The following is a 62,373-nucleotide window of genomic DNA, read 5'->3' as shown; positions in this document are numbered from 1 at the left end:
AAGTCTATCGCTTCATCGCTTGAAGAGAAAGCGCTTGACGACATCGCAAACTTTACGATTAGTTATACCAAAATGCATTTCTTCAACTACATGTCACACTGGCGTTTGTCTGCAACAAATTACACCTGTGCTAACGCCCATTAAGTCACCAATTCGTTCACCATTGTATAAAGTATCTCCACCTAAAAAGCGAGCAAAGAAAAGCATTTCTGCAAGGGCTCTTTTTGAGCAGCAGCCATTTTGTGAAAAAAATGCCGTGGCATTCATGTCGCTACTGAATCAGATTTTCTTCTAAACATTAACAATGGATCAGTCAAAACGAAAAGCGAACAGTTAAGTGGAATCGATATCGTGTGAAACTCAAAGCTATGAGAATACTACAACACAAGCAGACAATTTAACGAGATACATATTCGTAAAATAGTTTGTACTAATGTATCTTAGATATGAAATAGTTGTATATCTACATCTCAAATATTAACCCTTATCAGATTTTACCACCTCCTTTTAATACCAATTTTATGAATTGTTATAGACTTTCCGAATGCTTTAAGAATGCTTTGTTCTATTTTAAGCCAAATACAAATTATGTTCATGCTATGTCATGATATAAAGTTTAATGTTAATAAAGAAGTCATTATGACCTAGTGTTATATTTTATATGCAACATCATATAGAGGCCCTCGAATACATGTATGTGTTATTTAATCTTGACAGGGGTCAGAAGTTGCCACACAGAGGAAGTAAAATATATTTATTGATGCTAAATAACTGATAAAATAACTTCCTACCGGACATGTGCCCAATTTGATGGGGGGGGGGGGGGGGGGGGCAGATGTAAGACATAAGCAAAAAACAGCAAATACACTTTACAAAAGTTATGATGCTTCAAGAGAAATCTACTGGATTAAAACATTTTGAGGACTTTTATATTTATTATCTATTTTATATCTATTATACCCGGAACATGAATGTCTTCCTATCAGAATATACTGTTGTTGATAGCCTAGCGCAATGTTGAAATTATGCATTTGTACACTTCAGCATGTGGTGCATTACAACTAGTGTTTTGTGTATTTTCTTCATTGTCAGATATAAGTTCCAATAGACAACATCAGTGCATCAATATTTTTTATAAACGATAGTGTAAACAAGGTTTTGCTATAGCTATACACGGTAAACTGCCCCGCTTCCTAGTGGCCATGTTTTTCAACGGACCCTAACAATTTTCGAATTAAGCCGATGTATCATAACAACAAATGTTCGGACTAAGTTTCATGAAGATTTAAGTATAAATGTGACTTCTAGAGTGTAAAAAAGGTTTTACTATAGCCATGTGAGCAAATATGCCTCCTGGCGGCCATCTTTTTCAACGAACCATTTTAAAAGAATGCTGATATATCATTAAGACATTCGCTGTGACCATGTTTCAAGAAGATTGAACGATAAATATGAATTGTAGTGTTAACAATATTTTCTTTATTTTGACCAAGTGACCTAGGTTTTGACCTGGTGTGACCAAGTTTCGAACACGACAAAGATATGAATGAACATGTTCATGTTCTTAATTCTATCAAACAGTTCTGCATTATAAAAAAAACGTATACACTATAGTTAAGAAGAACCCGTTACAGTTTTATCACATCTTACAACATTTTGCCAATCTTGATAACAGCAGTCCATTGAGCACAGGGAAATCAAGAACTGGCTACTCGAGCCAAGAATAATAAGACTCTATTGGGTCAATATTGACCACAGCTGACCATTTCGTACAATACTGACCGCAACAGACAATTATGGAAAATACTGAGCATAATCTACGATTTCGGACATACTAACTAAAAACTGACCATTCTGGTGGAAGTAGTCTCAAAGAACCTCGTCGGGTTATCAAAATCTAACCTGCAAGTTTTAGTCATTTTACTTCAAGTTTTCGTTTTTAACATGATTTACAAAGGTGTGCGACATTTATCGTTAATGTTGCGACATATATCGGCAGTTGAATTTTTTTGCGACATTTTTCGTTAAAGTTTTGACATATATCGTCAGCAGGATTTGCGACATTTATCGTTCCTTGCGACATTTATCGTCAACGTTGCGACAAATCTCGTTGCCTGCGACATATAACGGCGATGCGACATTTAACGGCGCTTCAATTTAACTAACATACAATATTCAATACAATTTTATCGTAATTTGTGTTGCTGTAATAATGTTACAATTTTATCACATCTTACACCATTTGGCCAATCTTGATAACAGCAGTCCATTTAGAACAGGGAAATCAACAACTGGCTACTCGAGCCAAGAATTATAAGAATTGATTGGGTCAATATTGACCACAACTGACCATTTCGGACAATACTGACCGCAACTGACAATTATGGAAAATACTGACCACAATTGACCATTTCGGACAATACTAACTAAAAAGTGACCATTCTGTCGGAAGTCGGCTCAAAGAACCTCGTCGGGTAATCTAAATCTAACCTTAAAGTTTGAGTCATTTTACTTCAAGTTTTCTTATTAAACATGACTTACAAAGGTGTGCGACATTTATCGTTAATGTTGCGACATATATCGGCAGTTGAAATTTTTGCGACGTTTATCGTTAAAGTTGCGACATATATCGTCAGTAGGATTTGCGACATTTATCGTTCCTTGAGACATTTATCGTCAACGTTGCGACAAATCTCGTAGCCTTCGACATATGTGGCGCTACAGACGGTTTTAAATTAAAGCGAGTTCTCTCTCGGCCCCCGAAAATCGCGAAAACAAAAAATATTACAAAATGAAACTATTGGTTTATTTTAAAATAAAATAATAACAAAGCTAAGATAAAGAAAATATTATATAATTAATTTGATATAATCGTTTTGCTAATTTATTTGAAAACAAACAATCCTCTACATTGAAACGATACAAGGCATCTTAGACTATTGACAAGCAGACGTGACACGCTGGGAAATCGAGTTCTAGTCGATTTTGTTGATAATTGAGCGTTGTTCTGAGAAAACTAAGCTTAATGCATGTACAGTCCGTACAGACTAATCAGGGACGACACTTTCCGCTTTTATGGAATTTTTAGTTGCAAGGAAGTCCCTTCTTACCGATATCAAGATTAGGCGGAATGTGTCGTCTCTGATTAGCCTGTGCGGACTGCACAGGCCAATCTGGGACGACACTTTACGCACATGCATTAAGCCCAGTTTTCTTGGAACGCGACTCAATAATAAATCTTGTTGTGTATGTTGGCTTAACAAGCATTATTTTGAATGAACGCAAATTGTTTATGGCATTAAGAAAACATATGCATAGCAGTGTTCAGTTATAGTTATTATTTTCAAAAATTATCATACATTTAGAAATATTTAACGCGCCTAACTACCGTACACACCGGTTACGTTGCATGAAATGCGAATTTAAATAGAATTACATATACAATATATTTAAATGTCTTCAAATAAACACTAAAATAGTTATTGAAGGTAAGTATAAAGACACATATTACATTATAATACATGCAAAATACATAGGTAGTTCGGAATCTTTTGAAATTCTTCAACGATAAAACCTTCTTACAACACTATTTAATTTTAATTAATCGGAATAGTATTCCGAGTTGTTTAACACAAACAATACACGAAAGTCAATATTTAATAATTGTGTAGAAAGCCTGATCACATGAATAACATTACCATCTTACTAGTCAGCTAACTCATTGCCGGTGATATCTTATACAATTGAAGTTTCTTGACGCCTTTACAGTTGTTAGACACCACCAGCCTGGTACCGTCCTTAGACATACATATGCTGTACGGTCCCTTCATATCCACTGGGTATGTACCGAGTATTTTACCGTTAATGGTCAGGTGCACGATGGAGTGCTTATCCTTACTGCACACCAGCACTGTGTCACCTGGCCCTGGACAGGCACCACGAGGTTCCTGTATGTTCTCATTAGTGACTGCTCTAGACGTGCGATTCAGGGTGTCGTACAAGTACACTGTGTGAGCGAGTCGGTCAGTCAGTACTAACGTGTTCTTAGACTGGACATACGTGCACCTACTCTCATCTACTTCGTACTTCTTCATAGGAAACGTCAGGAAGTGATCAAAGTCTGACTCTACCCCGTCCACTGATATCATTCTAAGTGGACGAGGATCATCGTACGTACTCACGACCATGTTAGATGGAGACATGCAGCATATAGAGAAGAACATTGATGTTGTATTGATCTCCCTGGTCAGTGAAATGGTATTGTCTGTACTCACAGACAGGAGACATACTTCTTGACCAGAAATCGTTACACACAGTGTATCATGAGACACACATACTACGCATATTGGGCTACCCTTGAACTTGTACGGTGTACCAAGTCTCTGTAGTTGCTCATTCAGTATGATACATTTCATGTTATTGTTATCCACGGCTACCAGTCTCCCGTCCGGCAGGAAGTCCAGTCCACTGAGGAGAGGCTCCTTCTTATCATCTCCAGTCTTTGGTAGATCCACGGATACGAGCAGCTCCAGGGTGACTGGCCTTGGTTGGGATGATAAGCAAATGGGACTGGTATTCACTGAAATAATAATAATAATAAATAATAAGAAAAATGAAATAAATTGACTAACGAAACTCTTATATTTAAATGACATTTAACACTTTTTTATGCAAAAACAAAACCGCAATTACATTTATTTGGGATTGGAACGAGTGATATTTGGAAGGAAAGTCATGCTGTGCAATTCTGGGATTCGTGGGTATTGTGAACGCTTTGTTACTAATTCACCAACTTAATCGACGAACAGCGTTACAAACACGATACATTTCCCTTTGATTGTTTTATCAATAATCCAAACGACCCTTTTTTTCTTGGAATATAATATATTATTTATTTTTGGATCTTTTGAAAAGCGTTTAAATGCAATCAGTGAACGGTTGCATCAAATCACAGTTTCAATTTAATCGTTGCAATGCCTCCACAGACGGAGTGGGACTGAATAAATCATCATATGTTCAAAGCACTGTATTTGCATTGCTACAAACGCGAATTCGCATCAAAATACACCGTACAAAACTGTCAAAAAGTTGAAAAATCTCAGAGTCTTACAATAGGTCCGAAAGGACCCCTGGTCGCTAAGACGCTTGACATCGGGCTTTAAAAGAGGCTTACAGATTTAAGGTGAGCTAGATACATGTGCGTTTAGAATAGATTTACCACGCTTTGCTTAGGATTCGCATCAACGTGCACGTTTAATCTAACGTGGTCTTATGATATCTAAGGAGTAATTTTTAATACATGGAATTTTCAAGAGCCGTATACAGTTACATTTGGAATGAATGATGAAGTTAATCTGTTTAACATTTTGTGTTAACGTCTATGAATAAAACAGTAACAGGAGACCGAGTTGTTCTGAATAATTATTTACTCGATTGTGGCCATCACGTTTATATCTGGTGTCCCCTAACGTACGATCACGAACGCACGATAATCCACTCGTGGATGATTGTGATCCGTCTCTCACATTCGGAGCTGGATTTGAAGATTGATGGAAGACAATACGTCGTGAAACGATGTTTTTGTGCCCGGATGCAATCTGGTCACAATTTGTAATATTTCAGATACAGGTCTATGCGTTTATCACGAATTACTGCCATCCGTAACGAAGTAATACGAGTAGGCTCGTTGTGTTTGCCACAAATATAATGGATACTGATCACTAACTGTAGAACGATTCGCTAAACAAACCTCGTAACTGATCGCGGTCGTTTTATCGAACATTTTAGGCTTTTACAAATGGAGATGCGTTTTCAAACGACGCGATACCTTACCTAGTGATCTGGTGTGCGACCAGTCCAGATTTCAAACGACGCGATACCTTACCTAGTGATCTGGTGTGCGACCAATCCAGATTTCAAACGACGCGATACCTTACCTAGTGATCTGGTCTGCGACCAGTTCAGATACGATTACACGTGTTCGAATCTGATTATCTAAAACGAGCCTACGACAGAATGTCGATATGACACGAGGATCTATATATATGTACGTACAAGGATCAGCAAGATAAGAATCTAGCATGCAAACTAATGTCCGCGGTAGATTGTTATAATTTTAGTTCCTCAATCTAGTATGTGTAAACGTATGTATGTAAAAATAAATAATAACACGAGTTTTACGTTGATCCTATTTAGAAACAGTTATTCATTATTTACAATCCGAAAACAGTTTCTTTTGTCAATATCTTTTGAGATTTTCTAAATATGGGATATTAAATATCACATGATTGGATTAAATGTAATTTACGAAAAAATGTGATGTTGCACGAAGTGCATTACAGTGCATTACAGTGCATTACATGGGCTATGCCAAATAAACACCAATCGATAAACTTTTTAAACAAGAATAAAGTTACCCCTATAAAATAACAAATTGGTGTGAAACACATCTTAAAAGTTGTTGATGTCTTGATGTTACTCGTGAAAGAGTTGAGTTAACAGATCCGCAAAAAGATTTTTTTCGTTACTGAAAAGCTATGAATTTACAATACGTAAACTATAGTGACTATTTACTAAATTAACATCAGTAAAATAAACCAACGCAGCTTAAACAAATCAAAGCGCTAAAGGCGCTGTAGATATCCGATATTTTTGCGTAACAGTTGGGGAAACTCACTCATCAAAATGAAATGCTTATAAAATAGCGAGTGCGAATTAAACACAAGTTCAAGAAGCACGGCACCCTACACATGCTCTTATTGATTTTACTTATAACAGAAATAACAGAAAAATGACAGTAATCGAATGATTCTCAGAAAGATTATAAAACATGATGCTTGTTAAATACAATAACCAATCAGTATCAAATCAAATTTTATGCAATCACCTTAAAAGGATTATATATCGACAAAAAATCGCATTCCAATTACAGTATAAATGCAAAACTGTACGTGTATATAAAATGACGCATAGTTTTATTTCATAACTGTTTAATATATTTCATGTATGTGTTATCACTTATTAACAAAAGGACTTCATACTATACTGGTTTAAATTATATATATATATATATATATATATATATATATATATATATATATATATATATATATATAGTATTGAGTAATTTTGTTAATAAATGATAACGCTTACATGAAATATAAACAGTTATGAAATAGCAATATGTGAAGTAATCGAATATGTAAATCCTGTATCTCTCCGTACTTCGAACAGGTATCCGTTCCGTCAGCCACCGCTTTAATATTCATTAACAATATTTTCATTTCTTTTCAAAAATTCAATTGCGTATTGATAAAAAAATCCGTAAGTTCCAGTTAAAATTTTAGTTACGTCTTTGCATGGTGAGCGGTGTAATGAAATCATTAAAGAAGTATTGTAAACGATTAATACTTATGTTACTATATATTTAGAGGTTAATACCTCGTTGCTTGAGGGCCAGAAGTGATAATCGGCCCGCAGAGTGAATAATCACTCTGCGGGCCGATTATCACTTCTGGCCCTCAAGCAACGATGGTATTAACGTCTTTAATACTTAATGCCCGTTAGCTGTACTATTTATTACAGAACCAGCTTTAGGTACTTTAATTTTTATTCAATTTATCACGCAATTAATGACGTATCTCATGTGACGTAATTTCTGTGACGAAAACGGGGATTAAGTATTATAAACGTTAATACCATCGTTGCTTGAGTGCCAAAAGCCCTCAAGCAACGAGGTATTAACCTCTAAATAATCAATGTGCATGCGAAACCTCTTTTACAGTAAGTGTTACAGTAATACATATTTTATGAAAACCAAAATCATTCAACATTCAACGTTCGCTACATTTAAATGTCTTGTTGTTTTTATAGTAAACATGCGACGAGCGTTCTGTGTTTGCTGCATATAATCAAATATTGCGTGAAAATGTATATTTATATGTATCTGCATGTACCTATCCTTAATAGACCATCGTAATAAACCCCAAATACACCTTAGTTTTAAAAGTGCTTATTGAATAAACAATAGACTTCTGTTATGCTACCGCATAACGAAACTCTTTACTAATGCACTCTATTGTTAAATACACATCAAACAGTTTATTTGAAAGTTAAAACGGTCGATTTCTACACTTTTTGATGAAAGCGATTCCAAAAATATGATATTCATGTTACTAGCGGTTGTCATAATTATCCGTTTGTATGATCAGAGGCGAAGCCATAGACACGTTTAATACGATGCAGTTAAGGATTCAGAGGCCATGTACAGCCACCTTCCCCCTACCACCACCAGTGGAATTTTTTCTATACAATCTCTGAGTTCAACGGCTACCTTTTGAATTTCTGCTACGATGCGATATCACTATGGTTAGTTAAGTTTACAGTATTCTAAATATGTTTGGTTTTCAATTTTGTACTCTCTACAAGAGGAACATCATTTATTTGAAGACATAATTCTCTGTATGGTCACTTGCCATGACTTAATTTTTTAATATTTCTGTGTGCATATTGTAGGAAAACCACTGCTATATACTAAAAGTTCACTGTTTTACTTTTGGGTTGGAGACTTATTTTACTAAATGATGCCTTATCCATACTGCAAAAATGTCTGCGGTTCCATGTTGGCGGAAAGTGGCTCTGTTTACATGTTCATGGATTGCGCACAAGCTATTGATGCGTTAGTGGCGCATAAAGTTTCCGGCGTTGAATTCTGACTTCATGTAGGACATAAAGGCTACACAATCAATCAATATGCCTTTGATTTTAAGTCGGAAAGCAATTTAGACCTTGTTCGGTCATATTATGGGGGGAGGATCTATTTGAAATACAACAATTGCAGATCAAAATTTCTGATTTCATGTCACTATTATTATCATCGCTTAAGCATCCAGACATCACCATTTAAACTAAATATGTCGTTTGAATAATGTTCTCCAAAGTCCACGCATTTAGTTGTTATTATATCTCGCAAGCGGTGCAGAATTTATAAAGGCAATTTGGAAATAAACGCAGTTGTATTGTTTGTGAACTATCGATTTTTATTTCCACAATTTACAAATTTCAAGAGATTTAAAGTAGAACAGGTATACTATATGGATAGAGCAAAACCAATAATAGTCGGTCAATAAAAGATCATAATGGTTGCATGCGGTAACTAGATATTCAAACGGAGCCTCTGAGTCAATTAGATAGGTAAGAAGAAAAGGCAATATTCAAATTATTGATCAGAACGAAACGGATCAGACGAACTTTTATGATCGGTTTGAACGGTTCATGATATATTTACTGTGTGAACAAAAAAGAAACACAACAGATTCGCACCTCTCATAAAACTGTCAACGTCTGTCACCTATGGGCTTGATTTAAAGCTTAAGGTATTTAATTGAAAACAAACTTAGGATAAAATATGATGACGAAACTAGTTTATCATAGCGACACTCAAATCTATATGTATTCCACATACATTTCTCAACGGTGATACTGTGGAGATGTATTACAATTTTCATTCCTCTATGTAGAATTATACAAGATATGTATTTGTTTTGAAGACATAACATGATCCGGCAATAACCTTTTGTTACATGGCTATTTCAAATTAATCACAGGCCGTCCTGTTCTTCAGACAACAGCTAAAATACTATAGAATTGGCTGGCTCCTATTATTTGGCAATATTTTATATTCAGCCATATTTGTACAATCTAATAAACCTTTTTATGAGAAAGTCAATTATATTTCGACAATATTCATAACAGACTTTTAAGAAACACATTATTGAGTTAAACAATTTGGACGTATGCGAACTTCGAATAAAGGAACAGTTTATTTAAATATTAGGTCTGTTTTTGAATTTTCGAATACTCGTTCCCGTCCATAATTAACCGGGACGAGGGGCTGGAACTTCCGCCTGTGTACAATTCTCTCCTCGTGTCACGTGACCATCCTACGTCACGTGACTCGCTCAACTGACCAGCACATCGCTGATGAAGACTATGTGATATAGTCGAAATATCCGAGTATGCAAATATTGCTCTGAGTTATGGAATTTATTGACTCAAATAGAAGACAATAATTATGAACGATGTCGATATATTGTACTTTGTTAAAAAAACAAACTCTGTTCATTGGATGAAGAGTGTGCTTAGAAAACGTCTGTGGTTCTTATAAATCTATGCTTAATATTTTCTGTATAAATCTCAGATATCCGTACAGAGAGTTGGATTCTGTTAAGTACGTAATACCGTTAGGGCCATCTCGGTAACACATTAAAATCCAGAGGGCGACAATGCGATAGTACGATGTCGACAATGCGATAGTACGATGGCGACAATGCGACAGTACAATGACGACAATGCGACAGTGCGACAATACGATGGCGACAGTGCAAAAGTACGACAGCGACAATGCGATAATACGATGACGACAGTACGACAGCGCGATAGTACGTTGGCGACCATGCGATGGTCATATGGTACTGTCGCCATTGTATCATCGCATTGTCGCCATCGTACTATCGCGCTATCGTGCTGTCGTCATCGTATTATCGTATTGTCGCCATCGTATAATCGCACTGTCGCCATCGTATTGTCGCATTGTCGTCATCGTACTGTCGCATTGTCGTCTATCGCCTTCCGGTACTCATGCGCACATCGTATTTTTTACTAGATGGAGCTACTTTTAAAAATACTTTACAGTACGGCATACCTTACATCAATACCCATTCTATAACTTAATAAGAATTTGATTTCATAATAACTGTAACCTTTTTCAAAGTACATCTTTATGAAGTCATCTTTTTTGTTTCTGCAATAAGAATAGTTTGTGTACCGGAAGTCGATAGTCGACAATGCGATAGTACGATTGCGACAATGCGACAATGCGATAGTGCGATAATACGATGACTACAATTCGACAATACGATGGCGACAGTGCGATAATACGATGGCGACAATGCGACAGTACGAAGACGACAATACGACAGTGCGACAATACGATGGCGACAGTGCGATAGTACGATCGCGACAATGCGATAATACGATGACGACAGTACGATGACTATCGCATTGTCGCCATCGTTCTATTGTGTTGTCGCATTGTCGCCATCTGTACTATCGCATTGCCGCCATCGTAATATCGCATTGTCGCCATCGTACTATCGCACTATCGCATTGACGCCCTCTAGATTTTAATGTGGAACCACGATGGCCTAACGGTATTCCGTAGTTAAGCGTAACGCGCTGATAACATGGCTAGGGCAGATAATCACTGAGAGTATTTCTATTTTGCATGACCTATTTAGAGCTTTTGAATGACCACCTGTGCTGTGTTAATTAAGTATTTCTTTCAGTCATTATCCTTGGCGATAAATGCACAGTTTTGAGACTTCAAATTGTCACATAATGGCATAAAAATCCACTGACATCCTTAAATTGTAACAGGTATATGATAAGGATTTGTAAATGATACTACGCTCTCAATGAATTAATCATTTAATGAAAGTACGATATCTGCTTATTACGCTACTTTCTTCCCGATTGTTACTTAAAATTTGAATATGCACTGATTTTTTTTTTATATTTTGAAATTGTTTTAAACATATCATGTGTTAATCAACATTCTAACCAAAATATACCATGCATACGTTTGACTAATTATTTAGCAAAGCAAAACTTGGTTTCTTTCCGCTTGTAAGAAACGCCGCAATTCCACAATTCCTTCACAGTGTTACCACGAAATTATGAAGCATCATACCGCATTTTTTGCATATATGTTTTACTTTGCGACATAACGCATACATTTTGCTATGTGTTCTCTGAGTGTTTTGCTAGCTCTAGACATAAGAATTGTTAAAAATAAAATGTTCCAAACATATGTATAACAACAAAATGTATAACTGAACCAAAATCTTATCTCTTCAAATGGAACTTCTTTCGTCGCGCGAATGCGGGTTAAGTTTGAAACTGTTGTATCTCACAAAATGTAAACAAGATACACCTGTTTGCACTCAACCCTTAGTTTTTGTGAGATTTAGTGAATAGTAGTAAAACCATGCTTTGGCCACAATTGTATAGTATTTACATTACTGCTCTTAAACAAACAACTATAAATCGGAAGTTGCATGTACACTCAATTTTGCTGATAACAATATAACAGGTTGGGTGATCTTAAACGGGTGTACAACTAAGCGAAATGTTAATGTTCAAACACTAAAAAGGCGGGATTCGGTTTAAAAGGTTATCATTTACTTTGGTGATTTATTCTGTGAATATGTAAATTATGATCATGCTGATTCTATTACAACATCATTCCGTTACACTTACCATATAGACATTGGTTGTTCACAGAAATATGTTACTGAAGCATGCGGTCAAATGTACATTTCGACTGCTAAAAAAACGCACATTTCATAAGCACTCGTGTCATCAAAACTAAATTAGTCCAACTTGGTCGAAAAATAATTATGTTTATTGGTAAACGTAGTTTCTACGTTAATTTTATTATAAGTTTAGCCGTTTAAATGCAAACAAACTGCTTTATTATTAGATTCAATGCAGCAGTAAATTGCATAACACTATAAAAAGTTTTTCAGTAGTGTGTGACCGACATCGAGCGAAAGCTATTTTTCTTGTACTTAAAGCAAAGTAAACTGCACTTAAAACAGATAGGTACACAGGATCATTGGACTTCATGAAGTTCCTAATTAAAATTTTCACGAAGAACTGCCTTTATGTCTTAAAATATTTTCGCCTGTCTTCATTTGCAAACTGAATATTGAGAATTGAAAGATTCTGCTTTAATATAACGACTTTACGCCTTAATTGCATTAAAGTTTATAAAAAAAGCACATTTATCAACAAAACGTTTATACTATACTGACACACGATATTCGTCATAGTTTTTTGAATATATAACCTATATGGATAAAAACAAAACATTGTGTTAGGTATATGACTAAACAATTGACATTAAAAACTATGTGATGGCTTAATATTGATTATATATATAAATATATATATTATAAGTGAAAGATTGAGCTTTTAACGTTTATTATTAGACGTAGAAGTAGCAGTTAATATACAACGAATCGGTATGTCTGCACTCATTATACTATGTGTGCATTGGGAATATTCTTAGAACAAGTTAATGCGTCCCACATTATTCAAATAAATTAAATTTTACAGAATGTCAGTCTCTTATTTCTTGGATTTTTCTTTTATTAAAATTAACCGACGAAAGTGTTGATTGTTCGAATATATGTATCTACATGTTTATCTTAAACTATAATTACACTTAAGGATGTAGCATTGTTAATGGTTAGCATTGTCAATCGTCTACATACAGTAAATATAAATTCATTTTATATTCGAATTTAAGACTTGAAAAGTAATGGAAAGAATCGTTATTGCTATAACGATCATGCATATATTTGAAATACCTTTCTGGATTTGGAGTTTTATAAAATCTTTTCCCATCTCAAGTAATGATGTTAGCTCTCTTGGACAAGACAACGAAAGATCAGGCGTAACTTGTTCAGCTTGAATCATTTTATTTTTCTCTTCCATACGTTTCAAAATGATATATTTTTGCTGTGGCGTTCCGCGTTCTGCAATTGCAGAGCAAATTGTCAATATTGTATGTAGATCTTCTTTCACCTTTGTACAGACTGTTTGGCTTCTCTTGATTTCCCCAGACTTGAAAGCGGTTGCTTCAGATTGAACGTTATTCTGAGCCTCTTTAAAAAGTTTAAGGATACGGATTTGTATTGCATCTAATTCTGCATTGACTTTTGAAACGGATTTGTTCAAATCACTATCCTGACGCTTACTTTCAGCTATGATTAAGTCAGCATCGGAGTCCAATTTAATCAACGAATGCTTTAAATCATCAATGTTTGTAAGTTCTTTCTCAGGTACGCTGTCTATTTCTTCTAATTGGCCACATTTCCCATGTATGATAAGGCAGGAATTGCAACATAGCTTTGAATGTTCCTGGCAGAAAAACTTGATCTTCTTGTTGTGCTCCTGACACCTGTCCAATCCTTTCATTTCCACGATGTCAAAAAATCCGACAATGTTATGTTTTCCAGGCTTATAAACTATGTGTGGATTTTTGCAGGAATCACACAGATATTCCAAACAATCATCACAAAAAACCGTTGCTGTTTTGGATATGTTACTTTTCATACAAGGCTCACATGATTGTGTTACAGAAAATTTTCCAATAAAGTCGCCTGCATTTTCCCGGATTGAATCCCGAGCCCCCCCAGTTGCCATTTTAACTTATTTATTTTTGCCTGTTTCTAATTTCAATTTCCTAAAATATACTAAACGAACATATAAGTCGAAATAGATGAAACAAATATTCGTTTTTATAATAACTTATATTTGATATTAACGCATACAAAAATATCCAGCTTTTTAAAACCTTCCGCTTGTGTGATTAATCTAGAATGCTCTTGACGTGTGTTAACTTCCGTTCATTGTTCGCAGTCCAGCGCCTGTTTAGTCATGACTTGTAGTATAGTGTAATCAAAGTGCTGAAAGCACTACATTTGTTCGCTCTTTGAATATATTTAATATTACAGTCACTTGAAATGAAGTTCGACTTTTTAACATAGGCCAATCGAACGGCGAAGAAAAATTCAAACCCCAATGTAATTTTACTTTACTTGTCTACAGTTGTGAGATTTCGGTAAAAACATCTTAGAGAAAAATTACTATCTCAAAATATTATACAGGATTCACACAAACTCCACGTGTGATAAAAATATGAAGATTAGTTAAAAGAAGTTCAGTCATATTCAACTTTATTGCAACCGAAAGGGAGGAAATCTTAACATACAGGAAATAAGTACGCTTTGTTTAACCAGATGGCAACATAATGTTTTTTTTAAGGTAAATAACAAAGAAACAAACATTGAAACTAAAACACTATACCGGTATATATTTATTTTAAGAAATTGCATAAAGGAACATGCATTAATTTACCAACGAATAGGCAAAAATTGCATATTGTAAATACCAATTAACCTCTAAAATTGAACACAATTTCTATCTCTGAAAAGAAAAATATTATATTAACACAATATTATTTTGTAACGATAATTAAAAAAACACACATTTGTATGACCGCACTGCTCGTATTTAATTTCATTCTGAACATTTATATAATAAATAAACATGTTACGAGATAACTAACAACTTGCCCAGATATTTATAAAATAAAATTATGTGAACATTGGAAATACTGTACAACAATTAATTAACAATTATGGAAAAAGTAAAGCAATCTGACTTGACTTGATGCATAGGCATATTTGCGTCCCTTGCACTATTTCTGCTTACTTGACAAAGAACGCAGACAAATACTGATAGTGATAACATGAGGAATATTAGCCTATACAAAACATTTTATTATTTGCATTGTCTGTTTTTAAGAAGGTTTGGAACAAGCGTCAAATAAAATAATATTCGGGAGGTTCAAAAGTACTTCAAGATGTTTCAGTAAAAGAAAATTATGCAAAGTACCACTTTTGAATCAATTATTTTAACCATATTATTCATTACGTAAAACAAATGTTCTACATCAACAATCACATAAATCATTGAAATACCTACTTTATTTACATCTGATAAACCTGTATGGCAGCGTCTGCTGAAGAAATCGTTGATACTTTTTGAATGGTTCTTCCTGCGCGTATCTCCATATGCATTAAGGAACACTACTTGTCTACCAAACTTTATTAGCCCTCCCTTGACCGCAAATGTTGTCGATCATTGTTGAAGAGATAATAAATATGTATGAATTTTAATGAAAATAATCACAAAACATTCTTTATCGGATCACACAAGATTTTCTTCTTGTCACATAATTTTCAGAATAGTATGAGGGAACCAATATATTTTTGGAGGAAAACGACATCAATTAGTTTATAAAATATAACGCGTTGTAATTGATTAACACTCATTTACAATACTATTCTTATTCAAAACGTTTTCCTTTCACGGTACCTTTTCTTTTAAAAAAAAGATCAGCAAATATTTGTCTGATTTTATAGAAAAAATAATTTCCAATAAGATCTACTTCACCCAATTAATAGTTTTTAAATTATCGTATAATTACAAAAAAATATTGCATCATCAAGTGCACTTGCCGGTTCTGAGCTTTGTGTCAATATAAAAACAAGGCACCCCTCTCTTTTTTACTTGATGAGTTTTGCAATAAGATTCCCGTTTCACTTGGATACAGTTTACAGTCTGGCATCGCAAAACATCAACTTGATCATTTGTTGTGTCCACTAACAATATTGAATTTCGTCAGCTACACAGGTTCTAATCGACATTATAGATAGTGCCAGATAGTCGGCAAATTTGTCAAGGATTTTGAATTTGCGGGGTTTAATGACCATTGCAGATGGGACCTGGATATGCCCTTTTTTGTCAACCTTTCTCACAGACATACACATATCAAATATGTATGTAGTTATTAAAGAAAACGTGTTGTTGTCGTTTTTCGTCATTATTTGACAGCTTTGCGACATCGCGAAAAATGGTACGAACATACCGATTTCAAAAATCCATTTTTACTTAAAAACTAAAAGAAATACACTTTTATTGATTTGTTTCAATTTAAAGGGGCCTTTTCACAGATTTTGGCATTTTTTAACTTATTCATTAAATGCTTTATATCGATAAATGTAAACATTGGACCGTAAAAGCTCCAGTAAAAAATCAAGAATAAAATTTAAAAAAGGAAAAGAACATTGCCCGGACCATTTTTCGAACCAGTGACCCCTGGAGTCCTGCCAGAGTCCTGAAGTAAAAACGCTTTAGCCTACTGAGCTATTCCGTCGAGTACATATACTTGAAGTATGTTATACCTTATATAAGCAATCTTCGTAGTTTCACAAAATTTAACGACAAAAACAGAACTCTCCAAATTATTCAATCGTTTCGCGTTGCAACGCTTTATAATTTTTACGTTTTAAAATCGTCAAAAGATGCATATAATGGCTATATTAGACCATGGTAAATGTTCAGTATTACTGTTTCCTCACAAATATCATAACTAAAACGAAAATTTGCGAATCTGAAACAACTTTTTTCAATTTTGTCAATTTACCAAAGCGTGAAAAGATCCCTTTAATGTGTTAATAGCAACCATTACATTAGGTTAATATACGTTATGCATCTCACGGGACTGAAATATTTATTGAATTAATGCTTCTAAGTTCTGTCGTTTGTATGACATGCGAAGTTTGCCGTCGATGCGAAAAGCTAGTTTTAATATTTATATAGTTATGACTCAAACATAATTTAAACACAATAATATCGGAAATACTCATAACAAACCATTTGCTTTTCTCTGTTGAGTTGTAGCGAATATGTGAAAATTATGTCCGATTGTCACGATACCGATTATCGAATAAAACAAAAAATGGCACCTCCCTGTACAGGTAAAACGAGGTTAAATTGATTTAATGCGCGTTTTCGTTTAAAGATGCGGGTACCTAATTCTCATATAAGGACACAATTTTGGAGTCAACATTTTAGAGATGCTTTCTTATTTTTTTGAAGATTTAGTTTGAGATTTTGTTTAGTCCATATAAAGTAGTTTTATTTAACATGAAAGTTTTGTGCAATTTTCTCGGCGTAGGGTGGTCCTAAGCCAATTATTAAAAAATAAATTCACACTATAACAAGATGAATTCAGTTTCATTAATACTCATGATGTTTAACGCTTCCACAGTTGTGTCCGAACATCAATATAACGCGATTAGGATATGTCTGCCAGGATTTTGTCCAATAAATGCTACATGAAAAGAAAGATAAAAAGTTGTTTTTTTCAACAGCATTTTATTTTTCCAAGTGATTTTAACGTAGCACATTGTGGACAATTTTCATTATGCAAAAATATTATTAAAAGTATACTCGTCCGCAAACTCTTGCTATGCGCGGAAGCAGGTTGAGTGTTACATTATTGAATCTCTAAGAACATACTATACAGGCATCACAGTTAGCCTTCAACATTGTAAGAGTGATTTTGGTGAATAGCAGTACTTCTTCAATTCGATTTTACAAAAGTCAGTATTAACCTTAATTGTTCGCAATTGAACAACTAAAAATGAAATCGCAAATATCGTAATTAAACTTCTTCCACGTTCGGTATACAGGCTTTGTACCTTTTGATAAAACATCTTTGTTTCCTTAAGAAAGTGAACTACGTTCATCCTTCAAAGTTTGTATTATGAGAGACCACTCTCTAAGTACTTCCTATTTTACTATTTAAGGCATCATGCAAGGCCATCTAAATAAGGATTTTCCTCCCTCTTTCCGCCCTTCATTCCCTCCGCCCATGTTCGTCTCTGTCTCCGTCCCTTTCTCCGTCTCTGCCTCCTTTTCTTCCTCCTTGCCTGCCTCCGTCCCCTCCTCCGTCTCTGCCTCCTTGCCCGCCTCCGTCCCAGCCTCCGTCCCTGCCGCCGCCCATGCATCTGTCTCCTCCTCCATCCCCTCCGCCGTCCCTGCCTCCATCCCTGCCTCCATCCCTACCTCCGTCCCTGCCTCCGTCCCTGCCTCCGTCCCTGCCTCCGTCCCTGCCTCCGTCCCTGCCTCCGTCCCTGCCTCCGTCCCTGCCTCCGTCCCTGCCTCCGTCCCTGCCTCCGTCCCTCCGTCCCTGCCTCCGTCCCTGCCTCCGTCCTGCCCTCCGTCCCTGCCTCCGCCCCTGCCTCCGTCCCCGCCTCCGTCCCCGCCTCCGTCCCCGCCTCCGTTCCCGCCTCCGTCCCCGCCTCCGTCCCCGCCTCCGTCCCCGCCTCCGTCCCCGCCTCCGTCCCCGCCTCCGTCCCCGCCTCCGTCCCCGCCTCCGTCCCCGCCTCCGTCCCCGCCTCCGTCCCCGCCTCCGTCCCCGCCTCCGTCCCCGCCTCCGTCCCCGCCTCCGTCCCTGCCTCCGTCCCCGCCTCCGTCCCCGCCTCCGTCCCCGCCTCCGTCCCTGCCTCCGTCCCTGCCTCTGTCCCTTCCTCCGTCCCTTCCTCCGTCCATGCCTTCGTCCCCGCCTCCAAGAAATTGCACATAAATCAGAAATTCGTGTGTGTATAAAAAGTTGGCAAGAGTGAAGTGCTTACTTCTTAATTAAAAAAAGACTTTTTCTTTTTAAATTGAATGGTATGTTTATGAATGAAACAAAATTCAATATTATTGAAGATGTACAAACTACACGTTCTGCGCGTGCGATTTGCTCATGAACAATATATGCTGGTAACAAATTTTCTGTTACCCATTTTACATGTTTTTCATACACGCTTAGTAAATCTGGTAACTATCTTGTCATTTATATTTCGAAGATCTCTCAAGTGCCACACTTGAAAACAGAAAACTATACTTGTAGTGAACGGTAAAATGTGATAGTTTTAGAAAATTTGAAAACAATTAAGTATTTTATCTCGAATTATGACCTTGACCTTTGATTAAACGGGTATGGTTTATGTGCAGGATTATCGTAAAAATAATGCTGATGATTTATGCCAAGTTATTTGAAAATCTGGTCAAGGTGGACATTCTCGAGAAAAGGTCAGAGTGTTATAAAATTATCACATAACAATAAAAAACTTCAACCTGTTTGGTAATACTTTATTGCATTTGTGTTTTTTTGAGCTCAACTAGGCACGTGCCCGTTTTGAGCTTTTGTGATAGCCTTTTGTCCGTCGTCTGTCGTGCGGCGTCAACATTTGCCTTGTTAATACACTAGAGGCCACATTTATTGTCCGATCTTCATGAAATTTAGTCGGAAGATTTGTGCTAATAAAATGGTGGAAATGATCGAAATTTGTTCCGGTTGATTGAAAAACATGGCCGCAAGGGTGCAGGGCATTTTACCTAATATTGCTATAAAAGGCTTTAATAAACCTTGTTAACAATCTAGAAGCAAAATTTTATGTCAGCTCTCCATGAAACTTGGTCAGAAGATTTGTCTTAATGATATTTTTAATGAATTCGTACTGGTTTTGGTTAGTTTAAAAACATGGCCGCCAGGGGGAGGGGTATTTTTCCTTATTAGGCTTTAGTAAAACCTTGTTAACACTCTAGAGGCCACATTTATTGTTCGATCATCATGAAACTTGGTCAGAAGATTTGTCCCAACCATATCTTGGACGAGTTCAAAAATGGTTCCGGTTGGTTAAACACCGTGGGCACCAGGGGGCAGGGCATTTTTCCTTATATGGCTTTATATGGCTATTTAAAAACATTAAGAACACTCTAGTGGCCACATTTAGTTGCCAATCTTTATGAAACTTTATCAGAAGATTTGTCCTACTGGTATCTTGGATGAGTTCTAAAATGGTCCCGGTAGGTTGAAAAACATGGCCGCCAGGGGGAGGGGTATTTTTTTTCCTTATATGGCTTTATATGGCTATTTAAAAACATTAAGAACACTCTAGTGGCCACATTTAGTCCCGATCTTTATGAAACTTTATCAGAAGATTTGTCCTACTGATATCTTGGATGAGTTCGAAAATGGTCCCGGTAGGTTGAAAAACATGGCCGCCAGGGGGAGGGGTATTTTTTCTTATATGGCTATAGCAAAACCTTGATAGCACTCTATAGGCCACATTAATTGTCCAATCATCATACAAATAATCAGAAGACTTGACCCAATCATATCTTGGACAAAGAAAATGGTTCCGGTCAATTAAAAAACATGGCCGCCAGGGGGCGGGACATTTTTCCTTATTTGGCTATAGTAACTACATTTTAACACTCTAAAACTCACAATAAGTTGTAGTCCAATCTTCATGAAACTTGGTCGGAACATTTGTTCTAATGATAACTTGGATGAGTTCGAAAATAGCTCTAGTCTGTTGAAAAACATGTTCGCATGTGCATTTCTCCTTATATGGCTATAGTAAAACCTTATTAACACTCTAGCGACTACATTTATTTCCGATCTATAAAACTTGGTCAGAAGATTTGTCCCAAAGGACGATTTCAAAAATTGTTACGGTTGGTTGAAAAACATTGCCGCCAGTGGGGCGTTGCATTTTTCCTTATATGGCTTTAGCAAAACCTTGTTAATTTTAATATGACGTGCAATTGATAATAACAGGGACAAACAGGTCCTTGATGATAACAAAAAGCAGGACGTGTTATGCAAAACACATGTTACTAACTAGTAACAGACGAACAAACGGTCAAAGAAGCATAGTAGTTAAAAAAATTGCAGCAACAGTAATTACGTAGATATATAAGTGGATGTAGCGGTGATATAAAAGCAACACCTCCAAAATAAGTAGAAATTTGTTAGGATGTATTATAAGTTTAGGAGATGGTCTAACATCAACATTTCCAACATACGTAGACGTTTGAGAAGTAGTGTTGTTATGTAAAATACACGCATAATGCAGCATCAGGAGCGGAATGATTTCCAACTTAGAAACAACAACGCTGTTGTAGACCTAGCAAAATCACTTTAAGTAGTATTAATATTAATAGCGACAGCCGTAATGTTGATAGATTTGTTTTTTATCCGACTAGCGGTACTGACTGTGAACCATACTCACATATTCCGAATTTTCGACAGGCGTTTTGATGTGGTCTTAAGCTGGAGGGGATCGGAGCCTCTCCGTGTAAACTATCTTGACATGTCGGATATTTCAAGTAGCTAAATATATTGAGTTGTTATCGTTAAAACATCACTTAACAAAATCTAACATTTATTCTGCAAAGATTGGTAAAGGGCGTTTTGTCGATTGTGTTCAATTGTTTCAATTCAGATACCAATAGATGAATGCTATGAGTATTCCCCCTAATACGGCAGATTTTAGTCGGCTGGTCTATTCATAATCTAAGATCTTCAAGTGTTGCCTAAAGCACATACTTAACAAAACAAAAGCATCGTATGACTACGTACTTGAAACTGAAACATTGTTCTCTGCGTAATTTAACCTTTGATCAGTGGTCATTTTTGTATGTCATTATCATATTGCTAAGTTTATATTATGCATATTATTATTATATGACTCATACATACGTGTACATCATTTGTTTTAATTGTATTAACTAGCGTTATATGTTTCTAAATAACACTTTTCTAGTTCATCTTATTTAATAGATTTTAATGCAGTGTGTTTTACATGTGAAACCAAGTGCATTCATAGTGCTGTAGAATACATATTTTGAAGTCTTATACGTAAACAATGTAAAGTCGGTAAAAATGTACAATGTAAAATGTAAAAACTTATACGTTCATAAAGTCCGCTCGTCCATCCGTCCGTGCGCCTGTCCGTCGGCTTGTTAATCTGCCAGTCTCAAAGTATGTCTCTCAGTCAATCAGTCCATTTATTTTGTATTCCTACCTATTAAGCCGTCAGTCTGCCTGTTTGGTCGCTCGAATAATAGACTTCCCGCCCTTTGGAGAACGCCCGCCCGTTCGAACGATACCCGCCCGTCCGCTCGACTTCCTGTCTGTCTCCGCCAGTTGTCTATTTAGATATGTGTTTATATTCTGTATTACTATGCCAGTTATTCTTGTCGACTATTTTTGTTTCGGTCGGTTTGTCGTAGGATGAATACCTACAATTATCTTTTTAAAGTCTTGTCTTATAAACCTTACAAGTACTAAGCCACTATATTTCATTAAGCATAGTTAAGTCGTATTTGTATCGTATTTGTAGTATTGGTAGTGTTTAACCATGACTGTTATTGTACACTGCAAATAACTTTTAAGCGCACGAGCACGTGCTTGTTAATCATTTGCGCCACTTTTCAAACACGATACCGGCAGTCAGATAGCTAGACGCCATTTCTTTGCGCTGACAATTAAGCAGTTGTATTAACATATGTCTGCAGATTAATTTCATATGTATTGTCTGCACGGGGAATTACACACAAAAACATTAACCGTTGTTGGTTACTATTCTCCACCCACTGCGGCTGACGAGGCCGGCAACAGGTTCCTATAGTCATTTTTCCGTTAGTCCGTCAGTCCGACTGTATGTCTATCTATATGTCCTTATGTCTGTCTAATACTGTTTTAATGTATCCATTACGTTCAGTATGAACTAAGTATAAAAAACGAAAGTGATATGCCTGAATGCCTGTTGCTCGACCGCTATGATGTAGCAAACTCAACTTACGATTTTCTGACACTAATAATGTAAGTCAAAGTAAGATAATACAAATATAGAATACACTCCAAAATACAGTGTAATTGCGATTTTATTAACATTTTAATACAATTACAAGCTCATTAATTATGTATTAAATCTAGATCTGTACATTCTCTTTGGCCGTAAACGAATAGTCTTTTGTACTTATAAAAGCCAGACTTGGAAACACTTACTTGTATAAATATACAAAAAATACGTATTAACGTGTTCTGCTCGTGTATCGATCATCTACCTAAGGACATCTTTGGTATTGTTTAATTCAGTTATTTTAGTAATAACGTACCTATACTGATGGTCTATTGCGTAAATTCGTGTTCCGCTAAGAAGGAAGTAGTTGGAATCAAAGTCTTATTGGCACGATAAACAATTGAGTATTAAAGCGATAATCAACGTTTAATGACTAATCATTTCTATTCTAACACAATATTATAAACTTTGTATAAATAAATGAATAATGTTACATCACAAATTAAAAGCACATTTAACAAACGCAGATAACTTCCTTAATCGAGATAACATAAAGGTTATATATATATATATGAGATCTGTGTTGATATGTTTTTATACGGTATATAATCTTTTAGTTTGGTGACTGCTCACTTCTATTTTGTTCGCTTTAAGATATTTTGAAAGTACATTATTCACTATCAATCTATAAACCATGCCGTTTTAATGGCTTCGACATTAGATTATAACTACGATAACTTGTCAGACTTTTGAAGCGGAAGTGGAAGCTGTGACCGATATGTTAACCATCATATTCATTATTACTGTTGCTTATTCATGAGTGAGTCTCGTATTGTTTTAAAATATATATCATGTGTATTGAAATTGTGAAATAAATGATTTTTCCGACCCCCACTGACAACCACACATTACCGGGGATAATAATGAAGTTAATAAGATTAACAACTACGGACAATTGATGATGATTGATGATTGTAACTACTTTTAATATTCTATATTTAAGCAAAGACCAGCCATAGTATTAAAACCTTAAAAGGGGTCATTAAGAACTCACAAACATTGAGCTATTATAGATAATTGAAGATAAACTCTTCGTGCGTTTTACAAAAATGATAAATCATACAAAACAACATATCTTTCGTTATAAAACTATCCATTAACAAATTTGAAAAAGACCACGAGTCTTATCAAGTTATAACTAAATACAATTTTCCTTTCATTGAGGCAATTATTTTTCAATTCAAAGAAATAATGCGTGCGTGTCGTTTTTCTTCCAAATACGTAGATAACTAACATCAAATAGAACTCCTCGTATTTAGTTCCTTCACACAGAGTCGTTGTCCACAAACGATACATAGACATTTATCTAATACTTAATTGACAATATTTGTTTCAATTGAATGTATGAATATTTATTTAATGTATACATGTTTTATATATTCTGAGTGTTTTTGAAGGATACCAGCAAACATAGCATGCGTAATGAGACGTATCTTGGTCGAGTAAATGGGCAAACGGCGCTTCGATACATTCAACACCATTAACAATAATCATATGAATCACATGCACACAATTTTCGTATCCTTGTTCCTTAGCTTTTACACCAACGGACAGGATGGAATTGTGCTCATACGACTTTAAATCAATACAAATTGGCAAATACATTCAAAAATGACTAAGTTGATAACGAAGCAGATGATGATGATACTATATTATGATAAGTATGATCATTTAAATGATGATGCTGATGATTAGGACGCAAAAAATATTGATGATGATGAAGATGATGCACTATATAATTGTATTATTACCACCGAGACATGTTTTGCTTTTTATTGAGTCGTGTACGAATACCATGTTATCGAAATGGTTACAGACACGACATTAGAACTTAACTGCATTTAAAAAGGTGTATGTATATAACAAGCTCCAGAATTGTTTGCATTATTAGACTTTAAATTTAACATGCATCTTCCTAAATAGTCTTGTTACAATAAGAATGAGTCATATAAGACCAACGTTTTAAATGTTACTCAATCCCATGCCATGAGCAAATAATAAACTTATATTACGGCTTCAATGAGAAACTGAATGGTCATGAACTAATGATTTAAATTTAAGTATTAAGAACAATCTTCAGAGACTCGACCAGTCTATATATATTAAGATGTTTGTTATGATATTGATACAATTTCATGAAAACTCGTAACAGAAGTGTAGTAAAAAGTGTTTCATTTATATAAAACAGAAACTTGCATTTAAATCCGCAATTGCTGTTGACATAAAAAGTAGGCTTCAACGAAGTGCTTAATAAAGAGAAAAATGCTGTATAAATTGAATTGCACGTGTATGCATGAACAAATTCAATAATATGGATGATGTACATACCTATTGCGTGTGCTATTTTCTCATTTACATCACATGTACAAGTTGTATGTTGCCCCATTTTACACGCTTGTAATACACAACTGTGTACATGTAGCTTAAATTTAAAGTTGTGTCTTTTTTATCGATGAACACAAATAAACACAAAGTATATAAAAACCTGTAATGATCTGTAAAATGTAATATTTTATAAACGGTAGATACGATATATTATTTGACTTTGAATTAGGGCCCTGACCTTTGATCTAAGGGTATGGTTTATGTGCAGGGCAATCGGACACACTCCTGGTGATTTGTACCAAGTTATTTGAAAATCTGGTAAAGCTGGACAAAGTCATTCTCCAGACAATGTCATTCTCGAGAAAAAGTCAAAGCGGTAAATGAAATACATTTGACCTTCGGCATCAAACTCTCATCCTGAACATACCTGGATCGTTAAAGCCTCACTACGTCTCAGAAAGCTTGTTACGTAAACAACGTTTATTAATATCCGACTTTGCTGAACAAAAAATCCTGTAGAGAAACATTGATCAAAGAGCCTCAACAATGTCTCTAAGAAGAGTGGTCTAAATATAAGGCAGCCATTCATAATGCAACTTTTTTTTAAATGGGGGTATTACCATATTTTTCTTAAACAATATACACATATATGCATATTAAAATTATCAATTTATACTCGATGAATCATTATAGTTTTTGTCTCAAAAGAAAAACTAGGTCGAGAAACCAGCTTCTGGACTAGTGATTATAGATGTCTTTGTACTAAATTCCTATTTCGTGTTAGAACAATAGTTATTTTATTAGTTTAAATATATTTAGTTTTGCATCGCAAGCCTGAGGATATTTGATACGCTCGTTTTCAATTTTTTTCTTCACTTGAAGTATACTGTCATTGGGATCTTAGCCGCGATGTCGGTGACTTGTAAAGTTGCGAAACTCAGTTGACATTCAGCTGGTGTACTTAATAGTTAAGCCCAAGTCTCACTATTGCCGGTAGAGCCCCAGTCCATCCCGGTTTTCTAACTCCGGTCGACCGGCGAGAACCGGGATGATGCGTAAAAGTTTTTTAACGCGGTCACACTATTTCCTTGTGCCGCCCCGGTTGAAGTCGGTTAACAACACGGCAGAGTCCCGGTCAACCCCGGACTAGCTACGGTTTATCCCGGTGAAGCCCCGGCAACCCACGATTGTCGCCGGTAATGCCTATGTGGAGCCCCGGTGAAAGCCGGCAGCGTCCAGGCAGAGCCCCAGTATACCGTAACTCCACAAGCATTCCCCGGGGCTATGGAGCCCGGCAGAGCTACGGCAACGCCCCGGTTTAACCCCGGTCGTCGCCGGTAATGCACAGGTGGAGCCACGGTGAATGCCTGCGGCGTCCTGGCAGAGCGCCTGTTCACCGATGTACCGTAGCTATATCGGGACTTTGTCGGCATTCACCGGGACTTCATCGGGGAACCATTGGCATTCTTCTCTCTTTTTTAAATTTGTGTTTTAAGTATATATTTATCTTTATTAACCTACTCGATAGATACAAATTATATGTGTTATTTGTGCATGTACTGTTATTATTATACTTGTATTATAATACAATGAATTCTTGTCTATGTAAATATATATAAATAAATAAATATATATATATATATATATATATATATATATATATATATATATATATATATATTTATACTAACTACTAACACATAATCTACTGTAAGGTATGGAGCAGGATGGCCTCGGCCTGCACATACCTATGGACGAAGTTTATAAAGAGTATATTCCAAATATATATATATATATATATATATATATATATATATAAAGGCTTAAATGATATATACCAAAATGCATGTTAGATACTAACCTCACTGAAATATCATATTACACACACATCAATCTTGCTGCAAATCTTCGGAAAGAGAGCGATGCTTCAACAGATTAACACCGCTTCTTGCATTTAGTGAAAAATTATCAAAAGTTCAAAACTTTCTAGAATTCTCCCTGTCAAGATCGGATTCTGTGTTCCTTCATGCGTTGGCGTGTCGACAGTAGTCAATGTGTTGTTCAAGCCTATTTTTATATGTATATATTTATTAAATAAAACAAAACACGACTTTAAACATGCTCAATTAAGTTAAGCCTCTATTCTGTTTACTCAAAATAGCATCCATTCTATTTGATAAAACACTTTAAGTTATAACACAGTTTGATATTTAAATATATTGACATTTGTCAGACCGTTCATCATAATAAGAGCAATTCATCATGTCTCTAATCAAAGCACAGTTCCTAATAACTTAATTATCAACAATGTATATACTTGTATATAAATATTAGTTTTTAACGTTTACTTGTTTGGTCTGTTCTTTCATCCAAGCCATTGGTCTGTGGATGCTACGCAGCTGTCATCTTTAGCCGGATGTCCCAATTTTTACAAAATGCTTCGTAAATTAAAAATATTATTAAATATGAACTTGCACTATCCAAATTTACAGGTTGAGATCCCCAAGAAAGCGCTTCGGCTTTTCTTCCGCTTTATAATATAATGTACATTTCCGCTATTTACCTGTTTAATCACCACAAATACGTTTAAAGTTTAATATATGCAGTCGTATTAATTTGTAAACATTAAGCTGAAAATTTCATAAGAAAAGAAAAAAATGTGATTATGCAAGGAAACTAGATGTAAACATTTTAAACAATCTTTTTGCATATTAAGTAACAATTGCCGTGAAACGGAAGCTTTTTTTTCTATTTTTACAAACGGTAACATTTACCCCGGTAGCCCCAAATGCAATACATAGCAAGTTCTACATGTAACGTACCTAGGCAATCATCACAATATATCTGTTTTAAATGAAGTTATTGAGCGTTTAAGCAGAAGTGAATTTTAACTCGCATGCTAACCTTAATGTGATTTTTGTTCGCACATAGACAGACATAATTATACTTAAAGGTGGGTTAAATATGTAGCATTTTGTCATTAAATATAAATAAGGATTCTGAAAAAAACAACCGTGGCGCTTTATTTAAGTATGTAGAAAATATAAAAATATACAATAGTTGCACGCAAGAAGAGGCGTAATTCTGCTTATTGTAGATCAGAGATACAGAACTTTGTCAGTGACCTAACCTAATGACCACGCACACATATAAGAAGTGACAATTGAATACCAGTAATTCAAACATTGATATAGAGATGCTGCACGTTAACCTTGACCAAAGTTTTAAAGGGGCCGTCGAACAGATAAAGCGTCGTATCGACGCGATTGGATATTTTGGGAAACTAGGAGGATTGCTTATATAGCTATACGATACATCCGCTCTGAATGTGAGCGTGGATGGTCGAGTGGTCCAGGCGAGAGGCTTTTTACTCCAGGACTCCAGGAATCCAGGGGTCAGTGGTTCGAGCCCTGTTGAGGATTACTTTTTTCCCTTAAAAAAATGTATTCTTGTTTTTTTTACTGGATATTTTTAGTTCAAATGTTTAAATTTATCAATATAAAGCATTTAAAGCATTTAATGACAAGCTTCAATACATCAATACATGTCAAAATCTGTTTGACGGTCCCTTTAATAAAAATAACAAAAATGAGCGTTATCCTGTTAAGTGGTAACATTTAATCGACCCCGATGCTGACGATCGGTATTGGGCTGAAAAGTAAACTAGTCGATGAATAGTGGAGCTTAAACTAAAGAGGTCCACGATGGTCCTTCATCTTTATAGGTACATACAGAACAGAACAGATAGTTTATTTGCAGCTTAGGCACATGTAGATCGTCGTCAACAAACAACACACCAATAATAAATGCACAATACACATGCGTCAAAATAGCAACAAAACTATTATATGCATTGTGTTTAGAAATATATGAATTTATGTGAGAATGTATGATAAAAAAGAAGGCTCTTTCTGTTTTAACACAGTAAAGTAAATGTTTAAAATCCGTTATTGAATGAAAAACAAAAATGCAGTTCTATATTATCTATATACAATTTCAAATCTGGGGAGAGAATATATTCTCTAAATAATCTATAAATTATCGCGTTTAAATTCTTTAATACAAACATTTGCTAGACGTGTCAATACACATTTTCTGGTCTCATTCAATTATTGTACAAATGTAAACATACCTTTTCTTCTTATGTAAGCATCAGGAATAAGTGTATTGATAAAATAATTATATAAATGACATATCAGAACAAAATGGTACTCATGTGCTATTTCATTAAGTGAACACAATTAACATCTTCTGTCATTTCTTGGAATAAGTTTCTTAGCAGTTTCCGAACGTTTGATGCCCATGACTTGGAATGAGAGCTTTTGCAATCTTATATAAATTGTCTACTTATTTTTTTATATTAAAGTACAGTTTGACGATTTTTCGTTGAAAATGTTAAGAAATGTTAAACTTCTCGTTAATATCGACATACATACATAATGTATCTACCATCTTCGTAATACAAACCATTTGAGTTTGTAGAAGGTTTCACATTTAACAGCCTTTCGCAAAATTTGCATTGGGCTGGTTTTAAATTTGCAGCTTTAGTAAATATCCGCAATTCGCCTCAATAATTAATAATCGAGGTAACAAAGCATTAAATAGATTAAACGTTATTTTTACAGGTAAGTAAAAATATTTAGTAACAGTAATAAAATGGGTTTATCGTCGTAAGCGCTTTGGCTGATAAAGTATATGTTGCTTGCTTTAATGCGCCGCTGCTTGTCATAACTATTTTGAGATAAGTAAGAATAATACGATTTCAATAGGATTAATTTAATACGCCCAATTATATCCCTTTTTAACCTGTCTTTATGAAAAATAACAATGTTTGTCTTGTAGACATTGGTAATTATATTCCACTTTATATTGTAATCCATCTGCTAATTCTGAGATTTGAAGACTTTATATGTGTAAATAGAGTTTGACCCCACTTGGCTCAAATTCAAACATAGCCTTGATATTGTCAGGATAGCTATTCTGACCTAGATGTATCAAGATTAAGTCAAACATGGGGCCTTTGAAGTGGTAATACGTGTTTTATAAGCTTTGACCAGGTAACCTATATTTTGGACAAACATGACACGATTCTAAATTATAAAAATTGTCATTACTTAGGTTATTTCAATGTTCCATCAAGGTTGATGCATTTAAGTGGGTTCCAGAGTGAGATTAAGGTTGTTCAATTATTTGACCTGATGACCTAGTTTTCTCACCTAAATAACCTTGATGAAAACTTGGTAACTTATTGTCATGATATACAAGTTTAAGCAAGATTGAGTCTTAAATATGGCATATAGAGTTGAAAAAACTTTTCTCTAAAGTTAGACCTTGTGACATTGGGTTTAGACGCACTTGACCCAGATTCACCATTAACTAAGATGTCGTAAAGGTAAACATTCTGATTAAGTTTTATCAAGACCTGATATAAAAATGTATAAAAATATGTGCTCACTAGAGTGAAAACGAGATGGAAGTAGACGACGCATGATACCGGAGTTAGGGTTATCACAATAGCTAACCCTGAACACGTCATTCTCGGTTGAAAAATAAAAAAAATGAGAGAAACATGTATATGATGATTATGATTCGAATTATTTATTCATATATTTATAATATTTTAGGAACATAATTAATTTTTAATAACATTTGTGATTGTATGGAAGGCCGAGTTAATGTCTGTCGACATATTTCGGACAACGAGATGTGCACTCGGGACAAACAAATAAACAGGCTTAGTGCAACTATACTTGAGACTTGCCAATAAAAAGTATCTCTCAAAACATGATTTTGCCTCTCATAATTGCTAAATATAATAGTATTCATTGGGGTCGATTTCCAAAATTTTTGGCATTTTGTTCTTCGATCCCTTTGAACATTGCTGGCAATCTTTAATTTTTTGCGAAATGATTTACTGATTAATGATTGACAGGTCGATCTACGAATTTACTCATAAAAGCTAAAAGCATTCAAGAAGAACCAACATGCTTCATTTTTGCACGATTGTTTTATACGGACGACATGTCCCCTTGCCAGGATAGTCAATTTACGGTCACCATTTTTGAACTGGAATTGCTTTCAGATTTATATCCGAGGTAGTTTTTATGCATTCCAATTAAAACAAGCAAATTCGTTGAATTGATATCCCCCGCGAATATGCCTATGGACACAAAAGTTTTCTGGACGGATGGGCAACGCCAAAACAATCTCATCCAGATAAAAGGACGGATGGGCATCGCCAAACCAATATCCTCCTCCAGATACAATTATTAGAGAAGGAAGGACAGACAAGTCACCGACTATATGCTCTAACTTGTTGGAGCACAAAATCTCTAACCTATAATTGCAAGTACAAAGATGTATACATAATTTTGGAAAAAAATGTTGGTGCGACAATACATGAAGCATTTGAGTAACCTCGACCCTTGATGTGAATCGTAAGACACTATATGTAGTATATTGTGTGACGTTGACCTTAAACTTAGACATGAACCAATTTAACCCTAGACATGAATCTTACATATGACACCCAGCAAGAAAGAAGATGGTGAAGAATTATGGAAGGTTATTACATAATCCACTGATGCATAGTAAAATAATGGCTTAATAATACATATTTCTACAAATGTGTGAACTTTGATGTGTGATCTTGACTTTGGTCAAAAATCACATTTTTTGCACCATCCTCTCATCCATATATATATATATATATATATATATATATATATATATATATATATATATATATATATATATATATATATATATATATATATATATATATATATATATATATATATACTTATACCAAATTTCAATGAAATCCGCCAAAGAACTGGCTCCGGACACAAAAGTGCCGGACGGACGGACGGAAAGACGGACGGACGGACAACACAATATCCCTCCGCCCATGGCGGTAAATAATAAGATTCCAGCTGCTCTGTCAATCGCAGAGATTCGGTGATTTCGTTCTCCCACTTATTTTCTTGTTTTAAGCACGGCTCATTATTCAAATGCAATTGTATTCATTTTATCAGAAATAAAGTTTACCACAGGGCGGGGCGAATGTTGATCCAAAGGACATGACTTGATAATAATCGAACATCGTATGGTGTTAAATGGCAAAAACGCCACCACTGGACTTTGTCGATATAAACAAAATAGTAATTTGCAAATATAAAATTTATATAAATTATGTGACCTTGAGCCTCGGCTAATTTAAACCCTGTTGCCATATTCTACCAAAATATTAAGGTTATTATTCCATATTACCTGTCGGTGTCATAGCAGGTATTGCTAAGTTTCAAATAAAAAGTCGTTTTCAGATCCAGATACCTACATATGCAGCGTACTAGGATCATTCAAACGCATTTGAAAGACGGTGTCATATTGATCATCATTGTGATTTTTGCCATCCGTTATTTATAATTTATAGCAAATACACGAACGAACAGTTCAATATGTAAATGTTTTATCTCGCTACTCTGAAGGACATAAATACTCGCGAGCTATCATAATCCTATATACATACTTCCGTGAACAATAAGCGTAAGTTTTATTCATAAAATATCCGGTCCAAAAACTGCTCTTCAAGATCTTAAGTTTATATTGTCAACAACTATATTTACACGAGGTCTTGAATCGTTTGTAGATCGAAATTAAAAATGGAGAATCTCAAAACATCGGAGATTTTAAGTTGATGTTTTCTTTTCGCTTTAAAATTTGATTTACGTTGGTCTCGTATCTAATTCATGTATTAAACTGTACCATGGTCGAGTGCAATTAATAATTTGAAGGTTTAAAGACAGTTTAAACAGGAATCAACTATTTAACGCCAAGTTGATTGACACTATCCCCGTCATGGTATTATCTTCCGTAATGAGCTCGCTCATAGATGTACATATTCTTTAAATATTTGAAATTCAAAGTGTATCGTTCAAGGGAGAAATCCGTTACAGTTTTATCATTATTTGATATTCCATTGGCTAGTCGACAACAATGTGAAGATTAAACAGAATCATTGTTGATTCACAAGTATGGCAATAAGCCCAATACAAATTCGTCGCTGTACACATTGTTGACTATAACTGCATGGTGATACATTTAAATAAATTGAGCAAATGGACCAAATATTAAAGATCCCAACATCTAGAGAACGCAGTACCTATATACCTTCTATGTCATGTAATACAAACAGTGAACCCTAAACTGCACCAGCTGGAGAGAAACCATATTATAGCATGTCGTACTATATAATTGGCAAGAACCAAGCTGCCAGACAGTGAGACACACAATAAATGCTCTAGATAAGATGCTCATGTATGCAACACATACACACATTTATAAAACTGGGCTCATTACATAGGATAAGTCAATAAACATATGATTGGAGATTAAACCGTTTCAAAAGAAGCTTCAAACCTCATACTTTGCCCAGAATTATTTTACAAAATATTGTAGTGTACCTAACAATTTACCTCATAGACGGAACACAGACCCGTATGCATATACACCCTATATATCTGAAACGAAGACCTTTAGAACATAATTGCCATACCCATTTATATCAAAGCCTACTACCTAAAGAAAGGGGCGTCTATACCCACTAAATAAGGAAACGCAAGACTCACAGAACTTGGTGTGTATAACTGCTATATCAGAAATCGGGATCCACACACCCTTTATATCTTATCCAATGTATGATCACCGGAGGTCCACATAGCCGGGTGACTTTATACACTGATTAAAACAATAAAATGACATGACCTGGTGACTATACTCACTTTTTCAGAAACCCAGTAAATAAACACGGTTACTAAACAAATTATATCAGACCACGAAGCTTATGGACCGTTTCGATTAAAAAACAAGAGACTCACAGAACGCGGTTAATACAATCCAATCCGAATCCAATACCGTGGTGCTTATAATCACTGAAAAGGCACCCGAGAACAAGTGAACGTTATGACTCTGCCATTTTTTATCAAAACACAAGACATATCGCAACCCGATGAAAACTTAGCGCTTGCTATTTGCCCACTTTATAAGAAATCGATATCCACAAAGGCGACTACACCCACCAAAACAGAACCCGATACCAAAATAACACTGTGACTATACATTCTATATCAGAACCCAAGGCCCGGAGAACCAGTATAATACAACCATTATATCAGAATCTTACATCCACAGAAAGCGATGACTATATCTAGTTCATCAGCATATGGTGTCTTTCCCGCTATTTCAAACCCGAGACCACAGAAAGCTGTGACTTTATACCTGATATGTTAAAATACGAGAGAACATACCCTTATGCCTTTATTCTCATCATGTATGAACCTTAGACCTAAGCATTGTGCGGTGCCTTTAACAGCTTTATCCACGTGAACATGATCTCAATGACTCGCATTATGCGGTGTCTTTAACAGCTTTATCCACTTGAACATGACCTCAATGACTCACATCATGCGGTGACTTTAATAGCTATATCCACTTGAACATGATTGCCGCAATGACTGCAGAAACCGGAAACTGCAACAGTACTCGAGACAAATGATGCGCCACGTATGTGCGCACTTATACATTTCTTTGACAAAAAGCGCAATATTTATGCACCCTTTATATGAGAATAATTTCTGTCACATTGATGACTTTCTGATTATAATTGGGTTTTGTTTGCATGAATGAATCATGCTCAATACTTAGATTTGTTCTGCAGACATGTTTGCGCTGGTATGGAAATCGCTTTCAAATGTTTAGATCAAAATGAATTACGTTAAAGGATTGCGTCTTCGGATGTCTTTTAAAGTTGTTTTTCAAATGTTCAACTTATCCGTCTTTTTCTTAATTTTGGAGAAATAATATGCTTCGATTGATGGAAGTATAAGTTGCAGTATTGATATATCGTCTGTCAATAAAGATACGTAGAAGCTGTGATGTTTAAATATATATATCTACACATAGCTCTTGTTCAATGCTTGTGTGTGACCCTGAAGAGCGATTGTCAGAAGACACTTTACCTTGTACCGGCCGAAATTAAAGAGGGTTTAGTCACCAAGTTGAACATTATGTACGTTAAATTGATATTGAAATAACCCGCTATCTATTATTAAGAAATCATAAACTGTTTCATGGATTTCTTTTCCGGGCGTCGCCATCTTGTCGTTTCATCACTGGCACAACAACGCTAAATGGCCATTTGTTTATGCACTTATCAACAACTAAGATCAAGGGGAAACATATATATATATATATATATATACGATTCGCTGCTTAATGCTTTACGAGTGATTGCCCTAACAAACTCGCTTTCTTTCTTAAAAATATAGAAAACCTACAAAAACAAACACATTTGGTTACGCATTAAATAGTTAAATCAAAGCAACCAACAATTAATGAATGTTTATGGTTCTAGGAAATATCTTTAAGGTATTCCTGGCGATCTAAATTAAACGGGTCCAAATGAAATGAAACGGACACATTAGCTATAGACACCCTTAATTCTCCAAATTAATGCAATAGTCATTTTTCTGCAATCTGCAAATCTGTGAAAGATATCTACATAGACATTAATACTTAGCAGCCGAACCATAGTTGCATAAATGTGATGTGAACACTATTGTGCATAAATCGTTTATAGGATGCAAATAAACACTTATAACACATATACGTGTGTGTGGGATGCCACAAGCAAAACCCGGACCTTAATACTTAACTAAAGGGTTCGAAGCTGATGTAATTGTTTCCCGAACTGAGGAAGCACGGTTTTTTCGCTCAAATTTAAACTTGGGATGTAATGAAGCAGGAATGCTTTTTGAATATTACGGTCTTCGATACTCAAAATATAATGAAACTTAAATTGGTTGCATGTATGTTTAAGGTAGTGAAAAAAAATACCTAAGTGAAGATAAGTTATAGTCCTGGTTTATAAATGATAAGTGAGACCCCGGATTTGGCAATCGTTTTTGTCACCTCGTTGGTTCGTCAGTACGCCTGTTAGTAAGCTATGCATACGCCAATATTGTAACGGTGGCTTCTCATAACTTTCAAGGGGTTTGAGCTATTTCTTGCAACTTCATATTTGTCATCTAAGATTTGAAATGTTCAAGAGCCATTGCTCTGAACAAATAAGTATTGATATATTGGCATCTGTGTTTGTAAAACTTTCGATTTAGTCCGGGTTATCAATGTATGAAATAAACAGGCATTACTTTGAATCGTCAAAGGCTGGTCGATAATGTTGAGAAAGCAATATTATGCAAAACGCATAACTGTGCACGTCGCCATTCGCGTAACCCGGTAAAGTTATTGTGCTTCTGCTGGTTGTTATTGGGTGTCATATATAAAATTAGTTTTGTAAACAACGGACTTTATCGGACTGACTGGTAAATTAACTCTAGTCCCTAACATATAATTGATGGTCATGTTTTTGTTTTACTAGATGTTGGTTTTCTAAGCTTACCAGATGAAAGGCCTCTTCTTAACATCGACTATGTCATAACGATGGAACCGTTGCAAGAAGCAGAACAAATATGCGTCTGTCCGCTGATTGAGAACAAGATGGAGAAATAATGTATTATGAACGAAGACACAACATATGTGTAATACATATTTACGTGTTTGTATTTAATATTATATGTTTAACCAGCGTAAGAATTCCAGTGCCTGATTACATTTGTATTACAATCCTGCTACGGAGAATAAGGGGTGTACTTGACTTATCGTGTGTGTCCGTCTGAAAGTAGAAACACAGTTGTCCGATGTTCTCCGAGTGAAACATTTATGCGTAACTTTTAACTATATTGAAATAAAATATATTCATGAAACCACACAATTTAGAGGTTTAAGATTCAATATGTTACATAGTATAATGATATTTTACGTAGTTCCTGAAATCAAGCATCTGCGTTAAAGCGTTGTTCAACGGAGAGTGGGTAATATAAATAAATACTGACGTACCTTCATAATTGATACATGTTACTCTGCTACCACACGTTTTAATGTTCAAACAAAGTTATAGCTGTTAATTCGTACAGTATGTGAAATGTGAAATTGTTTGAACAGAACAGAACAAAGCAGAACACATATTTTATTCACTTCAGGATTTTACAGCTCATCGTGATCAATATAAAAAATTTATACATACGTGAAAAACAAATTAGTAATAAAGATAATAACACATTATGCGTGAGAGTGTTGTGTGTTTATATACACGCTGAATTGAGTATTTAAACTATATATCAACACAAAACTGTGGAGACAGGCACAAACATAACATTCCTTTCATAATAATTTTAAAATAAACTGTACATGTTAACAGAAATCGGCGTTTACAGACAAAAAATAGTACATTCATTTCATATTAAACGGTTAATAAATAAAAATAAAAAACTTTGAATTAAAGAAAAATACTGTAACCCAGTCAGAAAAATCCCAAACCACACTGGGGATTGATCCCGGGACCTCCCGGTTCCAAATCAGGATGACACTCTACCGCGTCGCTATAAAAGCTAGCTCATATAGCAAGGCAGTATAAGTTCTCCTTATACCGAACCCTTCTACACACAGCCCATCAAAATGTGAAATTCTTCCATGAATTTCCGTATGCCACGATATCTGAGGGACGTTTGACACACATGTAGGGTTTTTTACGTATTGCGCCAGTGTAACCAAGCCAGAAAAATCCCCAACCACAATGGGGATTGAACCCGGGACCGCCCGGTTCCAAATCAGGCAGACACTCTACCGCGTCGCTATAAAAGCTAGCTCATATAGCAAGGCAATATAAATTCTCCTTATACCGAACCCTTGAAACCCCAAGACCAAAGGCAGATACACCATCACTGGTCAACAACACGGCACCATCTCCAGCAATCCTGGACAGCCTCCCAACTATTGAGGAGTGTAGACAACTGAAGGGGAATAAGTCAGTTTCCTCCTCCTCATCACCTTCATCCTCTTCAGGAAAGACATCACGTGAAGGCTGTCGTGGTATGCTGAAGGAACTGGAAAGCATGAAGTGTATGCTGCGGGGTACAAAAAGCCAACTGGAGACACAGGGCAACACCAACCAGCAGTTGACCATGACTATGGACCCGCTTGTTTGCGCCATATGTTCGTGTAATGTTTGCACACAACATAATAATCGATTATGTATTAAAAATGGGAGGGTAGCCAATATTGACATGTTGTGCAATGTTTGTTGAAGGTACGGTCCAATCAGCTTTCTCGAAGGTACCCGTACGTTTCTAACGTGAAATCTAGATGAGACTTTGTGTACGTACCAAATGATAGGCTACTCTTTAACTGCACGACTTGTACGATTCAACTGAAATAAAGGCTAAATGAAATGCAATGGTGTTATAGCTCGCTTACTTATGAAATAAGTATCAAAACGAAAGTGATATGCCTGAATGCCTGTTGCTCGACCGCTTTGATGTAGCAAACTCAACTTTCGATTTTCTGACACTAATAATGTAACTCAAAGAAAGATAATACAAATATTGTAGACAATCCGAAATACAGTATAATAGCAATTTTATAAACATTTTAATAAAATTACAAGCTCGTTAATTTTGTTTTAATCTAGTTCTGTACATTCTCTTTAGCCGCTAACGAATTATCATTTGTACTTATTAAATCCAGACTTGGAAACACTTACTTGTATAGATATAACATTTTTAAGAATGTATAGCTGTCAATTGATTACCTATTAACGTGATCTGCTTGTGTAGCGATCATCTACCTAAGGAAATCTTTGATATAGTTTAATTCAGTTATTCTAGTAATAACGTACCTATCAACATGTCATTGGTTTATTGCCTCAATTCGTGTTCCGCTGAGAAGGAAGTAAGTGGAATCCAACTCTTATTGGCACGATAAACAATTGAGAATTAAAGCGATAATCAAAGTTTAACGAATAATCATTTCTATTATAACACAATATTATAAACTTTGTATAAATAAATAAATAAATAAATAAATAAATAAATAAATAAATAAATAAATAAATAAATAAATAAATAAATAAATAAATAAATAAATAAATAAATAAATAAATAAATAAATAAATAAATAATGTTACATCACAAATTAAAAGCATATTTAACAAACGTAGAAACCTTCCTTAATCGAGATAACATAAAGGTTATATATATAAGATATTTAATCTGTGTTGATATGTTCGAAAACGGTATATAATCAATTAGTTTGGTGACTGCTCACTTATATTTTGTTCGCTTTAAGATATTTTTTAAATACATTATTCACTGTCAATTTATAAACCATGTCTTTTGTAATGGCTTTGACATACAATTATAACTACGATAACTTGTCAGACTATCGAAGCGGAAGTGGAAGCTGTGACGGATATGTTAGCCATCATATTAATTATTACTGTTGCTTATTCGTGAGTGAGTCTTGTATTGTTTTAAAATATATATCATGTGTTTTGAAATTGTGAAAGAAATCATGATTGTTCCGACCCACACTGACAACAACACATTACCGGGGATATTAATGTAGAAATAAGATTAATAACTACGGACGATTGACGATGATTGATGATTGTAACTACTTTTAATAATCTATATTTGAGCAAAGACCAGCCATAGTATTAAAACCTTAAAATGGGTCATTAAGAACTTACAAACATTGAGCTATTTTAAATAGTTGAAGATAAACTCTTCGTGCGTTTTACAAAAATGATAAATCATAAAAAGAAGATATATTTCGTTATAAAACTATCCATTAACAAATTCGAAAAAATACCACGAGTCTTAGTTATCAAGTTATAATTAAACACAATTTTCTTTTCATTTAATCAATTATTTCTCAATTCAGGGAAATAATGCGTGCGTGTCGTTTTTTTTCAAATACGTGGATAATTAACAACATCAAATAGAACTCCTCGTATTTAGTTCCTTTATACAGGGCCATTGTCCATAAACTATTAAAAACGATACATAGACATTTATCTAATACTTAATTGACAATATTTGTTTCAATTGAATGTATGAATATTTATTTAATGTATACATGTTTTATATATTCTGAGTGTTTTTGAAGGATACCAGCAAACATAGCATGCGTAATGAGACGTCTCTTGGTCGAGTAAATGGGCAAACGGCGCTTCGATACATTCAACACCATTACCAATTTATCATATGAATCTCATGTTCACAATTTTTTGTATCCTTGTTCCTTATATTTTACACCAACGGACAAAATGGAATTGTGCTCATACGACTTTAAATCAATACAAATAGGCAAATACATTCAAAAAAGTTTAAAACGAAGCAGATGATGATGATACTATATGATGATAAGTATGATCATGTTAATGATGATGTTGATGATTAGGACGAAGGCAATATTGATGATGAAGAAGATGATGCGCTCGCTATATAATTGTATTATTACCACGGAGACATGTTTTGCTTTTCATTGAGTCATGTACGAATAACATGTAATGGAAATGGTGATAGACCTGACATTAGAACTTAACAGCATTTCAAAAGGTGTATGTATATAACAAGCACTATTATTGTTTGAATAATTAGACTGTCAATTTAACATGCATCTTCCTAATTAGCCACGTTGCAATAAGAATGAGTCATATAAGACCAACGCTTTTAATGTTACTCACTCCCATGCTATGCGGAAATAATAAACGTATATTACGGCTTCAATTAGAAACTGAATGTACATGAACTAATAACTTAAAACTTAGAATTAAGAACAATCTTCAGAGACTCGAACATTCTATATATATATATTAAGATGTTTGTTGTTATATGGATATAATTTCATGAAAAATCGTAACAGAGGTGTAGTAAAAAGTGTTTCATTTATATAAAACGGAAACTTTTAATCCGTAATTGCTGTTTACATATAAAGTAGGCATCAACGAAGTGCCAACTAAAGAGAACATAGCTATATAAATTGAAGTGCATGTGTATGCACGAACAAATTCATTAATATGGAAGATGTACATACCTAGTGCGTGTGCTTTTTTCTCATGAACATCACATGCTATTTACAAGTTTAATGTGGCCTCATTTTACACGCTTGTCATTATTTGACTTTGAATTAGGGCCCTGACCTTTGAGAATGGTATGGTTTATGTGCAGGGCAATCGGACACACACTTCTGGTCATTTGTACCAAGTTATTTGAAAATCTGGTAATGCTGGACAAAGTCATTCTCCAGACAAAGTCATTCTCGAGAAAATGTTAAAGCGGTAAATGAAATCCATTTGAACTTCGGCATCAAACTCTCATCCTTGACATACATGGATCTTACAAGCCTCACTACGTCTCAGAAAGCTTGTTACGTAAAGAACATTTTTTTTAAATCCGACTTAGCTGAACAAAACAATCCTGTAGACAGACACTGATCCGAGAGCCTAAACAACCTTTCTGAGAAGAGTGGTCTCAATATAAAGCAGGCATTTATAATGCAACCTTTTTTAAATGGGGTATAACCATATTTTTCTTAAACTATATAAAAATATATGTATATTAAAATTATCAATTTATGCTCGATGAAACATTATGTGTTTTGTCTCAAAAGAAAAACTAATTCTAGAAACCAGCTTCTGGACTAGTGATTATAGATGTCTTTGTACTAAATTCCTAGTTCGTGTTAGAACAATAGTTATTTTATTAGTTTAAAGATATTTAGTTTTGCATCGCAAGCCTGAGGATATTTGAAACGCTCGTTTTCATTTGAAAAATGAAAAAATGAGATAAACATTTCTATGATGATTATGATCCGAATTGTGATTGTATGGAAGGCCGTGGTAATGTATGTCAACATATTTCGGACAACGAGATGTGCAATCGGGACAAATTAATAAACAGGCTTAGTGCGACTTTACTTGAGACTTCGCAATAAAAATTATTTCTCAAAACTTGCTTTTGCCTCTTAAATCTTTAATTTTTTGCTGAATGATTTACTGATTAATGATTTACCGGTCGATCTACAAATTTACCCATCAAAGCTCAACGCGTTCAAGAAGAACCAACATGCTCCATTTTTGCAAGATTTTTTTTACACGGACGACATATCCACTTGCCAGGATAGTTAATTTACGGTCACCATTTTTGAACTGGTGTTGCTTTCAGATTTATATACGCGGTAGTGTTTATGCATTCCAATTTTAACAAGCAAATTTGTTGAATTGATATCCCCCGCCAATATGCTTCTGGACACAAAAGTTTTCTGGACGGATGGAAAACTCCAAAACAATCTCATCCAGATAAAAGGACGGATTGACAAAGCCAAAACAATATCCTCCGCCAGATAAAATTATGAGAGAAGGAAGGACAGACACGTCAGCGACTTTATGCTCTCCTTTGTTGGAGCACAAAATCTCTAACCTGTAATTTCTAAGTACAAAGATGTTTACATAATGCTAGAAAACATGCTGGTCAGTTTAGAACTTTAGCGTACGACCTTACATGAAGCATTTGTTTAACCTTGACCCTTGATGTGAATCGTACGACCTTACATGAAGTATATTGTGTTACGTTGACCTTTACCCTCGACATGAACCAATTGAACCCTTGAAATGAATTTTACATATGACACACAGCAAGGAAGAAGATGGAGAAGAATTTTGGAAGGTTATTACAGAATCCATTGATGAATAGTAAAGGAATGACTACATTATGAATAATTCATCAAATTTGTGACATTTGATCTCAATGTGTGACCTTGACCTTAGCCCCTAGGATTATGGGTGTTGAATGTGAAGCACTCCTAGATGATTGAGAACAACTATGGCAAGTTTCATGGTTCTGGCTCATGTGTTAATTGAGATAAAGCTGTAAGCTTATATTAAAAAGCATTTTTCAAGATACAAAGGGTCATAACTCCGTTATTAGCAGATGGTGTACAATGCCATTTGGCGTGCATCATCCTCTCATCCATATATATATACTCATACCAAGTTTCAATGAAATCCGCCAAAGCACTTCCAAGATATGGCTCCGGTCACAAAAGTGCCGGACGGACGGAAACACGGACGGACGGACAACGCCAAAACAAAATCCCTCCGCCTATTGCGTGGGATAATAAGTTTTAAACTGCTCTGTAAATCACAGACATTCGGTGATTTCGTTCTGCCACTTATTTTCTTGTGTTAAGCACGGCTCATTATTCAAATGCAATTGTTATTATGTTATCAGAAATACAAATTAACACAGGGCGGGGCAAATATTGATCCAAAGGACATGACTTGATAATAATCGAACATCTTATGGTGTTACATGGCAAAAACTTCACCACTGGACTTTGTCATAATATACAAAATAGCTATTTGTCAATACAAAATTTAAATAAATTATGTGACCCTGAGCCTCAGCAAATTAAAACCCTGTGGCCTTATTATACCAAAACATTTAGGTTATTCTTCCATATAACCTGTCTGTGTCATAGCAGGTATTGTTAAGTTTCAATTAAAAAATCGTTTTCAGATTCAGATACCTACATATGCAGCGTACTAGGATCATTCAAACGCCTTTGAAAGAGGGTGTCCCATTGATCATCATTGTGATTTAAGTGAAAGCCTACCCAACGTTTTAGGAGATGTCGTTTGGAGTAAACATCTAAAACAGACATTGCGCAATACATATATATACGGTCACTTGAGAGCTACTAACCCTAACAGCTGACCATGAGTGGCTTATTTAGCCAACAACGAAATGATTAAGAAGAATAGGTCACAGCAATATGCGCTCTATTATTATATTACAATATGAGGAATATGTTTTCAAGCTTGACAGATTTAACAATTGGTTTACACTGGATTTGATAAATATGATTTTCAAACGTTAAACAAACTTTAATTTTATTCAATCAAACCCTGTGACCTAGTTTGTGGTCAAACAAAACCCTGCATTAAAACTGCATTATATATTATTAATACAAATTTACTGAACATGTTTCAAAGAGCTCTGGCAAATAATGTATTCCTCAATTGTTTACAATTAAAATGTGTTGACAGGCAAATGAAAACGTGCAGTCACATAATCTCCACATAATCATTGATATCTAACGATAGCACATATTCAAACATATAACTCAAACATAGCCTGACATCGGAATCAAACATTAGAAGCCCGGGCACTGCAAGTTTCAGATTTCACAAAATCATAATTGAGACGCTTAAAGACGCAAGGGACTTTTTGTTGAAGATTTTTGACACAAATAAACCAGGGCAAAGAAAATCAGCAAACCATTGCACAAATGCCGATAAAGTAGGAATCGAAATCTGTTTACTTAAGAAATGGTTCTTTACACAAAAAGTCCAAAACCAAACTCCCCTTCGAGAAAAATAAACATGTAGCAATGGAGTGTTATCTGGAAGAGAAAAAAAACAGATATATTAAACAAAAGTTGTTTCGTTCGATGCGTGGCTCTTTTGAAACCCAATGCAGTCACGAACATTTCAATATGTAAGTGTTTTATCTTCGTTTCTCTGAAGGACATAAATACTCGCGAGCTATCATAATCCTATATGCATACTTCCGTGAACAATAAGCGTAAGTTTTATTAATAAAATCTCCGGTCCAAAAACTGTTCTTGACAATCTTGCCGTTTCTATTGTCAACGACTATATTTACACGAGGTCTTGAATGGTTTATAGATTGAAATTAAAATGGAGAATCTCAAAACACCGAAGATTTTAAGCTGATATTTTCTTTTCGCTTTAAATTTGATTTCCGTGGGTCTCGTATCAAATTCATGTAGAAAACTGTACCTTGGTCGAGTGCAATTAACAATTTGAAGGTTTAAAGAAAGTTTAAACGGGACTTAACTATTTAACGCCAAGTTGATTGACACTTTCCCCGTCAGTGTATTATCTTCCGTATTGAGCTCGCTCATAGATGTACATATTCTTTAAACATTTGAAATCCAACGTGTAAAGTTCAAGGGAGAAACCCGTTACATTTTTATCATCATTTGATATTCCATTGGCTAGTCTACAACCATGTGTAAACAGAATCATTGTTGATTCACATGCATGGCATTAAGCCGAATACAAATGTGTCGCTGTACGAATTGTTGACTATAACTGCATGGTGATACATTTAAATAAATTGAGCAAATGGACCAAATACTAAAAATACCATGTTTGTTTTTATTATGCCCATGAAATATATGTGTGAGAGGGTGGGGGGGGGGGGTTCGTAAACACATTAAAACTTTTACAGTGTTTTCATATCAATTAGTACTCAACCCCTATCGTAAATGAGCAACGTAAGAATAAGTTCAGAATCATATCCTCTTAAAGTTGAGAAAAATATGAAATTACGCTTACAAGATGAAGCAGATTTTATAAAACATACACAGTTTTGTTCCATTAATGCAAACTGCACACGGATGCCAGTAAAAAAAGGACACCAATGTAAATAAAATTAATTGTGAAATATTTTGGGGTTACAACACAAAGTCATAGATAATGGTTATTTGGGGGTTATAACACACAATCATAGATAATGGTTATACCAGTATCTTTTTCTATTTTGTTTAAAATAATCGGCCAGTATATTAATATTTACAGTAGAAAAAAAATCGTTCCATGTAACTTCATTGAGTGCCTTTTACACTGAAATTCCCGACGCCCTTTGATGCTTTGCATCAATACTTATCTTGTAGTAGTATGTTATGTTATATCAGAGCCTTGCCTGCTTTGACCAGCTATATATATGCGTACAGAATATTTACACATGACAGCGAAAATTCTCTCCTCTTTTGTTTAATGCACTTTGCCTTTATTTACTGCACCGCTCTTTTTTTAATAGTACGCCGCTTTTATTTAGTTTTGCACTCCTCTTTTTTCTATCTCGTGGCCACGACATAGCTAACTCGTGGCAATGAGATAGAAAAAAGAGGAGAGCATTTAAAAAAGAGAAGTGAATGTCACCTCTATGCCACCGTAGCAGACAGACAGGCGACCAAATTCCCTATTAATAAGCACATTGTAATTGGGTGAGTTAAAAGGTTTGGGACTTAAAACATACTGATGAAGATTATATAACGTTTTAGTATGATAAAATATCAAACTTCTAAGTAAATACCATTAAAAGAAACAGTTACATTTAGATAATTTACGTTTGATAGCATATGACTGTATAAATATATTATTACAAATGTCCAGGTCAATCATAAGAACTGTTTAGAATGTTGTGGGGATTGTTTCGAAGTGTTCAAACGTGTATTACAATAATTACAGATAAGTGTAATCACTGAATCTTCTGAAACAAACTCTTAGGATTGTCTTTGTATAAAAGAATTTCAAGAACATACTCAAATTGACGGTATTGTTTAGTTGTGTATCTACTTAAGACATCACTTAGTTTCAAGTGAACAATTCTCATTAACAATAGACCAGTTGATCAGTTGTCAAAAATTTTCCTTGTAAAGAAGAACAAACTCATTTCTCAAACAGGTTATGCAGTGCACATTTATTTCTCGGTATACATAAACTTTGTAAAACGTCCTTATGCGATCCGAAGAACATGAATCCTTATCCATGGTGGTATTTTTAAGAGACCATACTAGCATTCTCATCTATAAGTTTTAATAAATTTAGTAATAATCAGGCACGAAATTCCATTCGTGCAGCATGGTTTTCTTACATAAATGTTTGCCACTGTCACACATATCCTAATGAAGTATTTCTTTTCATAAAGATTGACTATTTACATTTTAATAATGGTTACTCACTTTGAAATATATTAAAGAAAATATTATCTCGAATACATGCACTGCTAATACAGCATTTAACAAAACTTGAAAATCAAAATCTTCTGCATAAATAAAGTAAACAAATCCACCATGTTTATATCAAAGTGTGATAGGGATACTGAATAGATTTGGAATGGTAATAAGCAAAACTGCTCAAAGATCTTAAAGATTTAGTCCATGATGTCAGTAATAGACGACCCTTTTAACAGACGCAATCATAAAATTACTAAACAATCTCCAAAGAATGTTTGGTGCATTGAATATCAACCAAAACGTTTAATTAGCTGACCCACCGATCATTGAATGACAATTGCCTTTGTTCCCTTTTTCCAAAGTTCCTCCAAAAAATAGGCAGAAATGAAATGCAAGTAAGAGAAAACCTAATCCATTCTACAATACTATTAAGTACGAGTGGCTAAAAGTCGATATCATTATAGAAACTATAGAACTGAAGGATGCTCCCTGATTAGCGCTTTGTTAATGGATAAGTATATTTAAGCATGTTAACACGAACACAAGGAATTAATTATACCGCATATCAACGGACCGGAACAACCGTACTTTATATGCACGTCTAAATAGTTGAACAACTGTGTAAGTTATGCCTTTTAACAACGGATCAGAGATGCAAAAAGCCATAATTACAATAAACTATTACTAAGTTTAATGCGACAAAAATATGGTATATTATTATAAGGCTTTATAAAGTGGATTCTCGGAGAAATACCTCATGAGGGAACCATCAACATCATCATCATCATCATCATCATCATCATCATCATCATCATCATCATCATCATCATCATCATCATCATCATCATCATCATCATCATCATCATCATCATCATCATCATCATCATCATCATCATCATCATCATCATCATCATCATCATCATCATCATCATCATTATTATCACCATCATTAACAGTATCATTATGCAGACAACAATGACGACGGATAAAATTGACGACGATATTGCTAATAATTCTGAAACGCCACAACAACATTAAATTATACGTTATGATGCGTTGGGCACATCAGTCCAACATTAAGAAATTCTTTCAGATTACCGATGACCCTTATTGTCAATATTTGGTAAAAAAATCAGTTAAAATGTTTCAAAATTATATCACTTAGTGTCATACAATATTTAGAGTGTCACTTTTGATCATTAATTTTAATTCTTGGCCAAACAAAGGTAACTAAAAAACAGTAGACAATACTGTGTTGTTAACATGTTAACACTTTATTAAAATGGGTTTGGGCCGGTATATTTTGTTATCAAATTAAACATATGAAGAAACGGACATGTTTGAATTTTTTAATTCGATACAATACATTAACAAGGTCCATTTTCATTACAGGTATTATATGCGTGACTTTTTTGCATGAATAGTCTTGATTGTTAAATCAGAATGTTGAACTATTGTATTACTTTTAAAGCATGAATGAATGGTAACCCATATATTAAGTGTAACTGTTTCGAATCTGTTCGCCTTCTTCAATTTTCGCTGCGTTTATAAATGTAGTGGTTTCATCTTATTCCTTATTGTAATATGGTACGTTGAATGTTTTATTCCCAATTAAGGTATATTTTCCCTTCGTTCTTTAGTACTATTGTAGTCTCAAATACGAGATATCACCAACTGAATGTTGATCACAAATCGTTGCAAATGCCTCCGAAACGGTTGTAACGCACTCCTTGTTTCTAATTATTAATATAAATATATATATATATATATATATATATATATATATATATATATATATATATATTATTTCATTTCAGTCTCATCCATTTTCATGTACAACATAGTATATACAAGATATAAAACACATGTATAACAACATCTGTAAATGGCCATTCAAATTTGAATTATAAGATACTATAAAAAATCCAATATGATACAAAGAACACATTACTGGTAAAACATAGTACATGTATTCCGTGAGTGAATGAGTGAGTGTAATTGTGTAAATAAGAGTTGTATGAGTGGGGCTTAGGTAGGTGATATGAATACGACTGAGTGGGTGAGTGAGTGTAGGTAGATGTGTGGCTGTTTAGTATAAGTTAGTAATGGCAATAAAGGGTTTATTGCGCTTTTATTACGGAATTACGTTTTATTCAGTAACAAAGCCAGTGGTTGACCACTTAAGTTGATAATGAGTATGTCTTGATGCAATTGTCTTGTTGGTAACCAAGTGTATTGGTAGATCAACTACAATTTAACCTATGTATGTAATATAAATGTTTTCATCTTGATATATGTAGATGTATCTGACATTTAAACAACATGATTACTGAATTTCTGAAGAGAGAATTAACATACTGAAGAGACTATTAACATAATGCTCTCAAAAATGCAACAACTGTTCAGTTAACTAAAAGCCGTATCAGTAGTGGTAATCTTAACTTTCATTTATAAGATTAAAAACTGCCTTTACACAAGAATGTTAAGACAAGATATTGTGACTATTGCCAAAATTGTAAAATGTAGCTAAAACACATATCACCCCCCGGCCAGGCCTGAAGTGACACTGATATGTACTATATCATATTCTTAGGACATTATAGTGTTTCCTTGAACACTAAGTAAAACAGTAGTATCAAGTATATAACTATTGTCACTTGGTCCTTGACATCACAGTATGGCCTAAAAGACATGTGTGTAGTATCAGTTTAATGTCTAGGTAACAATAAGGTCGGAAGTTGTTGATCTAATTAGATATAAAAAACAACATAATTGCGCGAAAAAAGCTTTAAAGAGAGCATTATTTAGTTGTATAAAACATGTCGATGCGGTTTAAAATGAACAGATGCAATGACAGGCAAATCGTAGTACGCCTTCTAAATCACTAAACCCCATAGGCATAAACAGTGAAAATTAGTTTTCAGCAATACATTTGCCCAAGTGACTGAATTAATATTGTAGCCTCAAATACGAGATATCACCAACTGAATGTTTATCACAACTCGTTGCAAATGCCTAAGAAACGTTTGACACGCACTCCTTTGTATTGCTCATATTCATATGTGAAGTATCAGTTCAATGTCAAGATTTAAAAAAGGTCGGAAGTTGTTGATGTAATAAGATATCAAAAACAACATACTTGCCTCGAAAAAAGCTTTATAGCTAGCATTATTGTGTTGTATAAAACATCGAATCGGGTTAAACTCGGTTTGACATTAAAATTAACACATTTAATAACATGCAACTCGCAGTACGCCTCCTACATCACTTAATACAGTCATAATCTGTGTGAAAATAAAGCCAAGTATTGTGGGGAGGGGGATGGGTGTTTAAACAACACCGATCCTTGTACTTAAGCTTTATAAGTTGCTGTATTGATGTCAAAGCTTTGGTACTTGGATCTGTATTCTTTTTAAATTAATTGTATTTTGTTTAGAGTGTTCCAAACTGCGTTTCGATCATAAGTGTACAACTTAAATCTTCCAAAAGCCCTCTTTAACTAAACAATTGTTTATAAAATAGTAACACATTTACTTGAAAAATAATTGTATGATGGTATTGTTAAGTCTAAGTATGTGCTTCAGACATCATTTACTTGCACTAGACCTAAGATTACGAATAGGAAATCTTCCATTTTAACGAGAACACTCACAGATCTCCTCGATTGCTGAGACATTTTCCCTGAATTGAAACACTTGATCTACAAATCGTTCTTCATAAATATAAGGATGGTAAATATTATTTGTTTAACGTGATATTTAAAAAAAGACCTGCACAGTACACAATATATGCAACTCAATGTATTGTTTATTTTACATTGTTTAGCTTTATGATTTTATTTAACTACATTTTCTTCTTATTGAAATCTTTGAAACCTGCAAACACATAGTACCGTATTTGAATGTTAATATTATATGAGGTGAGTGAAAGCTGAAAAAATACTTAATTGTACAATGGCCGTCAGTCGGCCATTAAGAATTTGTCAAAAACACGTTTATTTAAAATACAAGTATCATTTATAATTGTTTGAAAGTCCATGTAAGACTTTCGCTCAACACATTTTAACAGTTCCAACATAACCATCAGGACAGTCACACAATTTGATATGGAAACATGATTTTTATTAGAAATCGTAATCTGCAAAAACGGTTTAAGTAGCTTTATAATTGAGTGCATTGTGTAATCTGCAAGACAAACCGGCTAACGAACGGTATCATGCAATCGCTAGAAAATCACCACCAAACGTCATGTGCATAAAATATCAATTACTACATGTAAAGGCAGATAAAGTGATGATTGATGGAGCATTGCATTTGAACGTTTTTATCAAAATTTCTACCCAACGATGTGAAACAATTTTTTTAATTGATCAAGACAAAGTAGCTGTACAATTTCTAAGCAGTGATTCATTCAATTGATCTAACCATAATTTGAATTATGTGCTTCTCAAAACTTTGGAGGAAGAATGTTTATGTTTTTATTCTAAGCATTAACATGAGGAAATGGCGCAGTTTCGCTTGATAGCTTAACAGACCTTACCGACCTGGCAATATATGCGAATGACTACATAGTTTTGGAGCAGCATGCAAATAACATTTAAAATAGCACATATAATGCATCATGAACAAGCCTTAATAAATAATAATCGATTGCTCCCTGATAATTTATTGAGTCTGACAAATGCGTTTATGCCAACAGAGAAATATGCAGATTATCGATTGTTTAGCATACCAAAACGTGCAAATGGTATGTTGATGATGACGAGGATGATACGGATGATGTTGATGCTGAATCTGCTACTTATGATGACGGTGATAAATGCCCGTTTGATTACTACCCGCACACGAGTTTCTTTTGATTTAAATGTAATCGACAAGGAAACAGATAGAAACCAAAAATAAATGCAAATATATGTTAAATTTTTATATTATACAAGGTCATTGTTGTTTAAATAAACAAGTTGCTATCGAGTTTGAAGCAAATATTTTAATTTAAAAACAATGAATAGTTACGGACCAACAGCATGTTAAGTTTACTGGTGGGTAACATTAAAAGCCCTTTTCTGAACAAAGTTATTCCACAGTAACGCCCTCGTGCAAATTGACCAACCGTCGTCTGCGTGTGGAGCTAACATAGTTTCTGGCTAAGATTAAAATTAGTTCGGGGTTCCAATGATTGAACACATATGTCGAGTGCGTTATTTCGAGTATATTAGTGTGTATTTTGATGGTAAATTTGAAAAGAAAACCATTTATTTCCGGGTACCTACCCAGTTCAGGCTAACGACCCGTCACCTGCCTTTGGGCTGAAAAAAGTTTCGGACAAAGGTTTTAATAAGCATGTGGAGTCAGATTGGGTGCACTTCCATTCTGGCGGATTATTTACGGTGAATGGTAGGGCATTTTTAAATGCAAATATCAATATAAACTTCGATAAAAACTTTTTTTCGATAATAAATGTAATTTCGTTTAGGAAAGTAACGGATAAAACTTTGTTATATAGTTGAAATATCGTATGAAATTAATTGAGAGGTACACACAATTCTTCCTAAACAAGGTAGACAACGGCGCTCTCATTTTTGAGCACATCACATTGCTCTCCCTTAAATTGCAATTCACTGATTTCAACATACTAGTTGTTTAATTTATTTTACTGAAAATAATGACAAATAAACGGAATTCCTAATGGCTAAATCATAGTGTATGTTTATAATATGTTCAGTTTTTGTAATTCTGCCATCGTATTATCCATACAATTTATTATGAGCATTCACCCAATGGAATGCTTGTTCTTTATTGCATGAGATGTAAATAATGAAACTGTTTTGTACTTATGAATGACAACAGTAAATGTGTATTTTTGAAACTGCAATCAACTTTCTCATTTGTGCATGGACGGCCTCTCGTCTCTCATACGTAGTATTCAGGCCCACTTCATGAATGCGCCGGAGCACAGCTTGTGTCCAGTGAAATACGCAGCCTTTCATCTGGGCTGCGGGGAAGATCGCCATAGGGCTGAACTAGTACATGTAAAATTTGCATTACGAGTTGACATGTATCTTGTGCACAATTACACACTGAATAACACTTATAACGCAAATTGAAAAAAAATAATAAAAAGTATGCAACCGCTAGATGATGATTGAAAAAGGTCAAGCCAATCTATCTCAAAGTTCATGACGAATCCTTGGACTAATGGTTCTTCCCGCCACAAACCCAAAATGTGCCGAAACACTGCGCGGTAGTCTACCTTCCTTCTGCGTGACATCAGAACGAAGAGTAAAGGCACCTGCTTCATACAATCCTCGTGTCGTAGGAATGCGTGCACGGATAGCAGTTGATAAAACGGCTTCCGGACGACGTGGAACGTGCCGTCGACGCACCAGCGGTTGGACTGCTGGAGTCTGCTCAGCTGATTGTCGCTGGCGAAGATAAGGTGACGTTCCCCGTGTACACGAACATATACGCGAAGAAAACCATCGCCAATGAAGTCTGTGTCCACCTAATGTTATTATAATGAGAATATGCATGTGATAACCATTAGTGTTTTTATATTAAAGATTAGAAATAAGTATCACGTTTGTATATTATACTTATAATGAAAATTTGCAATTCATATCATAAATTAACCTCAAAGTCAAGTGGTGATGGGTCTGTTTGCCGATGTTTTTCTCGGGCACGGTTGAGGATTCTCGTCAATGTCTGCGGCTTGGGCAGGTCGAAATCTGTGGCGTCGAAAACTTTCATGTGGTCATCAACCAATCTACGGGAGGCTGCGAAAACATCAGCCACGGCGTCTGTCTTCAACTGAACAAGGTTACAACATACTGTACATATCTTCTTTATTTTTTCAAAACATCGTACATATTATATATACAACTAAACACGATATGATTAAATAACTTTTTACATCAATATATAAATAATTTATATTACGTTTCATTTTCTCTATTTTATCAAAACATCGTACATATATAAACACGCCATTCTAAATTACATCACGTTTCAATTCCACTTTCGTCCGCATCAAAGGGTCAGAAGCGTGACTGTGTGACCCTTTCACTTGATATATGTCCCCCTCTTGCGTGACGGACATGGAACACGTCAACGCTTTACGTCGCACGCTGCATCTCTACACAGAGTGCTTTTTTTTGTCTGTTTCTGTATAACGGTAACGGATATACAAATACTATTGATAATATTGTTTTGTTATAATGAGGTTTTTTTACATTAAGTAAAATCTTTATAAAAATATAACGCATACACAGATAAACAAATAATGTAGATAATAACATAATACGTATGGGTGTTTACGGCTTATGTAAAAACTTAATTACCTTAAACGTGAATGAATATCCAGCGGAGGATACTAGCTTGGGTTTGCTTCTTTTCGACCCTGCGTCTACAACGGTGTATTCTATGGTTTCGGGCTGAGTTAGTACACTGTTGGATACAGCTGGCTCTGGAAGATTACTGAAACGAACAATTTAACATGGGCATGGCATTTATAATGTAAAGCAATGAACGTATAACAGTTGTATAATGTTAAGCATTATAACAGTATTATTCACTATTAAATACAATAACTATTTTCTTGTATACGATCATTCAATTTTAACGTGTTCATACCCTTCGTCGATCACAACAGGCGGTTGCACTTCGGCTCTTGTCAAATCAAAAGGCTCGAACTCGGACGTTCTGGTGAGCGATATTTCTTCTGACACTGACATGTCGGACAATCCGAAATCGTGCGAAATGTCGAGCCGTGCATGCAAAGCAGGATCAACAGATGCCTGAGCATACAACAAATAAACGTACTTTACGATTTACGATTAACACACAAAAATCATTTAGCACAGCACGACGAAGAGTTAGTCCGTATAATAGATGAAATAATAAATTATTTATAATACAAATGAAAACAATCTTTAAACTTGTTTTTGCTTGTGAAATAATTGCGTTTAAAAATGTGAATATACTTAATATATATATATATAATATTAATATCGGAGAAGTCACTAGTACCTCAAGCATAGTCGACTGCGCGACATTTTCTAAGTTTAGGCTGATGTCGGGCGTCGTAGGGCGGTTGCGGCAGTCATTGCAGGTGAAGGTAAGAACGATATCCCCCCTCTTTGCCTTAAAATATTCTGTCGCGGATATGCCTACAACGTGTTTGCAAATTTCATCATTAACTACGTTACAACATAACCTAATTGATTTATGAATTGACACATATGAACCAATCCATTATTGATTTATAGACCCTTATCAATTTATTTTCATAAACAATCAAAGTATCAATTTTTATTCTAATTGACAGCATACACTTGTTCACACATCGTTAAATCGTTAAACAGTTGGTGTTTTCTTTAATTACTCCGACCCCGTCATTCATTATTGAATGAAGCCATTGTATAGCACACTCGCACCTATGCCGGGTTTTATGACCTTTGTCATGTTGTTAAATACATGCGTGGTGTGTATTCGGATCAACAGGCAACATGTAACAAAAAGGTAGATTTAAGTTGATAAATTCGTAAACTTTTAACTGACAATAAAATAAATTAAAAAATTGGCAAATTAATTATAACAATGACAATAAAATAAATTAAAAAATTGGCAAATTTGACCCATGTTCAAGCTTACTTAGGAAAATAATTTATTTGTCGAAAATCAGAGCTAGTCATTTGGCATTGACAATAATCTGTATTGTCATCATCATGTTAATGTTTTATATAATCAAAATTATGAAAAATGTAAATATTGGATGAGAATATAATAATAAACTCATAATTCATTTATAAATACGACCCCGCGGCTATAATAGATTTTGTCGATATCCATATACAACTTTCTAATATTGGAATATTGGTGACATCCAATATCATACCAAATTTCACAGCACAATTATAGAACTAGTAACCTAAGTATAACATAGACAGCAAAATGATTTATGATACCAATGAATACAATAATAGCACTTTTACACGTTTTTGCAATAATTCCGATAATAACTGCTAAATAACCGACAAAAAAAAAACAATGGAACATATAAAACAAATACTCATCATTTACAACTTTAATCAAACACAATATTTAACAAACAAACCGACAATCGATGTAATTAAAAGCCGGAACAATTGAACAATTAAAACAATTACATACATTGGTAACAGTTTGTAAAACGATAATGGTTTTCAATTAATTTCATTTAATCATCAATAATCAAAAGCAAAACAAAAGAACAAACCGACAGCACAATATATAATTTTAATACTTTATTCAATCATACACCCGCTGTAATTAGGTGTAATAAAACATATGGCCGAATAATAAAATATAGGGCCGAAAGAGCCTGGTCGATTTGGGGCCGAATAAGCTTGGGTCCGAAAGAGCCTGAAATTTCGGTCTGGGCCGAATGAGCTTGGGTCCGAAAAAGCCTGCTACCGAATAAAGATGGGGTCACCGCATTGCAACGGTCAATACAAAGCACTTGATGTTTAAACCAGTTTTAGAACGTTCAACATCACACTTGGCCAAGCAATATTCATGATACATATAAGTGAAAATGAAATTTAACCTCATAGCATTACAACTCAAATTAAACAATAATAAAAGAGAATTAAAACGCATCCAATGTAATGACCATTTAATTACTCAATAGATGATAAAGAGATCATACAACAAAGCTACAACATTTTGAGGAACGATGAAATGAAATTACGCGATACAATTGAATTACGAACAAGTGTCAACTACATCCCTTATTTTTACAAAAAGATTTATAATGATAGAATCATATAGTTATTATTTCAGATCATCATCGTGAAAGTACAGGAAGAAGCAGCGATATTGGGTGTTAAAATCCATATGACATAGCTTGGTTGTTTATGTGACTGTAATATACAAGGAAAATAAATGTTACATAAATATTGTTAAAGACAATGAATGTAATACCTTAATAGAATAACTAAATAGACTGAGGCGATACTTTATTAAAACGAAAATTATAATAGTTATGATATAAAGCTAGGGGCGTAGGAACCCGTACGCACAAACGCAGTTGCGTACACATTTAAAAATCGAAGTTACTTTATAACGCAGTGTGCGTACACTTAAGAGAAATGTAACGCATACACCACATTTGAGACAATATTAGGTGGAATATTCCAGCAGCCAACCCTTCTGGCTATTGGAAGCTAAATATGTACCTCCATTTCGTTGACCACCTGATGTTGGCATTAGAAACAAGACTCCTGGTATCTGAGCCCCTGTACATAGCTCAACATTTGCTCCCAAAGAAAGCCGTTGACATAATACCCGAGGTCGATGAGGAGATTTTCCAGGCATATCAAGAAGAACTTTCGGTAACGAGAGACGAGTTCCAATCCGAGATCAGAAGATGGACGACAAAATGGACGGTACGGAGCAATCCAAAGGCAGATCTTAAAGAGACTCTGAAGTCAATTAACGAACACGTTTACCCCGGGATCTTTGCTATACTTAATGTATATGGTTGGATGCCTGTGTCAACCGCTACGGCTGAACGTTCCTTCAGCACCATGCTAAGGGTGAAAACATACATTAGGAACATATTGATAACAGTGAGAATGTCCGGATTAGTATTGCTCAACATAAGAAGTATCTACAGAAACTGTTTTGGACATATTTACGCGAAAAAAAGAAAGGAAATGGACATTGCCTTTTCAGGACTTATCCGAGTGAAACAATTACATTCAATTAGCTTTACAAAATATTGTGAAACAAGAAATAATGGCCGTGATAGCATCAGAATCTTAGATTTTAAAATTATTACGATCGTTCATTCCTTTTCCACAATGTTTTTTTAAGTTTTTCATATTAAGTAATATTGTTTTTTGGGAAAACACAATTGTTTAAAATAAATGTCTTCAATATTACATATTACAATATCCAATTGATGGTGAGATTAATAACTTGCGATCGAGTCGTCATTGAAATTTTGACACACTAGCTCAGACGGTAGCGATACCCCATTTTTAACCGATTGTAAACAAGGGTACGGTAGATCGAGTTTCCGGCTCGGCAATCTTTCTTTTCGACGTTTCTTGTCATTATTTATTGCTTAGCCACCACCGTTCTTGTTGGGAAAGTGGCCCAATGCTTACAAATATTGTCGTATAGTACCCGAGGAGATATCAGTTGAACAGACCGCCTCAATAAAAATGAAATACTGTCGAAAATGGCGTTTTGCACTATCCAATCAAAAAATCAAAGAACTCTGACTGGGTTTCGGCGACTTCAAAATATTGTAATAAAAACCGAGTAAAATGCAACCAAAATGCGTCTTCCTTTTTTTATAGGAGAGATCCCCCATTCACCCTTGTGTACCTCATCCCACACCCTCCTCCGTCTAGGCGCTTCGCACCTCGCCAATGCCGTAGAAATTATTTGGAAGTTGCGTACAATTCATTTTCATCTAGCTGCGCCCCTGACACTGCTGTGCATAAGTCGTTTATGGGATGCAAATAAACACTAATAAGACACATGAGTGTGTGTGGGATGCAACAAGCAAATACCAGACCTTAATCCTTAAGACAACTGAAGGGTTCGGAGCTGATGTAATTAGTTCCCGAAATGAGGAAGCACGGTTTTGGCGCTAAAACCCGGAGCGACCGTTTATAAGTTTATATTCCGCCTTTATTCTTATTTTTGACCAAACGTGCTTTCAGTGGAAGCTCTTTTCTGACTTCCCGGTGTCTACCACAGTGTATCCATCTTATTGTAATAAGAACTTATATATGCACCATTATTTACACCAACTGCGCAGGAACGAAAACCATATTTGTAAGACCAATCACTCAGACAAAACTAGCATATACAATTATCATATATAGTAGATTAACATGAACGCTGAAATTTATTTAAAAGAAATGATTGCATTATATACTCATAAAAACTGGTCTAAATATATACATTAAGAGAGATGAAAGATCTGCAAATCACAAACATCTTTCACACAGTTTTAACAGGAGGAGTTAATACATATGTTTTATATACAAATATAATATATCTGAATATTGATTCTTATAATTTTAAATTCACAGTACATGTGGATATAAATACATATATTCCGTATTGACCTATGTGTGTGTTAAACAGTCGCTTTAAATTTACAGTTAACACTGTATTTGCATATTTGTTTGTTGTTGGTGTTGTTGTTGTTGTTTATATCAATTGTCATCTTTATCCATAATAAAGGCATTGATACAGAATCGTGCCTGTTCCTAAACACTTTTACGACATTGCGGCGGCATTAAAGAAATTGAAATGCGCTGTATTCACGCTATTTTATAAGTTTCAACTAGTTTACTCAGAACTAAATTTTATATGAATGTGCCTCATGAAATAAAATTGTAACTTGAGGTTAGTACAAAGTATTACTATATTACTCTACATGTAGCCCTAAAATATGTATATAATAATATGTTTCATATTTGGTATCAATTAATAGGCTCCATTAAAATGTGAAGCTATTACACATATCTAATTAGATATATATTATCAATAGTTGTTAATATAAAAACCTAGCATTTAATAATACATCTATGTTTTGTTGCAATCAAATGCGTAATTTTTTAGTTTATCTATTTATCTAGTTTGTCTACTTACTTTGTCAACCGCATGCTTACTATGTACGCTTGGGCTTTTGTCTTTCTGGATGTATTGTTAAATACACTTTTCAGACCAATTCTTGTCAAACCTTGTCATGTACGTATTCACATACACAACATCCGAATCGTTTTACAAAAAACACACACACACTTATTCTAAAGTAAACCAACATATGATAAGAAAATACAGTTTTGTTTCTCAAATATTTGGTAACACCTTAAAGCTCTCCATACGTAGAAATGTGCATTCGCTCATCATACGACCATGTCCTGTAAGACGCAAAACCAATAAATATTAAGTTCAATACAACACGTTTTGGAAATCATATGTACGTGTACCACATATATTCGTTATACAAAAGGTCACAACAGTCAAAAACATTATATTTAAAGCAATTCATTCATACAACAGTTGGGATAGTAGGTAATTCCATTTTCAAACTTAAAACAACAAATCCCGAACACGACCAAGCATATATCGGACCAGTTTAACAACGTGAATACTTGTATTTTTTCTAACCATTTCATCATGAGCAAAACAATTATACCCTCATCAAAATAGTTACAGCCGCACAAACATAACAACACACTAATAAGGTATAACACTCCTTATTGAAAATAGTTATCACACCAGTTAATAAAGTCCTCAATTTCTTATTACAGTCAAACATACTAATTTGCCGGCCTTATTAAAGTAAACCTTAACATAAAGTCTAACATTTTCTGAAATGTTCAGCTGCCCAATCTGTTTCAAACTGAAAGTTATTCTTCTCGTCGGTAAATGCACCATTCAAAATACTATGTTTTTTGTTTGTGTTGGGTTTAATCGCCAATGAACGCCTCAACTGCAATGTCGCCTTTTCTTTCAACTCCCTCTTGTAGCTTGCATCTGTAAAATGCACAACTCCATCGGCGAATCAATAGATATGCAAACAAGAAAAACCCGTGCTTTTGTTGCGTTAAACATTTACGTACACTATTTTCTAAATAATACGTACACTACCTAAACGATACCGTATTTATTAAACTGATAATTATTTAAAATAGAATAATACTTTGTGAAAACTGATAAAAGAAGATACTAATAAGCGAAGAAAAATAACCAAAAGTAGTATTAGATTTTGATAATGTCTTTGAATTAAAATTACAACAAAGTACGCGTTTAAACTTGGGATGTAATGAAGCAGGACCATTTTTATGAATATTAAGGTCTTCCATACTCAAAATTTAATGAAACTAAACTTGGTTGCATGTATGTTTAAGTTAACAAACTGTCCTCATTTGTCGCAATATTTAGTGAAAAAAATACCCAAGTGAAGATAAGTAATAGTCCTGGTTTATAAATGATAAGTGAGAGCCCGGATTTGGCACTCGATTTTGTCACCTCGTTGGTTCGTCAGTTTGCCTGTTAGTTAGCTGTGCATACGCCAATATTGTAACGATAGTTTCTCATAACTTTCAAGGAGTTTGAGCTATTATTTGCAAATTCATATTTGTCATCTAAGAATTGAAATATTCAAGAGCCGTTGCTCTGAACAAATAAGTATTGATATATTGGCCTCTGTGTTTGTAAAACTTTCGATTTAGTCCTGGTTATTAATGTATGAAATTAACAGGCATTACTTTGAATCGTCAAAGGCAGGTCAATAATGTTAAGGAAAGTAATATTATGCAAAAAGCATATTTTTGCACGTCGCCATTCGCGTAACCCCGAAAGAGTTATTGTGCCTCTGCTGGTTGTTATTTGGTGTCATATATAAAATTAGTTTAGTAAACAACGGACTGACTGTTACATTGACTAAAGTCCCCACCATATAACTGATGGACATGTTTTTTTAAAACTAGTTGTTGGTTTTCTAAGCTTACCAGATGAAAGGCATCTTCTAAACATCGACTATGTCATAACGATGGAACCGTGGCAAGAAGCAGAACACATATGCGTATGTCCGCTGATTGTGAACAAGAGGGAGAAATGATGTAATATGAACGAAGACTAAACATGTGTGTAATACATATTTACGTATTTGTATTTAATTTTATATGTTTAACCAGTTTAAGAATTCCAGTGCCTGATTGCATCTATATTACAATCCTGCTACGGAGAATTAGGGGTGTACTTGACTTATCATTTGTGTTCGTCTGACAGAAGACATTCAATATCCGATGTTCACCTACGTTACACATTTTTGCGTAACTTTAAGCTATATTGAAATTAAGCATATTCACGAAACCACACAATTTAGAGGTTTAAGATTCAATGTGTTACATAGCATAATGATCTTTTACGTAGTTTCTGATCTGCGTCAAATCGTTGCGCACCAGAGAGTGGGTTATTTAAATAAATGCTGACGTACCTTCATATGTGTTACATTTTTCTCTGCTACCACAAGTTTGAATGTTTAAACAAAGTTATAATTGTTAATTCGTACATTATGTGGAATGGATTCAGCGGCAGCAAATTTCGTTTTTAATGACGCAATT

General features: G+C 34.7%; 2 protein-coding genes across 2 annotated transcripts; both read right to left on the bottom strand.

The window, feature by feature from the left end:
- Positions 1-3,323: 3,323 nt before the first annotated feature.
- Positions 3,324-14,443, bottom strand: LOC127839306 (uncharacterized). The gene is made up of 2 exons (XM_052367605.1): positions 13,434-14,443; positions 3,324-4,579 (listed from the first exon to the last, which is right to left on the bottom strand). The coding sequence occupies exons 1-2, from the start codon at positions 14,269-14,271 to the stop codon at positions 3,714-3,716; spliced, it is 1,704 nt and encodes a 567-aa protein (XP_052223565.1). The 5' UTR covers positions 14,272-14,443; the 3' UTR covers positions 3,324-3,713.
- A 3,839-nt stretch (positions 14,444-18,282) lies between these two features.
- On the bottom strand, positions 18,283-19,032 carry LOC127839929 (uncharacterized). The gene has a single exon (XM_052368322.1). The coding sequence runs from the start codon at positions 19,030-19,032 to the stop codon at positions 18,283-18,285; it is 750 nt and encodes a 249-aa protein (XP_052224282.1).
- Positions 19,033-62,373: the final 43,341 nt, after the last annotated feature.

The sequence above is a fragment of the Dreissena polymorpha genome, chromosome 7, assembly GCF_020536995.1.
Source record: "Dreissena polymorpha isolate Duluth1 chromosome 7, UMN_Dpol_1.0, whole genome shotgun sequence".
Taxonomy (NCBI): Eukaryota; Metazoa; Mollusca; class Bivalvia; order Myida; family Dreissenidae; genus Dreissena; species Dreissena polymorpha.
This window is presented reverse-complemented; position numbering and strand designations above follow the sequence as displayed.

What these genes read in the sequence shown, in the direction of transcription:
- LOC127839306 (XM_052367605.1), bottom strand. Translation starts at nt 14,271, where the DNA reads ATGGCAACTGGGGGGGCTCGGGATTCAATCCGGGAAAATGCAGGCGAC. An exon ending in AAAACTCCAAATCCAGAAAG is followed by an intron (nt 4,580 to 13,433) that starts GTATTTCAAATA and finishes TTATTATTTCAG; the next exon opens with TGAATACCAGTCCCATTTGC.
- LOC127839929 (XM_052368322.1), bottom strand. Translation starts at nt 19,032, where the DNA reads ATGGACGGAGGAAGGGACGGAGGAAGGGACAGAGGCAGGGACGGAGGC.